The following is a 71,413-nucleotide window of genomic DNA, read 5'->3' on the forward strand; positions in this document are numbered from 1 at the left end:
AGGGTGGGGCACACCCCACCAGCAGGCACATGGGAGGTACTTTTAGGTGACAGAGGGCGGAGGCATCACATAGCTTTGAATCAGGGACTGAGAATGCAATTCCCTTTTCAATGATCTCATGATAGTTCTGATTACAAGGAGAAAGTCTCCTTCTGGACTAGTGTGTGTCTAACGCCTCTCTTATACCTGCTGATCTCCCTTTGCAATAGCTCCTAAACCTCAGGTTTACGGGCTCTTTCAAGCAACAGTATCTGGCTAGAATGGACTAACACTATTTTCTTTGGGTAGTGTTTAGATTAGTATGTTTGTCTTTTATTTCTGGTGATGGCACTGGTTTCCTGTTTACCATGATGATACAGAAGTTCCTTTTAAAATAAATATAGTTACCCTGGCTGGCATGGCTCAGTTGGTTGATCGTAGTCCTGTTTGTCCAAAGGTCACCAGTTTGACTCCTGGTCAGGGCACATGACCAGGTTGTGGGTTTAGTCTTGGGGTGCATACTGGAAGTGACCGATCAATGTTTCTCTCTCACATCAATGTTTCTCTCTCCCTTCCTCTCTCTCTAAAAGCAATTAATTTTTTTTAATAAAATATAGTTAAATAAACAGTTGATTTAAAGGAAAATGGTAAGTGAAGATTAGTTCAGGTGGCATAAGGAAATGGCAGAAATAATGGCTTGGCCATGGTTAGCATTTGGTAAGTAGCTATATAATAAGAAGAGGGTGGGGTTTGCTGCAGTGGATCCAAGTTTAAATCCACACTCCATCCCTCACATAGGGCCTTTGGGCAAGTTTCTTAGGTAGCTTCTCAGAGCCTCAGTTTTTTCATGGGCTGTTGTGTTATATTGAAAGTAATGTTTATAAAGTAACTGGTACAGAGTAAGTGTTCAGCAAATGGTAAGACTGCTCCAGCCCCACCTAGATTGTGCATTCTGGGAGAGCCTTCTGGGTTTTCTTTGTCCTCTCTGTGGCTGTGAGACAGGTAGGGACCACTGTCCCTGCTGGTGGGTGGGCCCCTCCTGACCCTCCTCTGCAGAAGCCATTCTCATTCCCTTTTATACTGGACCTGAGTTCAAATCAGCACCTTCCTGTCTCCTCTGCAGCCCCAAGAAGAATCTCTTGCTTGGCAGATGAGTCTTGAGGAGCCATAGAATTTCAGAATTAAAAGACATGTGACAGGTCAGACACTGGACCTACTGGGAAACCTCAGGACCTGGGGCAGGGGGGATCCCTTTGGAGGGGGCCTCAAATCTTCTAAGGACCTCTAATTTAGACCCAGGAGGCTGTCCCCTTGGAGAGCTCCCCAACAGGATTGAGAAAGGGAATGAGAAAATATAAACACGGCCTTCCAGCTGGTCTAACAATTGAGCAACAAATTAGCATTTCTTAAAAGTGCTTCTAATTCTCATGTTAGTGGCAAAAGTCTATTGCCTTGTATTTTGGGTGTGAGCAAGTAACATTAAACTGTTCAATTAAAAGCTTGAAAACATACTGTAATGTGTTGTGACCCTGTTTTGCAATTTCTTCAGTTTTTTAGTACAGAGAATCTTTCTCTTCTTCCCCGCCCCTTCTCACCCCCCCCCACAGATGGGGAAACTGAGGCTGGAAAGAACGGTAGTTCCTTCTTTTTTGTCATTTCCAGAGACAATAAATTTCAGGACTGTGGGTTCAAAGGTAGTGGTTTGTGTGAGGGTAGGTGAGTGGGGGGGGGAGGGGACAGTGAATGGGGGACTCTGGAGGATCCCTAGGACTAGGTTCCCTGTTGCTCTTCCACCTCCCACCAAGGTCAGGACTACGTCAGATAATAACACCAGAGCTAACATTTATTGAGCACTTTCTATGCGCCTGTGTTCTCACGTTCAGGTCTTACAACAACCCAAGGAAAGCGGTCCTAAGTGGAAGGGAGAGGAAACCGAGGTCCTAAGTGGAAGGGAGAGGAAACCGAGGCAGTTAAGATTACAGGCAAGATCAGAAAGTTAAGGGAAGTGCCAGAGAAGGGGTCCTAAAGCCGGGGGTCGAATTCCAGAGCCTGTCCTTCACCCTTACCCGAAGGGAAGAGAGGAGAGGAGAGGCGCGGCGCGGCGCGGCGCGGCGGCTGGGAACCCGCAGGGGCGAGCGCGGCGAAGGCGGGCTTCCAGCTCCGGGCGTCCCGGCCCGATCCTCCAGCTTCCCGCAGCTGCGCTAGCGACCCCGCCCTAAACTGCGCCGCGCCGCGCAGGAAGCGGGCTCTGGGGGTGCGGACGCCCTCCCGGGGCTCCGGCCTTTCTCTGCGGGGTCCCCCACCCGCCTCCTGCGGGCCCCTCCCATTCCGCGCTCCCGGCTCCTGACATCACGCCCCGGGAGGCGGGATCGGGGAAAGAGGGGGACGTGGGGAGGAGGCTCCGCGCCATCGAGAGGGAGGAGGGCGGAGGCAGGGCGCGCAGTCCCAGCTCAGAGCTTCAAAACAGCCCGGCTGCTCCGCCTCGCGCCCCAGCCCGTCGCTCGGTCCCGCAGCCAGCGCCCGGTGAGTTGGGTTTGCGCCCGGGGGGCGAGCGCAGGTCGTGGGGCCGTGCATGCAGTGGCCCCGGGGGGAGGGGTGTCCCTGCTGGTGGGGGGGTGGGGGGAGAGGCCCCTCCTTGCCGAAAATCCACCCTTCCTCCGCCAGATTACGAGGGTGCAGACTTCCCGCCGGTTCCTCTCACTCGCTAGCTCGCGGGGGACCGGAATTCCACCTCCCCGGCCCAGGACAGCTTCTTTCTTCGGGAGCGCCGGGCCGGCGGGAAAAGTTTGGGGAGGAGTCCAGGGCTGCCCCCTCCTTGCTTGAGGGTCCACAGCGCCTCGCAGCCCTGCCCCCGCCTCACCGGGCGCGTGGGACTGCTGCGCCCAGGCCCCGCCAGTGGGTCGTGTGGAGTAGCGCACCCTTCTTTGCCCCGGTGGCTGCTCCGTTGCGCCCCCCAACGGCGTGGAGCTACTTTTCTTAGGTCTGGGGTGGTGGAGGAGTCTCAAAGCTCTCCACCTTAGCCTTCATGGGGCCTTCAGGGCTTTGAGGGCCCCACCCATGGGTTCCAGAAAAAGAGGGAGCTAGAGTTAAGGTGTGGACTATACAGGGTGCTTAATACACTCCGGGGAGGTCCTCCTTTGGGGCCTACATAGGGACCTCATAAATGGAGGTTAGTCTGGGGCACTTGGACTGGAGGGAGACCCCACAGAGAGAGCCCTACCTCCAGGCCACAGAACCCACCCCTTACTTTGGAACAAAGCCATAGCCTAGTTTCAGGTTTGGAGAAAGGGGTACTGCTCCCTCCCAGGTTACAAAGATGTGTATGTGGGATTGGTGGTGGTGGTGGTAGAGGGGTGATCTTTTAACTTATCTGCGTCCAAAATGCAGAGATCAGCCTGAAAAGTGACAGGCAGAGGGAAGGTAATGGCCTTGGAGAGGGCGTTAAGAAACAAGCAGCCCCAATACTGGGTGAATCCACTTACAAGGGGTACCTAGTGTAGGCAAATTCCAAGGCACAGAAAGTAGAGTAGAGGTTACCGGGAGCTGGGGAAAGGGGAGTGGGGATTATGGCTTAGTGGGTGCAGAGATTTTGTTGGGGAGGGTGAAAACATTTTGGGCATAGATTGTGGTGATGGTTATCCAACGACATGGTGAATGAATTTAATGCCACTGAATTGTACACTTACAGATAGTTAAAATATACTATGTGTATTTCACCATAATTTTTAAAAAGTCTTCAGCCACCTCTGCACTGGATCAGTTAGAAATCCCAGAGGCCGCTCACTGTTGCTGGCCACTTCTCCTTGGAATTTGGCCTTGGGATGAGGAAGTGGAAGGATGAGGAAGGGACAGGAGCCTGGTTTCCCCAGGAGTCCTCAAGGGACAAAGATGGAAACCAAAGCCGGCGGAGCCTTTGCAGTGTGCGAGGGCGCCCACGCTCTGCAGTGCTCCCGGTTCTCCAGGAGCCTCTTGCTCTTAGGTGGGCAGAGCCCGGCCAGAGACGGCAAGTCAGTATCTCAGGTCGCTGGACTAGTGATGCCAAGAGCCAGGCTCTGAACCTCCACCTGCCTCCCCCCGCAAGACCCCCCTCTTCTCCACCTGGAGATGCCCATGTGGGTTGTGGGGAATGGGGGAGACCCTTCTGGAGAAATCAGGGCCCAGATGCCAAGCCCACAGCCTAGGGAGGGGTGTGGGGGTGGCAGGAAGGTGCAGAACCTGTTTTCCCACTGAAGGTTTTTGGATCTGGCATCTCTACCCTCGCCTGGAATTGGGGGGGGGGGGGCAGAGAGCAGGCCACACAGCCTGGAGCTGCGTCTGTCTGTCAGTGGGGAAATTCTGATTCGCCTGAAACCCAGGGACAGGTGTTTGTGTTGGAAGCCACAGAGGTGGCCAGCAGGGTGGGTGAGGGCAGAACCAGGCAGGGAGGTTGGGAGCTGACAATGCACTGCCCCACCCAGAGGGGAGGGACCGTGCCCTCTCTGGCAGGCAGGGCCCCAGATCAGGACACAGCTCTTGAGGGGCAAGCAGGACTCCATGGCATCTAGTTGTAAATATAGGGCACATCCAGTCAGTCCTCTCCACCCCCCACCCCCTTCACACTATACACTACACAAGTTAATTTATAAGGCCTTTTCTTCCCAGGATGTTTCACCTACATTTCCTTTCTCTGCCTTTCACATGATATCTTTTTTCACAGGAGCTAAAACCGCGTGCATGTGTGCACACTATCAATTTTCTAGCTACAGGTGATTGATTCACAAGGAGGCTCAACTGGCCAATATTTCATCCCAGGCACATGCCGCCGCCCCTGTCCTCTGCGGCCTTCCTGGTGGACGGGGTCAGAGTGAAGGCCTTTCTTTGTCACAGTCAACCCCGCCAGACATGACCAGGAAGGGAAGTCTGTCGAGACAAAAACATATGAATGCCTTTCCAGGCCAGATGGGATGGCAGTGGATTGCTAGCTGCTTGGCGGGATTTGTCTGGGAGGCTGGAGTCCAGCCACCTTCTGGGGGGCAGAAAATTGTGTGTGTTGCAACATGTGGCTACTGCCCAGCTCTGTGGACAAGTGGGGCCTCTGACACAGGCTCCAGGGGATAAATCAGGGTAAGGATGGGCTCCCCAGAGTGTGTGGGGGGTGGCAGCCATTGCCCAAAGGTGCAGTGGGGTCCCAGGCATTGGAACTGGGGAGCAGAATCCTTCCGGAAGAGGCAGTCGGTGACCTGACTCCTGTGTGGGAGGAGGGACTCAGGGACGTCTTGCTGGGTTTGGAAAAGTGGGCGATTGGCAGAAGCAGCTGGAATGGGGAAAAAGGACAGCTGGCACCATAGACAGGACTAGGGGCCTGACTCTTGGTTGTTGGCTTCAGCTTGTCCAGGGAAGGAATGGGACGGGGGGGTGGGGGGGTGGGGGGGGTGGGAAGAGGAGCCTCCCCTCCTGGCCCCAGGAGTGGTAGAGCCTGGCTTCCTGCAGGAGTTACTTAAAGACTGCAATTTCGACAACCAACTTTGGCGGGAATCATCTGATGCATCTGGCTCTTGTTAGGGACAGGCTGGTGGGGGTGGGGTGGGGGGTGTCTAAAAATATCAGAGGCAGAGCTGCCACCCAGCATGATCCCCCGGGTTGGTAACCTGATACCCACAGTGGGGCTGCTGGTGGTGACTGTGTGACGTTGTTCTGTACCAGTCACTTGGGCTCTCCCAGGCAGCAGAGCCTTAGGTGGATGCCTGGGAGGGGTAAGAGCTGTCTGCATTCAGGGCAGCCGTGGGGTGATATCGGAGAATTTCAGGGACATTGCATTGTGACAGCTAGGGCCACTCATAGAGGTGGAGTGACTTGCCTGAAGTCACCCAGCACTTGGCTGCAGGTTCATCTCTGTGTACCAATATAGAAAGATCTTTAAGACATGGTTGAATTAAAAAAAAAAAAAGTAGCAAAGCAATATGTGGGAAAACATGCTATTTATAAATAGTAGCTGTATTTCGTCTGTACTCCTGTAATTCATATGTATTACATGTATACAAAGAAAAATGTCTGGAAGGATATATCAAAATAGATTGATGTGGTTGCCTCTGGTGAGAGGGGAGAGGAGGAAACGGGTGTGGAAACAGTGGGCCCAGGGACTCCAGTCTTATCTGTAACAGAGAATATATTTACAAGTTACTTGTGTACCTGAAGTTTAGTAATAATAAGGGGCATTTTGCAGGTTTGGGGGTGAAGAGCTTTGCATGGTGGAGTGTCTGTGGACAGAGAATCTAGATAAGGCTGTGCAGCAATCCAGGGACAAGTAATGGGGCTTGAATGCGGAGGTGCCGTCAGTCCCCATGGAGCGTTCCCCTCGGAATATCACATTGTGGACGCCTCGTGGGTGTGATGGGTTCCCCGTCCAGGTGCTGTTAATAGACAAGTGTCGATTAGGGAAAGAGGGGGCAACAGTGAGTACACTTGGGGTGTGTTAGCGCCATCACGAGATCCCAGCAGGGTGACCAGCAGACCACTGGGAATGGGAGTCTGGGCTTTGAAGAGAATCCGGAGAGACAAGACCTGCGTGTGGTTGGTATTTGAGAGTAGAAAAGAATGACTTAGGCTTTGCTGGTGTCATCGGCGCAGTGAAAATGATGACCGTTGCTGTTATTACAGCATTTACTGGGCACGTGCCTTACATCCTTCATCTTATTTAAAATGAGTAACAACCTCCTGAGGTGAAGACCCCTATTATCCCTGTTCTATGGATGCAAAAACAGAGTCTTAAAAATGTTGCTTAAACACACACAGCAACTGTCAGGCCTTGAGTCCAAGTCTGTGGACCCCACAGACCCAGCTCCGTCTGATGTATTGCGGTCACATCCGTCTCTTTAAAGGCAGACGTCTGTGCTTTCCCCTGGAAGCAATCCTGGTCCTTTGGGCCAAGAAAACTCCTTTGCTACAGATGTTCTGGTGAGTGTCCTGGAGACGAGCGTTCTTTGTCCAGAGTCCCCCATCGCAGCCCCGAAGATCCCCTCAACTGTCTGGCCACAGGGAACAGGCCCACACGCCTACCCTACCCTGGCCAAAGCCACCTTGTTTCTCTTCTGTTTGGGGGGCGTGCGGAATGGAGAAAGGCGTGCTGGGGATCCTGCTTTGGATGGGAACCCCCTACCCAAATAGTGTTCAGTCCCATTGTTTCTGATGGTCTTGGCATAAGAGAGGCAAGAGCTGCTGGGTGCAGGGACCCATCTGTTGAGTTCACAGGGTATTTCCAGCACCCAGCACAGAGCTGAGCATGCAGTGAGTGCTCAGTAGATCTCTGCCACATGACTAACTGAGAGAAGGAGTCACCCTGGGGTCCTAGGCAGCTTCCTGCTTTTCAGCCCACCCCATGAGGAGCCAGCTGGAGGCTGCAGGGAGGGATCTAGGGAGGGGGTTTGGGAAGGGTTTCTGGACCGTGAGAGATAATTGGGATCGAGCAGCTCCTCCTTTTCCCTCCTGCCATTGGCTCTGCCTGGAGCCACGTCAGGCCCAAGTGGTATGGTCAGCGTCCATTTATATCAACATGACACAGGGTCACATTCTTCTAGGACCAGAGCCCAACAGAAGCTTAATCTCCAACACGCCCAGAGTATGGTCTGCACACCCAGGCATTTGGAGATGATTTCTCTAACATACAGGCAATGCTAAAAATGGTAATACACTCATATTTATTTTAAAATATATTACTAAAACATCAATCACTTGGCAAGTAATACCGATTTTCCATTTATTGCATAATACACATTTTAAAATTAACTTATTTAAGCTAATGTGTTTTAAAGACAATTCTGGGTAATGGATAGTACAGTTGGTACGTAGACAGGCAGAAATGATAATGGTGGTGGTGTTGACAGGATTGGCGTCCCACCCAGGTCCCCTTTCCTGGATGACGAGCCCACCCGCAGCTGCAGTGACTGTTGGCTGCAGAATTATGCTTCCCCTCCCCGAGAGTGAAAGGAGGACGCTGAGCCTTCTCAGGCCCGCTCACTGGAGATTCTTCCACTTTCACCGCTTGCCTGCCCTGGGCCTTCCTGGGGAGGCCTGGAGTGGGGAGGTTGCCACTGGGTGCCAGGCACTGTGCTGGGCATCAGGGACACAGTAGTGACCAAACAGACATAAATCCCTGCCCACAGGGAGCTTCCAGTCCAAAGGGACAAGACAAAAAAGTGAATAGAGGACAGTAAGAAAATAGCAGATGATGTCCAGTGACTTGAAGAAAATAAAACGGGAGTCACTTAGATTGGATGGTCTGGGAAAGCTTTTCTAAGGAGGGGACTTTGGAGTTGAGGCAGATACCCCAAGATCCACGAGCTTTCCAGAAAGGGGGAATGGCTCATGCAGACATCCTGCTGTCCTGAGTGGGAAGCAAGCTGGGTCCCTTGGGGAGGAGGAAGGGGCACTAACTGAGGTTTGGGGTGCTAACCCATCCCTGAGTTCTTTTGGGCACTCTGTGAGGGCCTGGACTGGGTGGTCCATGTCCTCGAGTAGCACCTACTGTATACTCTGTGTACTCAGAACAGATGGCTGGGGAATGGGGCCACCCACTCTCCCCTCTTCTGACATCCTGGAAAGTGAGGCGCTGGCTCAGTCCCAGGCCTTGGGCCTGGGTGGTTGGTTGAAAGTGTGGGATGAGGGTGTCTGGCCTCTGGGCCCTGTGGGGGCTGGGAAGGCTCCTTCCTCAGATCAGTTCAAGGCCAGGCCTCCTGACCTGCAGTTTCTACCCTCCCTTTCCCACCAGAGGCTGCGAAGGACTCTTAGGCGTCCTTGTGGTGTCAGATCCAAGGGGATGGAGGTGTGGAAATACCAGCCCCCAGGAAACTCAGAGATCCCCCATTTCATTCTTTGAAATCTCTTTTTAAATGAGTCTTTAAAGTGTACAATTCAGTGTATCTTAGTATAGCCACAGATAGGTGTGACCATCACCACAGTTGGTTTGGGAACATTTTCCTCACTTCACAAAGAAGCCCTGTGCCCTTTAGATATCATCTCCCTTTCCCCATCCCCCTCAGCCCTAGTCAGCCACTGATCTTTTTGCCTGTTCTGGACATTTTATATAAATAATGTAGAATCATACACTATGTGGCCTTTTGAGTCTAGCTTATTTCACTTCGAGTAATATCGTCACAGCTCATCTATGTTGTAACATATCAGTACTTTATTCCTTTTTATGACCTAATCTTACTCTGTTGTATGGATGTGACACATTTTGTTTATCCATTTATGAGTTGATGGACGTATGGGTTGTTTCTACCTTTTGACCATTGTAAATAATGCTGCTTATAAACATTCATGCAAATTTTTGTTAGACATGCGTTTTCATTTCTCTTGGGTAAATTCCTAGGAGTGGAATTGCTGGGTCATGTGGTAACTCTATGTTTAATTGTTTGAGGAACAGCCAGACTGCTCTCCACAGTGGCTGTGCCATTTCACCTTCCTACCAGCAGTGTCTGAGCGTTCCAGTGTCTTCATTTTGATTCAATGCCCAGTCCTGTCCTGGTTTCCTAAGAAGCTTCCACTGGTGGAATTCCTGTAGGTCTAGAGCAGCTACTGGGTTCAGGGCTCCTGGGTCTAAGTGAGGCCACACTAAAGGTCCTGGGACAGGCAGGGGGTGGAAGGCACTGTGGTTCCCTGGGTGGGGGCCACCAGAGACAGAATTGGAATCACTGGGTTGATTACTGCAGGGTGCGAGCCACAATGCTGGAGTGATTTTAGGTGATTACATGAAATCACCCAGGGAGAACGTCGTTCCCTTTTTCATTGTCTTTAAACTTTGATTCCATCAAAGGGAAACTCTTAGTTGCTGCTAAACTTTGATGCTTCTTTGCCTCTAGTTTGCTTTCTTTCACCAGACAGAGCAGGCCTTCAGCTCAACTCTTCCGCAGACGACAGCATTGAATCTGACCTTGTAAACTTTTGGAGGGGGTTAGGGGAGGGGCTGTTTTACAGTCAATCTCTATTTGTGGCAAGTGGTGCGGAGTTTCCATTTCCAGGGAGCCAGATTTCTTTTTAAAACACATGTATTTCTGTTAGAGAGTGGGTTTATTTAAAGACAACGATGACGTGAAATCCTATAGTGGTATCTCGAGAAGGCGGTAGGCAAATGACTGAAGTTTGGAAAACCTTGCTCTAAAGTTTAGGGCCCCCAAACCAGAGGCAGTGTCTGGAAGTGGCGAGGTCCCCAGTCTCAGGGCACATACAGATAGAGATTGGATGCTATAAAAAGGACCCAGGCAGAGGCTGTGGGCAGGGGTGGTTCTGCTTGATCACACAGTGCCTTTCAGCTGAAGCTGCCTGAGTTCACAGTTCTCATTGTATGGGTTCAGTTTGCCAATTCGACGGCTGGACAGTGTCATAGTTGCAGACACAATGTCATCAGAGTTGCCCCAGTTGGAAAGGGGAGGTGTTAGGACTGCCTTTCTTTCTAGTAGGGTGACCTCACCGGCCTCCGGGCATGCCAGTGGGGAAATGCTACAGTGTGATTTCAAGTTCATGGGGATGGTTCCCCAGTTGGCTCAGCATCTGTCCTGGTCTTGAGTGTTTCTCGGAAGGAATCCCTTCCTATCTATCAGTTTCTCCAAGCCCCCAGTTAAGGGGCATGACCTACCTGCTCTCAGGTTACTGAGTTTGTATGAGCTGGAGAGGTGCTATGGTAGGCAGGGTTCTCTAAGAAACAGAACCAATAGGATGTGTATTATAAAGAGAGATTTATTGTAAGGAATTGGCTCACACAATTATGGAGGCTGGCAAGTCCAAAATCTGCCAGGTAGGCTGGCAGGACCTAAGGAAGAGCTGATGCTGCAGTTCGAGTAGAAAGGTCAGCCTTTTTGTTCTTTTCAGGCCTTCAGCTGATTGAAGGAGGCCCACCATGCGATGGTGAGCAATCTGCTTTCCTCAAAGCCCACCGATTTAAATGTTAATCTCATCCAAGAAACACCTTCACAGAAACATGGTGGCCCAGCCAAGTTTACACATAAAATTAATGATCACAAATGCTTTAGGTGGACTGGACACACAGCATTAAATAAAATAGAATCCTTTAAATATTCCTTTTTAAATTCCCTTCTAACTCTCCAAGGAGAAAATCTCAGTTTTGTGCAAATATGTCTTTAAAACTCCTCAAACATGTGCGACATCCTTTTTCAGCAAAGAGAGAAAAAAGCTGGCTTGGACTCAGCTTTCAGCAGCAACAGTTTCTAGCTGGAATCTAATGACATTGTTTTGTTTTCATTGTATTTCTCTTCCCCAGCACCACCTACTTATGGCAGGCAACGCTGCCTTTCCATTTCAGCCATGATATAAGGTTTCCTTTTATGAAGATGTGAGTTTAAAAAGTCAGTTACTGGTAACACGGTGGTACACAGATAGTCCTGACATTCTGAAGGCGGTGCAGGAATGACTGATTTGGAAAACACTGACATAAGCATAGTGGGGACCATGCCTGAAATATCCCCTAATTGTCCGCATACCTTGAGCTTCATGTTTTCTGTTTGCACTTCTTTCCCCCCACCCTGGAGACAGCTCTAGTGGTTCATTTCCACTTGGTGGCGGCCACCCGAGAGTGGTGGTGGTGGACAGGAGGAGAGAACGCTGACCCTTGGGGAGGAGAAGGGACTGGGGTGGCAGTTCTAAGAAACCCCTTTGCTGTGATTCTGGTCGTGACTGGTGCACGTACACAGCACTTGTTATATACAGAAGCTGTTCTAAGCACAGTCACTCTGTTATCACCCAACAGTCCTAAGAGGTAGGTGTGCTGTTGTCATCCCCATTTTACAGATGAGGAAACCGAGGCAATGAGTGGTGAAGCTGCTAGACCACAGTCCAGCCTGGCTCCGTCTGGGCTCTCAGCGTGTTTTGTGCACATTACCTCCTGTCGGCCTTCCCCCCTCCGTTCCCTTCCTGTGTTCATCTACATGGCGGCGGAGGCCTGGCTTCCTGGTCTCGAGGCTCCTTAGGCCTGGCCGAGTTGTAGGCGGTGATCCCTGGTCTCTAACTTGCTGGCAAAATCCATCTAGAGAAAGGACAGCTCTTGTCACTTAGGTTGTAAAAGTGAGTGCCACTGATCTCCTGCCAATTACCTGCAAGTCACTAATCCAAGGTGCTCTGTGAAGGAAAGAATATTCCTCACCCAGTGGCTGTGAGGATGGGAACACCCCGAGTCTGACACCTGCCTCACCCCTAGCCGCCTAATCCGAATCCTCCTCACCCCGACACTGACATGTGCGCTCGCAGGTACAGTACCAACCCTCTGGGCCGGGGTGTGGGTTTGCCAGGTGGCATAATTACAGGGAGCTCCTTGGATGGCAGCAGCCAGCAGGGAGCTCTTTAATTGAGGGGTCAGGCAGCAGTCATTGGCAGAACGGTAGTTATTAGCTCCCTTAAGAGCTGCCTAAACTAGCAGACATTCAACAAGTATGTGCTGAGTAACCTTGGGCACCGGGGATATAGGGATGAGTAAGATGTGGCTTCTGACCTTGAGGAACCCTGAGTCTCATAAAGCACTGTTTCCCTCGTATCGGTTCGCACGCGCTGTGTAACAAACCATCCTGAAATGCAACGGCTTAAAACAGAAAACATTTATTTAGTTCATGATTCTGCAGGTGGGCAGTGTGGGTGTGGGTCGGCTGGGGGCTGGCTGGGGTAGGGTGGCCTTTGCTGGAAAAGCTCATCTCTCTGCTCATGGAGTCTCCTGCCCTTCAGGAGCAGCCAGGATCAGTGGGTGGGGAAATGCATTCCACCCCTTACTAGGAAGATCCGATTTGTTAAAACTGTATTAAGACCTTTTGTGCTTATGAACATAGGGGATGTTGGTCTGTATTTTTCTTACAGTGTCTTGCCTGCTTTTGAGGTGAGGGTATTGCAGGCCTCATAGAATGAGCTGGGAGGTGTTCCCGCCTCCTCAATTTTCTGGAAGAGTTTATGGGAGTTGGTATTACCCTTCCTTACATGTGTGGCAACTTCACCAGCAAAGCCGTCTGGGAAGGGACTCCAGGCGCCTGATAAATATTTCTTCCTTCTTTCACTGCCAGCCTTGAAAGAAAAATCTAACTCCACTTCTTGACTTCTTAACTCTGTAGCTCCTTGAAACCTGGCTCCTTCAGCCATTCATTCAACACATATGTATTGAGCACCATCTATAAACTAGGCTCTGTCCCATCCTCTCAAAACATGCCAGGCCCCTGACACCAGCAGGAGAGATAGTAATAGATACCCAAGTAAACAGCTGCAATGTAACCATCAGCTGCAAGGAGGGAAATAAAGAAGGGCTGTAGTTTACTGCACCAAAATTATTACTGAGTTTACTAGTGAGCTAATTTTCCATCATGATGTTTTTTCCCTAGTCTCTCCTCTCGCTTTCTGGGTCCCCCCACCCGCTCTTGGCTTTCTCCCCATGCTGTGCCCACATCTCCATCTCCTTTGTTGGCCTTTTCTCAAAACTCTTCTCCTCTCTTCCAGCACTTTCTCCTCAGGTAATATTTCTTGCCTACCAGTGGCTTTGTCTCCCATCCACACATTTATGATGCTGGATTTCTGTTCCCAGCGTCACGGGTGTGTGGGTAGGAGACAAGGTGACAGCCCCACCCATATTTCCACCTGCCTGACACTTTTCCTCCATTGTTAACCAGACATTTCTAAAACCAAACAAACTCTGTCCCTCGTCCTGTAAATGCTCCTCCTGCTCCAACCCAAGTGCATTAGTGGAACCGGCGTCCACTCTGGCCCAACCTGACGGCCCAGAGCCCGCTGCCCGGTCCCTCAGCCACGGCCAGGCCCTGCTGATTTTGCCAGCTGCAGAGCTCTCGGCTCTCCCTTCTGCCCACATCCCTGCTCCTGACTCCATCCAGACCCTCACCATTTCTCACCGGGGCTGCCCCAGCAGCTCCCCCAATTCGCCTCCTTCGAATCCGTCCGCCTGACTCAGAAATGTTTTTCTTGTAGAGGTGGATCTTGTTCCTTTCCTGCCTGAAAAACCTTCCCCATCTCCCGCTGCGTCCAGGATAACACTCAGACTTCCAAGGCCCGTTAAGCTCCGGCGCAGCGGAGATCTGGCTCAGCCCCGGGCCCTGCCCAGCACACACCCAACCCACACGGGTGCCTCGGAGCATTCTGCTCCATTTGCCTGCAACACCCTGTCCCCACAGCCCTGCCTGGCCTATTCTTGACACCCAGCTCAGATGTCACTTCCTCTGGGAAGGCCCTAATGCTGCACCCCCTCCCCCGCCCAACACAGGGCCAGTCACATCTCCCTCTGTGTTCTCACAGCACACATGTCATCACATCGTATTTATTTATTGGTACATGCTTGTTCTTCTTGCACCCGGGAGCTCCCAGGGGACATGGAGCCTGCCTCAGTCATCCGTGTGTCACCAGAGCCTGGTACATGGTCAGGCTCGATGAGTGTTCACTGTGAGAATAATTACTCCATTGAAAACAGTTAGTGATCATCAGAAGGCTGGGGTCTGAGCCCTGGTTCCTAGTTCCCCTCCTGCTAACTGAGTGATGTGGCCAAATCCCTTAATTTTAATTTGTCACCTGAAATGTGCATCATAGCCCTTGCCCATCCTTAGGACAGGGCTGCCGCTCCCTGACAGGTGTTTACCCTGCGCTCAGTGAAGGGAGGCACTTTCAGGACTCATGGGTGACTTTGTGTTCTCTGCTTCCCTTGTCCCCAGCCTGCTTCGCAAAGAGCGTCCTACTTTGTGAAGTAATGGCCCCAGCACTTTGGACCAATCTCCTCATTAGGCCTTAAAGTGACAGCACCCAAAAGGGAAGAGAAACTGATATGTAGGCTGGGCAAGATGGTGGTTTCTCTGGTGCCTGATTGCCTAGGTACAAATCCCAGCTCTAGCCTTTACTAGCTGTGCAGCCTTGGGGAAGTTGCTTAACCTCTCTGAACCTTATTTTTTTTACCTGTAAAATGAGGCTAATTATAACGGCTACATCATAATGTTTTTCTGAGGAATGAATAAGTTAATGCAGGTAGAGAGCTTAGAACAGTGCCTGATGTTGATGTTGTGGTTATTATTATTTCAGTGGACTGAAAGCCCCGGGCTGAGCAGGCAGAACCATTCTGTGGCTTCTGCCTGAAGCACTGCCAAATTCCAGTGTCCTACCTCTTGTCATTTCTGGACGGAGCCAAGTGTTGTCTTTGTGCCCAGTAGTCCCAGCCACAGTGAGCACAAAGCTGGCCAACCCAGGGCAAAGGGGCTTCCACCATTCCCAGGGCATCTTGGACATCTGGATATTTCTGGCTGGCTGCTGTCTAGATACCAGGGCAGGAGGCTGAGCTGACCTCTGCCTTGCTGAAAACAGAGGTCAGAGCCACTGTCCCTTCCGAGTGCTGTGGGCAGTGGGAGGGGCCTAGGTTCCAGCCAGCCTGGGGTTGAACTGCCAGCTCCAGAGTGGGCCTGGGAGGCTCTTTGGCAGTGTGGCTGGGCAGGGGCTTACCAGCCTGCTTTCCCCAGGATCCAGAAGCGGGGCCCAGAGCTTCCCTGGTCTTTTGAGCCACGGAGTTGTATGTGGAGCACTTCTGGGTTGAGGGAAATGACCCAGACCTCCAGATGCCTAACCTCTCAGGCCTGTTTTGAAAGGCTCCACACCTCAGGGTTGTCCTTTTGCCTACAATTCCAGGAAGGGGCTCCGACTCAGGCAGAGAATGGGCCATGGTGTAAATTGTAGGCAGAACTCCCGAGGGTGGGAATAGAATCAGGTGGGTCGAGTGGTCATCTTAACAGTGTATTCTCTCCCCTGGGGAAGGCAGCTGGCTAAAAGGAAGGTGCCAGAGCAGTAAGGGCAGGTCCATGGCCTTCTCCCCACCTATAAGATCCTGATGGTGACCTTTCACCATCAATGGTAAATCAGATGTTGCTTCTGTCGGATGGAGGCCCAGTGAGACCCTAGCAGGACTTTCTCCACACCCAGGGCTGGATGTGCAGCACACACACACACACACACACACACACACACACACACACATTTTAAGCAAACATTGCACCAAGACATAGCAGGACAGCACCTCTACTTAGGAGGCAGCAAGGAGATGACAATTCTTGGTATATCCTGTTTGCTACCTGAGGTCTAGATGGACATTTCTGGGGACTACCATCCCTCATCCTGTCAACCATCACTTTAGAACTTGAAATTCACTGAGCCACAAATACTCCATTCTGTGTGTGGAGTTTCTGTGGCCCCATATACACCTCCCAATGCCTCTCTCCCTCCTCCTCCTCTCTCCTTCCGCCCCTTACCCCCCGCCCCCCCTCCCGCTTTTCCAGTTCCCATGCCCAGAGGAAGTGGAAGCCCATTTGCTGCTCCTATTCTGGTTACTGATTCTTTCTCATTTTAAGAAACAATTTAAATCATGAGCTCTAACATCCTGTGTTCTGTACTATTTTCTGTGATTCTTTAATGGGTAGTGTATAAAATGGAGAGTTTTAGGCTTTCAGTCTGAAGATACTTTTCCATGGCTCCTACAATGCACCTAAACCGAGGCTGGGGAGTCCAGGTAGAGTGCTCCGCCAGATCCACCTGAGTCTCTGGGTGGAAAGGGGGTGTGTTGTAATAAATTTAGGAAACAGACCGTAGTCCATTCTACATGTCAGGATGAATCCTTTTAGTGATTAGGGATCCAAGATCCAAACCAATCTCAGAGTAGATTAACAAAGACAACACATGCTTCAGGTTCCCCAGTGAGCCCATAGGTTTAAAAAGGCAGGAAACTCCAAATGAAGACTAAGGCACCCTGCTTCATCAAGCCCTCTCTTAATTAGCCCTGCCATAGCTCAGCTTTAGCTAACAGGCCAATGCAGAGAGACTCTGCCTTCCCAGATCTCTCCTGCCCGGTGCTAAGCTTGAGGAAAATCCAGCCAAAGGAAGGGAAACAAAAATGGTGTGGCCTGTGCCCTCTCTCCTGATTTTAATTAGGCCACCATGTGACTTTCATCAGGCCTAAGCATGTGAGCAGGGAAGAGGGTTGTAGAAATGTGTCCTGTATTTGGAGTTGGAAAACCATGGATTGGTGTCCCAGCCCTGCGAACTTTGGCAAGACACCTGAAGCCTTTGTCAGCCTCAGCCTGCCATCTGTAAAATGGGGGTAGTGATACCTCTTTCTGCCAGCTTCAGAGAGTTGACTTGAAGATCCAACACAAGACAGGCTGTGTAAACTGGAGCTCGACCTTTCATCAGAAGGAGCCTTGTTTTGTGTGGGATGACGCCTCTGGGCATCCCGTCCCCAGGGATCTGCCTTATCTCCTTTATCTCTTGGGGTTATGCCAGCATCATGTGCCCCGGCCACCTTTATGAGCCAGTCTGCTAGCCTCCCCTGGAGAATGCTTGTCTTACTCATTCTGGGCCAGCAGCAGCTGCCGAGGTTGCACATGGCAGACAGCAGAGGGGGACAGAGCTAGAGAGGGACTGGCTGGGTCAAGTACGTTGCCAAAGATGAGTCTAACTGCAGGCTTGCAGGTGAAACCGTGCATTTGCTTTGCGTCTGGGGTTCTATGGAAAGAACTGAAGAAATGTGGGCAATAGATGGGGCCACGGAGAGACGGAGAACAGGGAACTAGCTAGAGAAGAGATTTTTAAGAAAAAGAATGCAATCATAGTACACTGTTTGGCTCTGCAGTCTACAGCTGGCATGGTCGTAATGCAGATGACACTTACTGATGTGAGTATGACAAGATGGCATTGGGATGACGGGTGAGGAAACTCTCCCCTCCGCAGGAAGTCAGTAATGTTTACAGTAGATGAGTCGGGAAATGGAAGTGCATGAATATTGTTTGGAAATACGGAACTGTGGAGGAAAAAAGACAGCTGGAAGGGTGACAAGTGTTTCCAGAATCAGGACTGGGGCAGGGCAGAGGGCTGTGGTTTTTTCATCATATGCCTTTTGGTTCCATTAGCCTTCCTTTCTTAATCATCCCACGTATTATGTAGATCAAAACATTTTTTTAAAAGAGAAGTTCTGCCAGTCGTAACACTTAGATTTCTGGACAGGAACTGGGAAAGCTCATCTAGTGCAGCCCGCCACCTTTGCACAGGTGAACGCCCAAACCCAGGTGGCCTGTTACAATAGCCTGCTGAGGAAATCGCCAAAAGGAAAACAGCCGCGGCTTGAACTGCCTGGGGAAAGTTGTACTTGAAAACAACAGAGACTTTTGGGAAATGGTCATTGACTGTTGAAAGATTGTCATGTGCCCTTGCGGGGTCTCCCATTGAGGTTGAAAGGGACACTGGAGTGAGGGCCAGGGGACTGTGCAGTCCTGGCCTTGTTACTGCTTCACGGTGGGACTGGAGTGAGTCGTGGCCTCCCAGTTCCCATCTTTGGACAATCCGAGCTTTGAGTTTTCCAAGGGCCTTTACAGTTCTATATTCCTGAACTGGAAAATGACTGCAGATAGCTTCAGTGCACTGGGCACAGTGGGGAACAGAGGGAGAGACAGATAATAGACCAGTGAACAAATAAGATTCTTTCAGACAGTGACAGTGTTCCAAAGAAACTAAACCAGGGGGATGGTATAGATGATGCTGGGATAGGGTAGATAATGATGGGATGGACATTGCTGGAAGGGGCTTGGGTACTGTTCTCTGAGGAGGGGATGTTTGAGACCTAGACAGTGTGAGAGAAAGCCAGCTGGCGGTGGCAGGGAGAGAGTGCTCCAGGGAACTCTGCTCCAGGGCACTGAGGCCAGGCCGGTCCTTTGCAAGGACAAAGGAGGGACAAGGGGTGAGCAATCAGTATGACTTTTTTTTTTTTTTTAAGGAAAAATAACTTTCTGTGCATGGCAAGGGTAAATTGGATGCCACCCTGGGTTCGATGGGCCCGCCTTCATCCAGTACCCAGCCCAGGGACTTGTCTCTTCTTTAGTATCTCCGGAGAGGGCCCACCACGTCCCTGCGCAGAAGTAAAACATGGGTGTGTATTGTGGGAAGGATTGAGCACTGCTGGGAAGAACCATGGGGATGGCAGAGGCTGGATTATAGTGGCCAGAATTATACTTCTGGGGAAATAAGGGATGTTAATAAGTCAAAGATATGACATCAAGGCTTGTCCGCCCATCCAGGCCACGCATAAGAGTTAGTCCAATACTTTCTACCCCCTGAAGATGCTCTGAATATCAAGGCTGACACAGCACTAACAGTTTCCAGTATGCTTTGTAGTAAATCAAATTTGAATTTAATAAAAGTTAAAATGTAATAAATTAAATGTTCATGTCCTTTGACCCAGCACCTCCACTTTTAGGATTCTGACCACACAAAGAAGTCAGTTCAGGGATGCTCACTGGCGGTATAGTTTGGAGTAGCAAAAGCCTGGAAATGACCGAAATGGGCATGGACAGGGAGCTAGTTGAGTACATTGTGGCTTAGCACCAGGGAACACCAGGCAGCCACTCCTAGAGTGAGGGGGATCCATATGGAAAAGAATGATCTCTGAGGAATATTATTCGATGAGAAAGGCTAGGCTGACTTAGCTTAGACTGTGGCCAAATGCTCTTCTTGTAGCTCTCAGCTTCACTAGCACTGGGGCCTCTCCAGCCAAGGGAAATTGGGACTCTGGAAGAGCAGACACACCTACTCCCTAGTCCAGAAGGAGGACCTGGGAAGGACAAGGCGCTGCACAGTTGCCCCATGGTGGCTGAGCTCCACTAATCCAAAAAGTGAGCACTGGATGTCTCCCTGTCAGGAGCGAAGGAGTGAGTGAAGGACGGGGCATGAAGCCCCAGGTGTTACTCTGGTGCAGCCCCCTCTCGAGGGGAACATGAGGGGTGGGGAGTAAGTGTCCCCACTTAACAAATCTCTCTGGAAGGGGTCATAGGAAACTGGGGAGAGTGGTTGCCTGTAGGAAAGGAACAGGGAGACTTACTTTGATTTAGAGATGCAGGAGTAAAGGGTCATTTCTAATCCTTCTTAAAGATTCAAGGGATTTCCTCTATTTATGAATAATTTCCTCCAAAGCTCTGATGTGGTCACTAGATCTGAATTCCAGATGTCATCATGGGAGAGTACTTCTCTTTTCCCCAATTTTCCTGGATGCCGAGCATTTCAAAGCAAACTCTAGTCCCCCTTATGTTCCCCAAGGCCTTCCTCTTACACTGGGCTCAAGACCTTACTTGACCCCTTGTAAAAACTTACCCTTTTCTGTGCAGGAGCTTACTCCTAGTGTCTGGTATTCCAGCTGAAATCACTCTCAGGTGTTAAAGCAATGTGTCTCAGACGTTAGGCATTTGAGAACCTCCCCCAGGGTTTTTGCTAACACTGAAGACCACCTGTCCTTTTATTTATATAATATTTTTCTTAAATGACTCAACTCTTTTAAAATTTCAATAAATTTGTTTTGAGGAGACTTTATATCTCTACTATAAATGATATTTCTATAAAAAGAGAGACCCTTAGCCCTGGCCTGGTAGCTCAGTTGGTTAAAGCATGGTCCCGATACACTAAGGTTGCCTGTTCAATCCCCTGTCAGGGCACATACAAGAATCAACCAGTGAATGCATAAATAAGAGGAACAGCAAATCGATGCCTGTCTCTCCCCTTCCTCTCTCTCTCAAATCGATCAATAAGTTGAAAAATTAAAAGGAGAGAACCTTAAAATAAACATTATAATATCAAAACAACATTGTTAAATTCTAGCTACACACTATGGCCAGCCCCAAAGTTCTGCTTACTACTGTTATTTTAAAAAATGGCACATGTTAGAGACGGACTAGCACCAAACTGGATCTTTTCTCCTTGGCGGGCTCAGAAAATTTAGAATTTATGACAACTTTCTCCCTACATGGTTCAGTGTTATTTGATGCCTATCGATGCCCCATCCAACATCATGCCTTGTAACATGAATTCCACACTTGGGGGAAGACTGAGTTAAAGCCTTTTTTTTCCTTTCCCAGAAAGTCTTAATTATGTGTCCCTAGGCATTTGTGTCCTCTGAGCTGGACAATATAAGGCCATTATTACCCTGAAGTTGATGGCCCTGCCTGATGTGGTTGGCATTTTGGCTTTCCAGCTGGTGTTCAAGTAACGTCAGTGTGGTGCATGCGCCTTTTTCTCTCTCCTTTTTTACGAGGGTCAGAAACGCATGTCTTTGGAGGCAGCATACGATGGCAGCTAAGAATGACGCAGGCCTAAACAAAGGGGGATTTGTTCTTTTTAAAAGAATTGGAAGAATCTCTGAGCTGGTTCACTGGGTTCTTCCAAATGGTGATGCACAGCATTGCAGCTGGGACCGCCCAGACTGAGCTCTGCAGCCACACAGCTCCTGGCTCGTCACTGTTCAGGAGTCCTGGGTCTCAGAGAGTGGCCTTGTCGGGGAATAAGGGAGGGAGGGTGAGCATGGTCGGAGGGGAGAGGCGACAGAGAAAGGGTGGAGGGTTTTGTACGGTGCAACTCTCTAGGTGGGAGAGTTGCTATCAGGAAAAGGCTTTTTTAATGATTCTATTTCAACATGTTGTGGCTCCACCATCCCAGCTACTTCATCGGGGGGGAGGGAAGCATGGAAAACTCACATCTGCTTCTCAAGGAGGAAATGCTTCAGACCAGAAACGACACCCGCCAGTGCTGCTTACAGCCCATGGGCCAGGATTCGTCACAAGGCCCAACCTAACTGCAAGGGGGGCTGGGAGATGCAGTCTTCCAGTGCCCAGAGGGAGGAAAGATGAATGGCAGCTGGGTGCCATATACTGTATTCGCATTTTGTGCTACGATGTTGTTCAGATGAGAATCGATATTAAGAGGAAGGTTGTTTGAGTGGGGATTAATTTTATAAATGGTCAGATCACTAGGAGATATTTATGTATCATGATCACTTTTGCTTTGTTACGCAGCAGGGACTGTGATAACGAATACACCACTCAGAGGGTGAGTTTCCTCTGGTGCCGAGACATGCCCACAGCATTGCCAGGTGGGAGGCAGATCCAGACAGCAGTTTAGCCCCCACACAGCTCCCCCTTCCTGCCTCAGCGCCCCTGGCAGGCCGGAGAGGTTCGATGCTTTTCTGAATTAGGGATTCTAATTGGCCCTTACCCCAAGTCCTCCACAAGGAATATTTGGTGTCTGGATGCAACAAAGAACAGCTTTGGAAAGAAAGCTAGACTTTGTCTGATAAAATCTGGAAGTGAGGAAAGGCGGGGAGTGCGGTTTTGGATTTTCTAAAACCCCATTAAAAGTTGCTTGATTTTCATTTTCATTTTGTCATTGACAAATTCTAATTTCGTACACCGTCTTTAGCACATCTCTTGCTCTCTCGGCTTTCAACGAAACCCGTCCTTGCCCTGCGGCGCGCTGTGAAAATGCTGGTGCTTCTGGCTTTCATCATCATCTTCCACATCACCTCCGCCGCCTTGCTCTTCATCGCCACCATCGACAATGTAAGTTCCCGTTCCTTCCGGCCTTCCCAGAGCCCCTGATCCCACAGTCAGTAGCAGGATTAAGAACTCCCCCAAGGTGATTACAGTTTGGGGTCGTCCTGCCTACCAAGGCATGCCCGCCTCCTCAGCCTGGGCCTGAGGGCTCTGGCCTAAGTGTTGGGGTTTGGGGTTTGGAGCATCCACATTTAGGTGGGCAGGAACCTTGGTCCTCTCATCCCTGATTCCCCCACAGAGCCTGGCGCGATGCCTTGGTTGTAGGAAGCTCTTTGAGGACTTGGCTTAAATTCAGCCCTCCAGAGGTCAATGACTCAGCCTTGACACTGGTGTCATTTGGGCTGGATCATTTTTTGTTGCGGGAGCCATTCTGTGCACTGTAGGAGGTTTAGCCACATCCCTGGTGTCTACCCACCAGATGCCAGCAGCACTCCCACCCCTATTTGTGACAACCAGAAAAGACTTCAGATATTGCCCAATGTCCCTTGGGGGGCAAAATCATCCTTGGTTGAGGACTACTGCCCTAGATACCCCAGGTGACCTATCCCAGGTGATCTCTGCCCCTCCTGCCTCTGACATCTCCTGACTGACAGGAGCCCTTGTTGCTGGCCTGCCTGGCCAGGCCTCCCCAGCAGAGCCTATGCTTGGGTTTTTCCTGACTCTGTCCGTGCTCCCATGAAAAACTTAACTCTTTTCCTTTAGTTTCCAACTCTCAGCCAGATGGCAGGAATGTATTTGGTAAATAACCTATTGGCATAGATTAATATCCCTCCCAGCAGGAAATGAAGCTTTTTACCAAAGATCCTCTAAGGCCCACCCCATGACCCAAAGGCCTGGCTTCAATCCTGATCATTTCAGACTGCAGAGACATTTAGAGTCAGAAACACTGCTCAAAGGGCTAAAAAATGCACCCGGCTGGCATGGCTCAGTGGTTGAGCATCAACCCATGGACTAGGCAGTCATGGTTCAATTCCCAGTCAGGGTACATGCCCCGGTTGCTGGCTTGCTCCTCAGTAAGGGACGTGCAGAAGGCAGCTGGTCAATGACTCTCATCATTGATGTTTCTATCTCTCTCTTCCTCTCCCTTCTTCTCTCTGAAATCAATAAAAACGTATTTTTAAAAAATGCACCTTACAAGTGGCCATCAGCTCTGCCTACATGTAGACTTCTGGTGATTAATCATAACGATAGTAACATAGACCATCACACCACCTGTCACTTGGCGAGCTGGAGAGTGCTTACTCTGGCCAGGTCTTGGGCTAGGCCCTTTTCTGTGCATCATCTCAGTTGATCTTCACCTGAAGTTTATAAGATAGGTCCTCTCCTAACACTGTTTTGTGATGAGGTAACTGGGCTTAGGGCAGTTAGGGAACCTGCTGGAGTTTACACTGCAGTAAGTGGCAGAGCCGGGATTTGAACCATTGCTGAAAGGACAGATAAGTGCAGTAATCAGGCTTGGATTCCTGCAGGCTCTCAAAGAACTGCCGTGAGTGGGTAGGGCAGGGATCACACTGAGGCCGTGGGTTAAAGTATTTGTACCTTGCCATTATCTGAAGGGCCCACGCTTGGTGTAATAAACGGTATTAAATGTTCTTTTAGAGTCTCCTTTTTCTGTTTCTTGCATCTGGTCCTTTGGGGTTCTGAAATGGTCACAGACGTAATGAACAGGATAGATATTAGGGGCAGAAAAGCCATCAGCCACAGCTCCACTTAATCCTATGGACCTTTTCTGCGTAGTCATATTACTATGGCACTCACTGGGGAGACACAGATGGGCATTCTTGCCAGTCAGTGACTCACGGGTGTTCATGAGTTAGGAACTGTGTTTGGCACTGTGGCAGGGCACGTAGTGGGAGCTCAGTGAACGTCTATGGACTGGATGAATGGGTGGGGGAGATTCCAGTCTGGGTGGGGGAGATTCCAGTCTGGGTGAGGGAGATTCCAGTCTTCGGGGGAACAAAAAGCAGAAGGACCGCCTTCTGGGAGTCGAGACAGCACAAGAACAGACAGAAATGAAAGCATTTGGAATAAAGGCAGGAAAGTCTCATCTGATCATCTCATCCAGAACAGGCTCCCCGCCACCACCGACCTCATCCCTTTAGCACCCCCTCTGCCGTCAGCCCTATAGCTCTTGTGGAATTTATCAGTCTATTTATTCCACCAACCGGCCCTCATCCCTTCCCGTCCACCCAGTGAAGGCCTGGACCATCCCGACTTCACTCAGACCGGCATTATGGCCATCACCTGGGTGCTTGTTAAAAACGCAACATCTCAGGCCCCACTGCAGGCCTCTCCAATCAGAATCTGCGTTTTAATCAGATCCCCACGTGGCTCGCAAGCGTGCGCACTGCAGACTGAGAAACGGTCCCCAATATTCATTTACCCTGTGCCTCACCTAATTAGGAGTCAGTGTTTTCATAATTAACAATCAGCCTTTCCCGGTGTTTCCATTTTGTGTTACAGGCCTGGTGGGTAGGAGAAGGATTTTTTGCAGGTGTCTGGAAAATCTGTGACACGATCAACAGCACGAATTGTACAGAAATCGACGACAGATTTAACTGTGAGTGTGAAGCTGATTGAGAAGTATTGATGAAAAAGAGACCACTCAGGAGAAAGGCTTCCCTGTCCTCTGACGCCTCCCCCTCTCCTTCACCCAGCATCCTAGAGGCTGGGGCTCAGCCGCTGCAGCAGGGACAATAGCAGCTGGAGACAGGAGGGGTGTGGAGGAGCCAGAGGCTGGAGGGGGCACCAACCCCACCTACGTTGGGCCCACCCTTCTCTGTTTTTTGGCCAAGCAGAGCTTCCCTTTCTCATACTTTCTCAGCTTCAGCCCCCATCTAGAATCTTCTTCTTCTTCTCATTTATCCAAGCCTCCCCTCTCCATAGACTCAGAGACTCTATTGGCATTTATGTCACTTCCCTGAATCTCAATAGCTGGCTCCTTTGTGAGCTGTGTGACCTTCCCTTGGGGAGGTCATTTGAGGGCTCAGAATATCAGTATCTTCAGCTGCACCTGCCCTGCCTGCCTCTGCATGTGAGCCAAAGTACCAAAGGGCTTTGCAAATGCAGAGCATCCCACTTAATGTGCCAATTACTCTCCTCCACTCCAGAAAGGGTGGCTCTGTTTTAAGTTGTGGAACTGATGCAAGAGGCACTGTGGGTCCTGGTGCCTGATAAAATACTGGATGCCCAGTTAAATTTGATATCTCAGATCAACCATAAATAACTTAGTTTAAGTATGTCCCAAATATTAACACGGGACATACTTGTACTAAAAAAATTATTTGTCATTTATCTGATATTCAAATTTAATGGGCATCTTGCTTTTGTGTGTTTGTCAGATCTGGCAGTCCTTTTAGGAACAAGGGACCCTGCTCACTGGCTCCTAAAGTCTCACCATTCTGTCAATAAAAATATCAACATTCATAACACAAGCAGAAAAGTACCAGTAGAAAGCATCCTTTGCTGAAGCTTTACTGCGCGAGGCATGGGGCTAAGTCCTTTACATAAGTGATCTCATAGCCCTATCTGGCAGGGACCATTGGCCTGTTTTAAGATGAGGAAACTGAGGCACAGAGCGGAAACCCAAGGTTACACATCTAGGACTAAATGATGAAGCCAAGATTCTAATCTAGATGTGATGGACTCTGAAGCCTGCGCTCTAAACCACATCAAGTGGTCCCTGCCACACACCCCTCAGTGTGTTTATCCACCATGCTAACCCCTGACCCTGGAAACAATCATTCTTCTCTGTGCTCTGTGAGCTGGGGCTGTCGCCACTGTGCGTGGACAGCTGGGAGAGCTGGCTGTGCCCCGTGGCGATGTTTCCAAGCCTCTACTATTTGCATTCCATATCTTCTATGTGGAATTATTTAATTCCCTGTTACTTTTCCTTAAAATAACAGGGGTTGGCAAACTACCAGCCAAATTAAGTCCAATGAGCTAAGAATGTGTTTTACATTTTTAAAGAGTTGTTAAAACAAAAAACCCCAAAATATAACAAGGGACCGTATGGTCACAAAGCCTATTACTCTATGGCCTTTACAGAAAATACATGCTGACCCCTACTTCAAAATAGTCCACTTTTCCCTTACATCCGTTTATTTTAAAAGGAACTTTACATCCCGACATAAATGATAATCTGGAATCATTTGCCATAAAAGGAAATTTATTAAAAATGCTACATTGAAAATCAAATGTTATTAAATCCTCGCCAGATGCATTTGCCTCTTGAAAGTCCTGACTGTTTCTGGTTCTTTCCTTGTTAAAAACAAAACAACCCGCAAACCCAGATATTAGCAGGTGTTATAAAATTGCTAAAGTACCAAGTGGAGAACTCCTGGAGGTCCTCAGACACATTTAAACAAGAGCCAAGCGAGCATCCCTCTCCCCAGGTGAGTTTCGTTGGTTGGTGCGCTGAGCTCGTCAGCTACCAGTGGTACATTCCGCATCCACCCTCCAACTTTGAGGAGCCCTGTTCTGAAAACGTGTCCTTTCTTCCTAAAGCCATTGTCATAATATGCCTGGGGAGTCTATAACCATAGACTGGGTGGCTTAAACGACAGCCATTTATTTCTATCTTACAAAGTGCGGGCAGACCTGGAGTCTGATGAGAACAGATGCGCTCCCTGGTTTGCAAACAGCCTGGTTCTCCTGTCCTCACGTGGCAAAGAGCAGAAAGAGGAAGCCAGTGATTGTGCCTCGTCTTACAAGGGCACTAATCTCATTCCTGAGGGCTCCACCCTCATTACCTACTCACCCCCCAAACGCCCCACCTTCTAACACCATCGCATTGGGGGTGACACATTCATTCCACAGCAGCCGTGTTTTCCATATTTGCCCTGTCACTTGGGGTACTTGCTGAACACACAGACTCCTGGTGCCCACCCCAGGACGACTGTTAGCAGAATCTCAGGGAGAGAGGCCCAGGAGTCTGTAGTTTTAACAAACCCCAGGTGGGTCCTGGAATTGGGCAAATTTAGGAAGCACTGCTCAAAGCCAGAGGGTCACAATCTTGGCCCTACATTGAACGTGAGACCCCCCTCCATGCCCGATCCCAAACACCACCAGAGGTTCCGATATTATTTCATCTCGGTGTAGCCTCCCGGATGTTTTTATAAAGGAGCTGTAATTTACAAGCAAGAAAAGGCAGACTTCTTAAGGTCTCAGTTCAAAGAGTTTTGACAATTATGTATACACCCATGTAACCACCATCCAAGGCAAGATAAAGAACATTCCAACACCCTAGGAAGTTCCCTCCGGCCCCGTTCAACTCAGCTCCTACCACCCGCTGCCCGGAGTGGAGCCACTTCTGACTTCTGTCACTATAGTTCCCTTTCGCCTGTTCTTGGTCTTCATAAGATGGGGTCACGTGGTGTGTTGGGGGCGCGGGTGTGTGTCTGGCTGCATTCCCCTCAGTAAGCAATGGGGGGCTCCATGCTCCCCAGCTGATCCTAATGTGCAGCCAGAACGCACTAAGAGCCACTGCTGTAAACATTTCATTAAGTACTTAACATTAGGCCTCCCTCTAGTCACTTTTTAGGCAAGATTGCAAACAAAAAATAGAAAAAAAGGAAGGCTTTCCTTAGATTTCCTTCTGCAACTCTGGGCACTGCCCCCCGCCCATCTTACCTATGTCCTGGTGATAACATTCAGCCCTCACACAGGGCTCCCTTTGAGGAGCACCCCCTAAAATCCTTCCATGGGTGAGTTCACCCCACTCTCCTAGCCTGCTGAGACGGGAGCTATTACTATCCCCATTTTGCAGGTGAGGAAACTGAGGCCCACGCAGGTGGCTCCAGTCTCTGCACGTGACCCCTCTGTACATCTTCAGTGCATGGCTCCATCCGTGTCCTTCCCCATGCAGCACCCTCCCCCAAGACTGTCTCCTTTCTCTGCTCAAACTCCTCTGCACCAAATCCTAACCACTCACGCCCCACACTCTAAGGCCAATCTGAAAAAACCCTTGCTTTTCTTTTCCTAAGGAGCCAGCACAAGGTTCACTCTCTCAAATGCACTGTCAGAAGGGCACTCAGTCCTGTGAGCCCCAAGTCCCCGAGAATCCCTCCTGAGGTCTCTCTAAAGCCCAGACACACAGTCCTCACCAACCCCTCCTTAGCTCTTAAACTGGAATCTGCCAGATTAGAACCCGAGGATTTGTGCTTTTAAAAAATCCCCCATCTGAGAGCCAAGCATGTGGGAGCAGTGACCCAGGCCAGGAAGAATGCCGAGCAGGTGGCTCTTGCCCTCTTTTCCAGATAAGGACACGGGACGGTTGGGCCAAGTGCACAAGTGGATACTAAGGGAGGGGGGTTGGGAGGACTCCGTGGCCGCTCTGTGCTCATGCTGTGCAGATGACACCCTGACACCCTGCAGTTTAATCTCGTCATCCCCACTCTGGAGCTGTCACTGTCACTGCACCCAGGGGCCCTGCGGTCCTCAGTCGTGTGCTCTTGTCCTTCCCCACAGATTACTCCACGATGCAGGCAGTCCAGGCCACCATGATCCTGTCCACCATCCTCTGCTGCATCGCCTTCCTGATCTTCCTGCTCCAGCTTTTCCGCCTCAAGCAGGGAGAGAGATTTGTGTTAACCTCCATCATCCAGCTCATGTCATGTAAGTAAAACCACAGGTACTCCCTTCCCAGCCACCGCGAGTGGAAGCCAGGAGGAGTGAGGCAGGTAAAGACTTGGAAGGAGAAGCTGGCTGCTGTGCCACGGTGCCGCTGTGGGACATTTTTCATTTTGGAGTTTGGATTTAGTTAGGGGTCAGGGAAGGCGTCCTTCCTGAGCTTGTGCAGAGAGGAAGGAACAGTGTGTCAGGCAGAGGGAACAGCGTGACCAAAGGCCTGTGATAGGAGAGACTTCGCTGGCCAGTGGGGCCGGAGTGTAGAGATGGGGGTGGCATGGTGCGAGCTGCGCCAGAAAGGCAGCTGGGGCCGGACTTCATGGGTGTTGTAAGCGCTCTAGGATATGGGGGTCTTTGTCCCACGCTGGTGGGAAGCCATCAACAGGTTTTTTTGGGGCTGGTTGGTGTTAGAGGTGCCCACTTTGGACCAGGTTTGGAGGCTGCTGGAGATACAGAGATGAGCAAGACCCAGCCTTAATCCAGGAGGGACTTACAGAGAAAAGGCATCTGGGAGCACTTTTCTCTCCTTAGGAATTTTAGTGGGACTGAACTCAGATGAAGAAGCCTTGTGCACAACATGATCAGTAGTTGTTTCTCAGTAGAGAGTTAAAGCTTTCTGAGGACAAAAACTGGAAGCCCCTTCCTTCCATTGTACTTTCCAAGCTGGAGTCAATGGGAAGCTTGAGGAGGGAAAATCTGTATTTCAGAGACCACTTGCTGCTTGGTTCTAATTACCACCTCCTTCCAGCCAGCTGTCTATCGCCCAGACTTCATTCCCTGCAGCCCAGAGTCAGGTCCAGACCTGCCAGGCCTTGGCATGGCCCCAAGGCATCTTACCAGACACTAGGGTGATCTGTGTGCCTGGGACTGTCTCAGTTTTACTATTTTTTAAAAAATTCTCACCCGAAGAGATGCTGGGGAGGGGGGAACAGCGACGTGAGAGAGACATATTGATCGGATGCCTTCCATTTTCTCCCCGACGGGATCAAACCCGCAACCCAGGCATGTGCCCTGACCTGGAATCGAATTGGCAAACTCCAGCCGGGCTGTCTTTTTTAAACCTGAGTCCTGCATCCCCAAAAGCCCCTCAGTCCTGGGCATAGCTGGATGGTCGGTCACATACAGCATCCTCTTGGGGCACGTTAACTGACCATCCAGGACACAGGCAGAAGATTAAAGCATTTCGACTATAAAAGACCCTGGAAGGTCACTTGATCCCCGAGCCCCAAGTCCATGAGGATCCCTCTGGGGACCTGTCTAAAGTGCAGACCCCAGAGCCCCGTCCTGACATCTTAAATCAGACTCTGCCAGCTTAGAACCTGGGGACTTGTGTTCTCCCCCATGAGCCCAGCACCTGGAGCGGTGACCAGACCCAGCGAGGCCGAGAGAAGTGAAATGACTTGCCCAAGGCCACCAGTGAGGGGCCTCTGCTCTGCCTCTTCCTTTTCTTTCTTTGTATCTCCCAGTAAGAGGTATGGACACCTCACTACTCACACCATTAAAGGCAATTGAATATCGTCACTTAACATCCAGAGGAGAGGAGTTGGGGAGTTTCCCCTTCAAGTTTACTTTCTATCATTGTCTCCGTTTGTCTGTTTATCTCTAAGCCGTTTAGTCAACACAGATTACTTTGATAATATACATAGGAAAATTCCCCTGATACAGAAGTCACACGCACACATCCCCTTTCCCATCCACAATAACTCCTTCGATCATTTTCTGGTCCGAGGACCTGCCCCCTCCCCTCCCCCCGGACCCAAGCCTGCAGTGTTTAGATGCCATACCAGTCAGTGATGTTCAGGTGCGAGCGACAGGTGCTCTAACGTAAGAGACAGGATGCTGGGGCAGCTCTCAAGAATGAGAGGAAAAGCTGGAAACTAGGTCTTGGATAGAGGATCCAGGCAGCAGGAACTGATGAGCAGTTGTTTTGGGGAGAAGCTGGCAGAATCTGTGTGACTCAGATCACAGTGTCACTCAGATCACAGTGTGACTTTGCTCTAGATCAAGTCTCCAGAAACAGTCTGATCAGCAGAGATTATCATACACTCACCCCCCAGGTAGACAAGGGCTGAGCACCCTGAGGGACAGTCCTACCTGGCCAGGAGAGGCAATAGGTCCCCCAAGGAAAACCAGGTTATTTAACCTCACCCTAGCATTAATGTCTGTGAGTCACTGAAGATGGTCTTGGCTGCAAGTAAGAGAAAATTCCAGTTAACAATGACTTAGGCCACAAAGACCTTTACTTTTTTTATGTAACAAGTAGCCTGGAGGTGGAAGGTGCCAGAGTTGGTTTGGCAGCTCAGCAGCAGTACCACAAGCTCCCACTCTTTTCGCCCTTCTATGCCATCATCTTCAGAGTGTCAGTGATAACCCTCTCGTGGCTCCCAAACGGCTTCCACAGCTCCAGACATTCCATCCTGACCTAGCAGTATCTAAAGTAATATGCAAGGGAAAGTATAGAGTTGAGTAGTTGGGGACAGCAATTGTATAGGGCCTGCAAAACCTAAACTACTGTCAGGCTGACTCCTGGCATAGATCAGTTGTGACTTATCCTCTGGGCTGGACACATGGCTGCCCAAATAAAATTGAGTTCAGCTAGCAAGAGTGGAAGCACCATTTGACCCAGTGATCCTATTTCTAGTAATATATCCTAAGGAACCCCAAACACCAATCACAAAGAACTTATGCGCCCCTAAGTTCATAGCAGCACAATTTGCAAGAGCTAAGATCTGGAAACAGCCCAAGTGCCCATCAGTAGATGAGTGGATAAAAAGCTGTGGGACATTTACACCATGAAATACTACGCAGCTGTAAAGGGGAAGGACCTTTTAGCCTTTGGCACAGCATGGAGGGAACTAGAAAGTATTATGCTAAGTGAAGTAAGCCAGTCAGAGAAAGACAAGTACCACATGAGCTCACTTATATGTGGAATATAATAAACAAAATAAACTGATGAACAAAGTGGATCCAGAGACTTAGAAGCATGGAACAGACTGAGGGATCTCAGAGGGAAGGCGGGGAGGGGGTGTGGGTGGGGAGAGAGTAATCAGGGAACTTGTATGTTTATGGGCACAGCCCATGGACACGGACATTGGTGTGGGGAGGGCCTGGGGTGGGATGGATGTGGGGTGGAGGGGATCAGTGGGGGTAAAAAGGGGACATCTGTAATGGTCTCAACAATAAAGATAAGAAACACTAAAAATAAAATCTGTACAAAATGGCGAAGTTTTTAAAAAATTTCTGTCAATTTAGAATCAGTCATAAGTATGAATCACAGTGCTTTTTCATGACTTTGGGGAGAAACCTTTTAAGTAATAAAAATAAAATCAGAGTAAAAATCTAAAAAAAAAAAGAATGGAAGCAAAATGACAGGGGAGGCAGTGATATTCTACCACAAAATACTAGTTATCATCTTCCAATAGACTAAAATAAATCCCTGTGGTAATAAAAGCTTAAGTTGGTCTCTAATAGCCCCCTCAGGTACCGGGGAAGCTCTGTGGCCCGTGATTTACCGCTGTCTTCACTTTCTTCCCCCAGGCCTGTGTGTCATGATCGCAGCTTCCATTTACACAGACCGGCTCCAGGATACTCACAGCCAGAACGAGGAGCACTTCATCCAGACCAGGGACGGCACGTACGGCTACTCCTTCATCCTGGCATGGGTGGCCTTCGCCTTCACCTTCATCAGCGGCCTCATGTACCTGATACTGAGGAAGCGCAAATAGGCGTCAGGAGCTCGGCAGCTTTCACCCAGTACAGAATCTACATTCAGATAACCGTTTTGTATATAATCAGGTTTTTTTGTTTTGTTTTGTTGTGGTTTTTCTAGCAAACATATTGTTTCCTTTAAAAGCCAAAAAAAAGAGACGAGTTTTTGCATTCTTGAGATCAGAGAATAGACTGTGAAGGCTGGAATTCAGAACTCCCGCCTGTCTGCAAGTCTCAACAGGACAAAGCCAAACGCCAGCAATGCTCAAATCCAAAAATGTTCAGCAGGGTGTTTCTTAACCATGGGTGTGTGATGTGATGACAAGAGACCGAGAGAGCCAGGTCTGGGGGGACATCTCCCCTTAGGCTTGGGCCACACCAAGCCCCCCTCACCTCAGCTTTCCCAAATCTCTCGGTGGTGGTGGTGGAAGGTGGGGCGAGGGGCGGCCAGGTGAGGGAGGAAACCTCAGGTGTTTAGCCAAGTTCCATGTGAGAAATAGGTATGGACCCCGGTGTTCTGCCTATATCCAGACCATAGCCCCTAACTGACTGTAAGGGGCTAGGTCCAGAAAGTGCCTCCCAAATTTGCAGACAATGTCACCTGCTTGCCTTAGGGAAGGGGGTCAGATGTGGGCTCACCCTGAAACAGAGACTTTCATCTTATGATCCCTAGTACACCTTGTAAAATGCAGACTGTTGGGTTCCCCACCCCCCACCTACATAGTCTTCAGGGATGGGGCCCAGGAGCCTGCATTTCTAACAAGCTCCTCTCTGATGCTTACAATGCTATGGGCCTTAAAGTTGAGGACCAGTCCCAGAGCCGGAGGAGCAGAACTGCCTCACAAATGTTAAACATCACATCATATCAAGCTGGGGAGATGGGTCTAGACCCCACTGCAGACCAAAGCCCTGGCCTCCAGCAGCTCTTTACTCTTCCCTGTCTTCCACAGCTGCTTTCACCTGGGCCACCCAAACTCCCATCCCAGGCCGTGCATCCCAATAGTCAGCCCCCCGGGGGGCGCAGCCTCCTTATAGCCCTAAGACCTCTCCCTTCTCTTCCTGACCTGCCTTCTAAGCTGGCTGGCCTCTACTAATCCCATTTCTAGAGCCTCAGAAGACCCATCCCCCATTCGTCCATCCATTCATTCATTCATCAGTTTAAGGCTTGCATGTGCCAGGCATGGGGACACCATGTCAAGATAATCCCTCCTTATGGGGCTCATCGTCTAATGGAGGAGATGGGTTAAAAACCAATTAGGAAAACTAATTAAAAACAGTGATGAAGGCTGCAAAGACCACAACCCAGGATTGAAAAGCAAGGCCGGTGGGGTGGGAGGGAACCTGCTGCATGCCTGCCTATCTTTAAATGCTCCTGGAGGCATGGAGATCAGTCTAAATATCGCTCACTCAGCTGTGCAGATGGTATTTATTGGGCAGCATCTATGTAGCTCTGTGGAGCGTCCCAGGGTCCTGATAGCCAGTGAGGCAGTGAGAGCAACCCAGATTGCTCTGGGTCTCAGACTCTAGTGGGCACAAGAGCCACTCGGGGGAGCCTGCCTTGCTAGGTCTGGGTGGGCGAGCGAGTGCTCCCGACAATTCCCAGACAGCTTTGGGGAGTTTGTCTTTAGGTGTGAAAGCACTGTGAGGTGTGTGGCAATGTGCTGAGCCTGGGAAGCGCCCCACTGAAGAAGCCCTTTGCGCCTCACTCTTTCCTCTGGTGTTTTGAGGTATGCCTGGGTCGGCATGCCGCCTGTTTGCCACATCAGCTCTGGTGCTACTTAAGTGCTTCTGCACCTGACCTGCTCAGAGGCACGGTGATTTGCCATCAGCCCAGTTCCAGTGGAGCTGGGGAGGCATCTGTTTTGAGTAGTGTTAGGGCCCTGTGGACTCCTTTTCAGTGCAGGATTGGGTTTTTCTGTTCATTCATTCATTCATTCGTTTTCAACAGAGTACTCCATGCTCACTGTGTTCCAGGCACTCTGTGAGGCTCTGAAAACACAGGGGTGAGCAAATCCAGACATCCTACCTGAGACAGGACACTTTCCCCCCAGAGAGGCCACCAGCACAGTACAGGGTAACATCGGGCCAGTGACAGGACAGATGGCCACCTCCTGGGAAACTCATTAGGCATATGGTGGGTCTGAGCGGGTCACACCCTTGGGGTTTGGAGGATGCTATAGAAGCCTCTGGAGGAAGGTGGGTCTAAAGGTGTCGTTTCCTGGTAGCCACAATGGAAACCTCCAACCCTCTGGTAAGCCTCATGCCCAGGCAATGCATGGATTTCCTTCTCCAGAACTTCAGGGTTGCGTGAGAATCTGAAATGACCCCATGGATTTCCCTGGCTGGTTGCCACTACTGTATAGCATCCAGTATCCACGTCCATCGCGGTGCCAAGGTTTTGTGAATCATGAGAGCTGCCTCCCCCACACTGGGAAGTTGGGAAAGAGGTGATGGCGTCAGGGAGAACATACCCAAATTTCTTACCTGTAGGCAGAATCAGCCCTCTCACTCGGTGCTTATTATCAGTTATTCAGTAACAACAAAGAACAGTAACCGAGGCATCCAAGAAGCAAATATTAGGACCAAATATATTACTGGTAACAACTGTATTTGAAGGAACTTGTTTGCGCATGTTAGGACATTTTTTATACAGTACTGTAATTCTTTCACTGAGGGGCTGTGGATGGAGACAGACTAACTCGTTTTGTTATTTGCATTAAAATTACTTTGGGTCTCTGTCAAGTGAGTTTGGAAAACAGATTTGTTGCTCTGAGTGAATGTATATATTTATTCCTGAACACAGGAAAATTGGAGACCTCCCCGCACTCCGCCATACTCTGCGACAGGTTATTTGCCTGTGCGCGTCCCTAACCAGCGGGCCGAGGTCTGGGGACTCTGCTCTAACGGGTGCCGAGGACACCTGGCCCCCCCGCCTGTGTGCAAACACACTAAACAGTAGCTTAGATAGAAGCGCAGCATCACTTAAAGTCTGCCTGGGTGGGGAATTACTAAACTCGCTACTAGTGGAAAGGCTACTTACGTTGCAGCACATGGGACAGCTTTGTATATTGGGGGAGTGGCGGTGATGAGGTGATGCAGGGAAGGGCCTAGAGGTGAATCTTGGTTTGTGGACAAATGTGATTTCAGGGTAGTTAGACACTTTCTACTTAATGCGCCTTTAAAATAGTGCATTTCCTATGTTTTGTATAATCTGAAACTGTACATGAAAAATAAACTTGAAAACCAAATCGCCCAGAGCGACAGACTCTAATGTGCCCGACTGTGCCAGTGTCAGGTTAAAATGCTGCCATTTTGCGTGGCAGGGGGGTCATCTGATCTCTCAGTAGGCTGATGTGGTTTTTATGGTGAGCAGTTGATGCCTGACAGTCCGTCACAGGACAGCCTCCCGCTCCCTTGGCCTTTTGACTGGAGCAGCTTCCTGGGTGAACGACCTGCAGCTGCACAGGGCCTGTGCTTCGAAAGGCCCCACACTTGGTTAATGATCTGCCAACACCTTGTTCAAGTTCTTAATGGCATTTCAGCAAACAGCCCCACATTCTCATTTTGCAATGGTCCCCACATATTATGTAGTCAGGCCTGTTCTTTATTTTTTCTTTTTCAGTTACAATTTACATTGAACATTACTTTGTAATAGTTTTGTTATTGTATGGGCTCTGGGCCCCAAAAGGGTCCGCCCTTGGGTCGGCTGGTAGTGTTTGGGTTCTTGACTTCGTGCAGGAAAGATTTCACAGAATGAGTCTGGGCCATTTTGAGAGTATGTTTATTAAAGCTGGGGACAGTGAAACGAAGGAAGGGCTTAAGGCAGGAAGAAGCAACAGGAGAGAGCCTAGGCTGGGCTGCTTTGGCTCACTGAGAACTAAAAGTCACAATAAAAGAAGTGAGCCAAGGTGGGGCTGCTGTTAGCTCACTGGATAGTCAGAGGAAAAGGGGGCCTTGGAGAGAGGTTCAGGAGGTTACCCTGGGATGAGGTGCTGTTACCTGCTGCTCCCCTGGTTGCAAGTCTCATGGGGACCCTTAGGAGAAAAAGAGCAGAGATACAAGGCATGGGCGTGCTCTATTGCGAGCACACCTTGGGTCCTTTATCTTGAGGCTTTTTATCTTTGGCCCGCAGGAATCCTAGGGAAGGTCTCAAGGGAGGGTCATAACAGAATATTCATTAGCTTTCCAGGTATGTCCAATATGTTGATTCATCAAAATGTGGGTATAGAGGGGTCAGGGTTATTTTCTCATTAGTTTCATTTTTAAAAAACATTGAAGAGGGACAGACCAAGGCCAGTCTGCCCCAGGACATTCTGGAATGTGTAAACTATTTCTCTTAAGTGTCCTTGATTCAGGAAGATAAGACCTTGTGATTCATCAGTTGGCTGTAAATTGCTCAATTTTTTTGGCCTTGTTTATTTTGTCTCACTTTCCCTTATTCCACTTGTCAAGGAATCTCTCTAGTTTTTTACTATCCTACCATAGTTTCAGGTGCGCAGAATAGTGGTTAGACAGTTATATACTGTACAAAGTGCTTCCCCTGTTCTTTAGTTTGTATTTAATAAAGACTTCTGCTTTAAAGGGTTGGGTGATGGTGAAAATAAGACTATCTGTATAGCAGACTTCACTGAAAAAAGAATCAAGAGATCTTTAATTTTTATCTAAGAATGTCAAAAGTAGTAAAAGCTATCTATCTAGGGAATCCACATTTCCTTGTTTCCATACAGGGGTTGCAAACTAAACTTCCAGGGGCCACTGTCCATATTCTTTGTTTCTGTGTTTTGGTTTTTGTCCATGTGACAGGTGGATGTGGTCACTCCAGAGCACTGTTTTATATTTCTTCCATTTGGGAAATTATTTTTTTCATTCACAAAATATTTGTGGCCTAGCATGATTTGTCCTGGAGTATGAAATTCTACCTCTGGTTTACAACTTGCCTTGCCCATCCCTGCAAATCTCCAAATTCTTGAATTCTCCATCAATTTAAATTGTAGGTGTCAGGCAAAAAGAATCTCAGTAAAGCCATCTTTTCTTCCATTTTGCCATTAGATGGACCATGTTTGCCCCAACATTGACTTTTTGTTATAGGAGTGTGCTGAAGCCTCTAAGAAGATGAACATGGCAATATCCCAATGTGTTTCTACAACTTCTTCTGATACTATAACATCCACAGGTATGTGGTTGGTGTAAAATAGGTGGCAATTTATTTTGTATTTTATTTCATTTTTTAAAGATTTTTTATTGGATTTTAGAGAGAGAGGAAGGGAGAGGGAAGGAGAGACACTCATGTGAGAGCAAAACATCAATTGGCTGCCTCCTGCTCACCCCCTACAGGGAATCCAGCCCACAATCTGGGCATGTGCCTTGACCCAGAACCGAACCGGCAACCTTTTGGTGCACAGGACGATGCCCAACCAACTGAGCCACACTGGCCAGGGAAAAATAAGTGGCAATTGTAACCAAGGTTAAACTATGACCTGTGGGCCATATCAGCCCACCACCTGTTTTTGTATAGTTTTATTGGCACACAGCCACACCCACTAATTTACATATTGTTCCTTGCCACTTTCCAAGACAGAGTTGAGTAGTTGCAAAAGAAACCATATGGACCATTAAGCCTAAAATGTTTACTATTTGGCTCTTTACAGAAGAAGTTTGCCAAACCTTGGTGTAAACCAAATGCTTTACAGTAGCAATGCAAGGGCCACTGCTTCCCAGCCTGGAATGCGGGTCCTCCCTGCTTTCTTCTCTGCCACCTCCCCTTGGCCAATTCTACATTAGAGTGTCTGTTGCTTGTAGCACCCAAATTTAGGATTAGGGTTCTTAGTTGTAAGCAACAGTGACTGGAGCTGATTTAGACAGGGAAGGAATTTATTAAAAGAAAACCAGGTAGCATACGGGCTTGGAAGTATGCAGCCAACCCTGCCCTGATTGCCTCAGATTCTTCCACAGAACAGTTTGGTAAGGAGACGACTGCCACTACAAGACGGTAGCACATGCACCAGGAACTCGATTTACACAGCCGGTACCTCCGACAGAAATCATCCCTGCTAGCCCTCCTTTTTTTGGATTCAGAGTCTGGCAAAGTCGCATGACCATGCCCCCAATGCAAGGGAGGCTGGAAGATGACTACTAGGCATTTTTAGTTTAGTTTTTAGTTTAGTTTATGTAGTTAAGTTCCAAAATCCACTAAGTCTCAGAAGGAAGGGAATTTTCCAACAAAAGAAGTTCAGGTGCTGGTCAGTCCAACAGAATGGTGAATGCCTGTGAATCCCATCCGAAACTAGTTCCCTATTTACCCACAGCTAAGCTAGTGCTTCCCAAACTCTATCCATATCCTACCTATATGCTCTTTGATTTAGGTGTGGAAAGCCTGCATTATTATTTACTGAACATTTTTCTTTAAATCAACTTTTTCATATAAGTTTATTTATTCAAAAAGAAACTATAAAGTGAGTTGAAAATCAGCACCAGGGTGGCATAGATAAATGCAGTACTCAAATCCTCCCACAACCACATCAAAATTACAACTAAACTATGGAACAACTGTCATTCAGAACTGCCTGAAATCTAGCTGAACAGAAGTCCTACAACTAAGGATATATAGAAGCAGCCACATTGAGACTGGTAGGAGGGGTAGAGATGCAGAATGAGCTGGCGACACACCCACGTGTGGCAGATAAAAATCTGGAGGAATATCTCAGAAGAGGTCCCACTTGAAGAGTGAGGAGTTTTGGGGTGCAGTACCAGAAAAATAAGTCCCCATGACTTTCAGCTGTTAAAACCAGTGGGGATTGTGGCTGAGTGAGATGGAGAGCCACTGGAGTCCCAGGCGCTCCTCTTAAAGGGCCAGCTCAGACTTGCTTGGGCTCGCTCTCTCTGAGTTCCAGCACTGGGGCACCAGGAACATATAAGGAAGAACTGAGTTGTCTGGCATCAAGGCAAGAGCTGGAGGGGCAACTTTCTCCCAGACAGAAGTGCTGACAGAGGCTGTTGTTCTTTTGCTGAACCTTCCCGTGACAGAGCCAGCAGGCAAGCACTATATCTGAGTCTCCATCAATCTGGCTAACACCATTCACCATGCCCTGGTGATTCCCTGAGATCCTGCACCACCCAACTTGTGGGCCCAACCCAAGCCATTTCCAGTGGCTTTTCCATACAAACAGCCTTTCTTGGCTCTTGCTTTGGACTTTCCTAAACTCTCTCAAACAAGCAGTATCTGGTCTCCGCATGCCATGTACATCTCACTAAGTGGCCTCAGGCCCAGCACTAGCAGCAGTTGGCTTTTGTTTGCAGCTTGGCCTCTGCTAGGCACCTTGAAACCCAGCACAAGTAGCAGTCATCTTCAGATCACTTTGTAGTTCATGCTGGGTGGCCCAGTGCAGGGCACAGGTGGCAACTGACCTCCTGGGAGGCGTCAGAGTGAGTTCAACCAGTGGACAGCTTCAGACCATGTTAAAGCACCACCTAACCACCTTCATAAGGGACACGTTCAAGGGACATACTCAGCAAGCACATGAGCCCTGCTGAAGTAAGTCCTGCTCCATGGGGTTGACCCCTGCACAGCTGATCTGCCATGGTGGTCACAGCCAGTCCTCACAGCCAATTGACTTGGGGGTAAATCCCTTCCATTGAGGTGCCAACAGCAATCAAGTCTCAACTACAACAGGAGGGTGTACAAAGCCCACATGGGGATATGGGCCCAGCTCAGGTCAGTGGGGATGCTGTGCCACTGGACCCTACAGGACACCTACTACATTAGGGAGACAGCCAAAATGAGGAGGCAAAGAAATGTGTCCCAAATAAAACAACAGAACAAAACTTCAGAGAAAGAACTAAACAAAATGGAGATAAGCAATCTACTAGATGCAAGTTCAGAACACTGGTTATAATGATGATGCTCCATGAACTTAGGGGAAGAGTAGATGAACTTAATGAGAACTTCAACAAGGAGATAGAAAACATAAAAAAGTGCTAGTCAGAAATGGAGACTACATTACCAGAAATGAAGAATACATTACAGGGAATCAGAGTAGATGAAGAAGAGGATCATATCAGAGATTCGGAAGATAAGAAAGCAGAAAACACCCAATTAGAATAGTAAAAAAGAAAAAGAAAAAAATCCAAAAAAGTGAGGATAGTATAAAGATCCACTGAGACAACTTGAAGTATACCAGCATTTGCATCATGGGGGATGCCAGCAGGAGAAAAGAGAGAGAGAGCAAGGAATTTAAAACCTATGTGAAAAAATGACAGAAAACTTCCCTAACCTGGTGAAGGAAATAGACATGTAAGTCCAAGAAGTGCAAAGAATCCTAAACAAGATGAACCCAAAGAGGCCCACACCAAGACACATCATAATTAAAATGCCAAAGGTTAAAGACAAATAGAGAATATTAAAAACAGCAAGAGAAAAGCAATTAGTTATCTATAAGGGAGCTCCCATAGGACTGCTAGCTGATTTCTCAACAGAAACTTTGCAGGTCAGAAGAGATTGGCAAGAAACAGTCAAAGTGATTAAAAGCAGTGATCTACAACCAAGATTACTCTACTCAGCAAAGCTATCATTTAGAAGCAAAGAACAGATAGAGTTTCCCAGACAGGAAAAAGCTAATGGAGTTCATCACCACCAAACCAATATTACAAGAAATGTTAAAGGGTCTTCTTTGAGAAGAAGAAAAAAAGGATAACAAATATGAATATTAAAATTGCAATAAATACATATCTATCAACAATGACTTTAAATGCAAATGGATTAAATGTTCCAATCAAAAGATATATGGAGGCTAAATGGATAACAAAACAACACTCTTACATACGTTGTCTACAAGAGACTCACTTCAGATTGAAAGATACACACAGACTGAAAGTAAAGGGATGGGAAAAGATATTTCATAAAAATGGAAACAGAGAAACAAACAAAAGCTGGGGTAGCAATACTTACACCAGACAACATAGATCTAAAAAACAAAAAAAATGAACAAGTAGAACAGAAACAGTTTCATAGATACAGAGTGAATGAGCAAGTAAAGCTACCACCTCCTAGTGGTGATGTGTGGTCACACAACAGAATAAAATACTGTAGCAAAGATTTACATCCTTTCACATCCAATTTAGCCAAATCCAACACAGCTGACAAAAGCTAATGTGAGTTTGGTACCTTCCTTGTTACTTTCCATTTAAATATATTATGACTAGGACATTGCTAGGTACCTGTTTTCATTGAGCTCAATTTATTAATTTTTAGCCATGTGATTTTTGTGATCTTGCTTTTAGTTACTATAATATTACTACATTGAGACAGATTTACAGTTTGCAACCGGATGTCAGTGTAGAATTTACCATTTCTCAATGTTAGCCCAATTGACATTTGGGGCCAATAGTTATGGGCTTTTCTGTGTGTGTCAGATTTTTAGCAGCATTTCTGGCTTTCACCCCCTAGATGCCAGTAGCACACACACACCCAGAACTGTGACAACCAAAAATGTCTCCAGACATTGCCAGATGTCCCCTGGAGAGGGGAGGCTAATTGTTCTCATTTGGGGACCACTGCTATAGGGTTTTATACACCAGGAAATACGATGATTGGCAACCATAAGGTGGCTAGGAGGGTGCTGCTGGAAATTGCTAGTGAAGCTGACTGGCCCAAACCATCTCACACCAACAGAAGCAGGGCAAAGCCAATGACGGCCTACCTCTTGTGGCCCCCAGCATATCTCTGAATACCCAGGAGAACGGCATGGATGGTCCTGGTTCCCAGACTTAAACTGCACATTTGATCAATGTTTGCTATCAACTAAAACAAATAGACCAGAGCAACCAAAAAGAAATTCTCCCCTTAGAGTAGTGTTGGCCGCAAAACGGCACCAGGTGTTAGACCGGACCTGGGTTCAGCAGCCTCGGTTCTTGAGTTCTGGCTAGGAAAGGATTCAGGGCCAAGACTCAAAGTATAAGAAAAAGATTTTTTTTAGAAAGTCACAGCAGAGGTAGAAAAAGTGAGTTATAGAAGAAATGGGCTCAGGAAACAAGTTTCAGAGGCAAAAGTATGGGCCCTTGGAGCTTAGGAGAGAGAAAGTAAAGGAAACGAGCCTGGAGGGAAGAAGAGGGAAAGGGAAGTGAAAGGCTCAGCTTTGCCCCTCGGGGAGGGAGAGCCACCAGGGCCTCTGTCCTAAGGGCTTTTAAGGGTGACGATTTTAAGGGAGGTTCCAAGGGAGGGTCTCAATAGAATGTCCATCAGCTTTCCAGGTCCTGGCCCCCACTGACTGGCCGGCACCAGGGCAGGGGGCCATCCGTCACTGCAGCTGGTCCTGAGGCAGCCACAGCATCGCCCGTCTGATTCTGCTGCTTCTCGGCGCCTGGGGCTGAAACACAGCTGAGGCCTGGTGATACCCTTAGGGGTTAATGCCCACGGGAGTGGTCGTGCAAGGCCCATGTGGGAGTGACAGCGAGGCCACTCTTAGGCCCCTTGTTCCTCCTTCAACGGGCTCTACCGTAGGACTAGCGACAGGCCAGGGGAGGGTCTGAACTGCACGGCCAACGATGTGCTGGGGGAGGAAAGGTCATCCTGGAGCAAGGTCCTTGTTTTCCAAGTTTTGCCCCTTGCTAGGCACCTGGGGCTTTCTGTCCTGGTGACCTTCTGTATCTGGCCCATTGTTTTTGCTCTGCTCATGTCTGCCTGACTACCACAGAAGAACAACAGTGCCATTTCACCAGTGGCATGCACACATTCGAGGAAAGGGACGTGTGATGTGACCTTAACACAGGGTTACCTTAAACACAGGGGCTTTTCTTTTTGCCAGGAGGGGAAGTTAAACTGCTCTGACATGCTGCCGCCTCACCCGGAAAGGAATGGTGGGTAAGGGTGCCGATGGAGAGATGAGATGCCAGCCAGAAGGGCATTTACATTCCCAGCCAGACCCTGAATTGGTGTTGGGGGACTGGGTATTACAAGGCCACCACTTCACCTCTGTCCTCTGAGTCGTTTGGGGTGTGTTCTCCTGGAGCTTGCCTTTCCTCTTTGTCACCCACAGCAGCCTTTGTCCTGAAAAAAGACCCTGAAATCCCCCCAGACCTTCTCAGAATAAATATGGTGTGACATTCGGATGGTGAGGAAACATTGACCCGGCTGAGCTGGCTGCCTACATTTAAATCTAATCCAGCAGTTCCCTGCTGTGTGATTTTGGGCAAACTGCTCAATGTCTCTGGGCCTCTGCTTCCTGGAAAATGGGAATAGCCCTGGCAGAAATGGCAGGGGGCATGCAGTCAGTGCTCAGTGGAGGCTATTAATTTCTTGTTACTGTCAAGTCATTGGGCCACGGCGACCTACCAAGTAGATTCAAGGCTTGAAATTAGGTTTTCTGACTCCAAATCCTGGGTTCTCGACCTCACATGCCGGAACCACTTGGGAAGCTTCTGAAGCCTGGATCCCAATGAGGTTGCCCTTTAATTGGTCTGGGGAACAGCCTGGGTGTGGAAGTTGTTAAGATTCTCCAGGTGATCCTAACGTGCACCTGGGCGGAGAACCTGTCTCTGATCCACATTATGACTCAAGTGGAATCAAATGATACTCAGAACTGTGCAGTATTTAGCCTCCTGTGTCTGGATTATTTTACTTAGCATCATGTCCTCCAGGTTTGCCCATGTTGTAGCATATGATGGATTTCCTGTTTTATGCCTGAATAATATCCCATTGTATATACATCCCACATTTTCTTCATCCATCCTTCTGTCAGTGGACATTAGATTGTTTCCATCTCTTGATTCCACTACCTGAGGTCCCTGGAATAGTCAACGGCACAGAAACAGAAGGTAGATGGTGAGTGTCAGGGGCAGGGAAGGGATAATGGGGACTTGCTGCTCAAAGAGTACAGAGTTTCAGTTTTGCAAGATGAGAAAGTTCTAGAGAGCTCCTGTAAAACATCTTGCCAATAGTTAACACTACACCCTGCACTTCACTTTCTTAGGAGCGGAGATTTCACCTTATGCGGTTTATTTTTTACCATCCTAATTTTAAAAAGTCAGGGTCATATGGGTGGTTCAGGGAAGTGCTTAAGGATCCAGAGGTGGCAGAGGTCATGAACAGTGGAACTAAATCAGAAGGGGCTTCCTGGAGGAGGTGGTGGCGGCTGAGCTCACCTGAGTAAGGATTTTCTGGGAGGAGAGACACTGGCAGAGCAGAAAAGGGTAGAGCCAGCTCGTGGAGCAGCTGCCTGGGCTTTCCCAGGGGACGGATGGGAGAGGCAGGTTGTGGGGAGTTCAAGCTGTGGTGCCCCTTTTAGCGTGAGCTGCAGACAGGGAACCTCCCAGAGTTCCCTCCGCTGGTTAGAAGGCCTGACCTGCCGACTCCAGCCTCCCTGCTTCTGGGTGAGTTGACACAGTAACCAGAGTACCTGTTAAAGGGAGGGTAACTCAGCCTCCAGTTCTGGTCTCGGTCTTGCCTGGCTTGTTGTCTGGCAAAAGAGGCGAGAGAGCCAGTGGGCAAAAATGGGGCAAAATGCATCAACTTGTCACATTTCACCTGCAGCTCAACTGGTTTCAAGTTTAGCCTAGATTTCTGTCTCATGTATGTGAAAAACTCTTTATAATGTGCTGGTGGGAGAAAAGTAGTTTCTTAAAGTGTGGTCCATGGATTCCCTGCCTTGGAATTTCCTGGGGAATATGCTGAGAATAAAATTTAAAAAAAAAATTTATTTTAATTGTTGAAAGTATTACAGATGTCCCATTCCCCCCTACGGGACCCTCCCCCACGCCCCTGCCCATTCCCCAGGCCTTCACTGAACTATTGTCCACCAGTTATGCATTTATGCATATGCAGTCTGGTTAACCTCTTCTCACCCCACCCACTTCCCTCTGAGATCCCTCAGTCTGTTCCATGCTTCAGTGTCTCTGGGTATATTTTGTTCGTCAGTTTATTTTGTTCATTAGATTCACATATGAGTGAGAGCATGTGATGCTTGTCTTTCGCTGCCTGGCTTATTTCACTTACTGTAATACTCTCCAGGTCCCTCCATGCCGTCTCAAAGGGTACGAGATCCTTCTCTTTACAGCTGCGTAGTATTCCATGGTATGAATGTCCCACAGCTTTTTTATCCACTCATCTACTGAGGGACACCTGGGCTGTTTCCAGATCTTAGCTCTTGTAAATTGTGCTGCTATGAACATAGGGGTGCATATGTTCTTTCTGATTAGTGTTTCAGGATTCTTAGGAGATATTCCTAGAAGTGGGATGACTGGGTCAAATGGCGGTTGCATTTTTAATTTTTTGAGGAAACTCCACACTGTGTTCCATAGTGACTACACCAGTCTGCATTCCCACCAGCAGTGCACTAGGGCTCCCTTTTCTTCGCATCCTGGCCGGCAAATGTCATGTGTTGAGTTTTTGATGGCAGACATTCTGACAGGTGTGAGGTGATACCTCAATGTCATTTTAATTTGCATCTCTCTGATGATTAGTGACCTCGAGCATTTTTTCATACGACTCTTGGTCATTTTTATGTCCAGAGAATACAGATTTCTGGACCATATCCCAGACTCATTAAATGAGACCTAAGGGGTGGGGACCAGGAATCTGCCGTTTTCACAAGCTCTCCAGGAATATGAGCTGAAGGACGTCAGTAGATCAAAATTGGGAAGATTTCACAGAATGCTCCCCCTGTAAACTAGGCCAGGCAGCCCAAATTAAGAGGCAGTGATGACCCAACCTGCCTGAACGTCCTTTCTTCTCTGCTGGTTCTCATTTTTGTCTCAGCGAGTATGATAGACACAGGGTGGACCTCAGAGGAGGTTTGGAAATGCAATGACCTGACTTCACTTAGTTCAACCAAAAATGATAAATTTTAAAAAGGGAATTCTCATCTCCTACTTATGGCCCGCAGACTTTCAAAATACCTGTTAATCACGTTGACGTGGGTGCTTATTGCTTTCTTTGGCCATCTAATATGCAGTGCCCTTCCTTTGGTAACAACACCTGAAATTCTTTTTGGAAAGTCACCTCTCTCTCCCTGGGGGCAAGCTGGTGGGCAGGTCAATCAAGGTGTCCCGCGGCCTGTGACCTAAGCCAGACCAGTCAGTGTTTCTCTCCTAGACTCTCTCCTTAGGCAGTGAGGATGGAGAACTCTTTAATGATTACAGTCACCATGGAACTCTGCCCTTCTTGCCCACTCTTGCAGCCCCTGGTCTCTGAAGGCCATCTGGCCTGCAGGTCTCTGTAGCATTTTCTGTATGCTCAGAAGCTAACCAGAGCCAACAAAGCCCAACAGAATGTCAAAGATAGGGTCTATTTCCCAATACCCTGTATCCTATTTGTGGTCTCTCTTTGAAACAGGCATACAAAGTTTTTGAAAATGACACAGAAAGCCAAGAACGTCTCCTGTGTTGTGGCTGAGCCCCTGGAGGGCACCCGGTGATCACAGGGCAGTGGAGGCATTAGGAGCGCATGCCCAGGTGGACATGTGACTGTCTAGTAGAGACTCCCCACTCTTCCGCCTCTTTAAGGAGTCCTTACACCCCATACACCCCACACAGTGTTGAGGTTCGATAACAGAATATCTTGAAAGATTTTTGCTTCTGCTTTCTTACATGGAGGCAAAGATGCAAGTGGAATTGCTACAGTGTTGGTGGTTAGGGTCCTTCCAGCTCTTTAGCCAGGAGTGGGTCATTTACCACACGTGTGATTTTTAAAAAAATATATCTTTATTGATTTCAGAGAGGGAGAGAGAGGGAGAGATATATAAACATCAATGCTGAGAATTATTAATCGGCTGCCTCCTGCACGTCCCCTACTAGGGATTGAGCCCACAACCCAAGCATGTGCCCTGACCAGGAGCCGAACCTTGATCTCCTGGGTCATAATTCGATGTACAACTGCTGAGCCTACAGGATTACTCTACCCAGGAAAGCTGTCATTTAGAACTGAAGGTCAGATAAAGAGCTTCCCAGACAAGAAAAAGCTAAAGGAGTTCATCACCACCAGACCAGCACTACAGGAAATGTTGAAGGGTCTTCTTTAAGGAGAAGAAAAAAGATCCAAAGTATGAACAATAAAATGGCAATAAATACATATCTATCAACAAATGAATCTAAAAATCAAAATAAGTGAACAAGGAATCTAATGAACAAAATAAACTGATGAATAAAATAGAACCCTAGGCATGGAAACATGGAACAGACAGGAATCTCAGAGAGAAGGGGGAGAGGGGCCGGGAAGAGATTAACCAAAGTACTTATATGCACACATGCATTACCCCTGGTCACAGACAGCAGGGTGCTGAAGGCCTGGGGCAGGGTGGGATCCGGGTGGAGGGGCACAGTGGGGGGGAAAAAGGAGGGGACATCTGTTCTACTCTCAACAATAAAGATTGAACTTAAAACAGAATGGATATACAGGGCAGTTAAGAGAATCCTCACAGTGGTTTCTAGATCTGTAGGTAAAAGCTATCACTGTAGGAAAAACAAACGATGCTTAGTGAAGACTTCTCAATCACTCTCTCTCCTCCACTAACAATTCAGTAAAAGAAAAACATATCGCGTCCCAGGGCAAATGAGAGAGATTAGAGCCATCATCCAAATGAAGGATACAGGGGTCACGGTTCCCGGCATACCCCCATTTAATTCATTAGTATCTCCAAAACCCAGATGGGTAATGGCAGATAACACTGCATTACCACAAACACAACCTAGTTTAAACAAAACTTGTCATTTTTGTGACAAATGTTGTATGATAACTAGAGCAGCTAACCATTCACATACATGCTAGGCAGCTGTTGATCTGAAAACAGTCTTTCCAAAACTCACCAGGAAGTGGTTCAGCAACAGTGTGCGTTTACAAGGCACCAAAACTACCCATTCATGGTCTCTCACTCTCCACCTGCGTAGCCCACAGGATTCTGGGCAATTTCAGGACATCACATTGGTCCATTACAGCGATTTTCAACCTTTCTCATCTCATAGCTCACATAAACTAATTACTAAAATTCTGAGGCACAACAAAAAATTTATTTGTTGCTGATCTGACAAAAAAATAGGTATAATTTTGATTCCTTCACACCACATGGCTATTGTGTTGGCTGTTGCATTTTTTTATTTGACAATCTAAAGGAAAATAAGTCAGTCGCCCTGACTAAATAGTTAGGTAGTGCATGCTTTAAAAATCCTTGCAGCCCACTGGTTGAAAATCGCTGGTCCATTATATTGATGACACACGATGAGCAGACTATCTGAACCAGAAATTGCAAGTATTCGGAATGCCTGAGGAAGACCCGGGGCCTTATCTTCCTTGATGGTCAATGACAACAGCCAAGGCAATCAGATCCACTGACAAGAATGATGCCACTGACAGAATCAGCTCCAGCGATCAGCAATTGAAGCAAAGTGTGAGAGATCCATGAGCTATAGGTATAATAGGCAGCTAGACAGACACGAGCAGAGCAAGGATGATGGGCCAGGTAGAGAAGCTCATCAGGGCACAAAGCCCTGGGTGCCTAGCAAGGGGCAAAACTGGGGAAAAGGACCTCACCCCCAGGGTCACCTTTCCTCCCCCAGCACATTGCTAGTCATGTGGTTTGGACTCCTGACCTTTTATATTGATGGTCCTGCGGTTTACACCCCCTGGCATTTCCTCCCTAAAGGTAACATCTAGTCCTAAGTTGTATTTTAGCTCCCAAAACCAGAAAAGCAGCAAAATTAGTCAAGTGACACCACGGCTGCCCCACGACCAGTTCTATTGCCTAATGACCCCCCTGCCCAAGTGCTGGCCAACCAGTGGGGACCAGGACCCTGAAAGAGCACATCTGGAAAGCTGATATTCTATTGAGATCCTACCCTGAGACACCCCCCCCCAAGATTTCCACTTGCAAGAGAGATAAATACCCTCAATGCAAAAGACCCAGGGTGCCCTCTCCCACCAGGGAGCATGCCCATGCCATTCCCTTTCCCTTCTCCTTCCCCCACAGGCACGTATCTCCTAAACTCCAACGGACCCCATGAGACTTGCAACAAGGGGAGCAATGGGCAATGGCAGCTTGTCCCTGGCTCACCCCCTGAACCTGTCTCCGAGGCCCCATTTTCTCTGACTTCCCAGTGAGCCAAAGCCGCCCCACCTGGGCTCTCCTGTTGCTCCTTCTAGGCCCTTCCTTGGTTCACTGCCCTGAGTTGTTTTTGCTGCAGCCAATAAATTCTTGCTTGCTTTGATGCACTTTGTCTCTTGAATAGAATCTTTCATTCAAGGAGAAAAGAACTGAGGTCCCTCCTCTTGCCGATAACACAGGGACATGCACATCTGTGACCATTCAGGGATCCACTACATCTATGAGGCTTTTAGGGCTCCATTAGTCTGGGACATGCTGGACATACCCTCCAGAATAAAGGACCCGTTGCCGCACTTGAACCTCTATCTAATCCATGTTAGAAGGATGAAAGGCCAGTTTTGAAGCCACTGGTGGGACCTAATAAGAGAATAACATGCAGATGCCCAGGGTTTGGAGCAAGGCCATGTTTCTACAGCAATAGAACAACATTCCTGACCTGCTTCTAGCTTCAGGAGACATGGAGGATGAACATGCCCGGTAGCAAGAACTGCTGATCATGGCCTGGGTTCTATCCTACCCACCAACCTAAGGACAGGTGGGAGAGCAGCATCCACAACAAGTGGAAGTGTTACAGCCTGGATTAGACAAGGACAGGTGGCCAAGACAATTGGCACCTACCGGTTCAGCACTGCGACCTGTCACACATCTCTCCCCTGCAGACTCACAGAAGTTCACTCTGACAAATCAACGAAGAAGGGAAAGGGGACACATGCTCCAAAATGATGCTTTGCCTCGATCCCTGACGCAGTCATAGTTTCCCCACCTGTCCAAACTCCTGTTCAGCCTTACACACTCACGTACAAATGCTTGGGATGTGGTTAGCTTGTTTATTGGAATAAAGGAGGACTTTGAAAAGAGGGCAACATTTTGCTTTTCTGTAGCCCACCCATCACCTTCCCCAGACTGCCATCCCGGTTCCTTTTCGAGTCTGAGTACCTCACACTCAAACTCCCTTCCTGACTCAAGTCCCCAAACACCCTCAGCTCATCTTCTGTGTTCATGGCCTCCTCAGTCCGCCAATCCCTCATCGCTCTCCAGACCCATAGAACACCCCCCCCACACACACACATTGGATGCCCCTGTCCCTCTCCCACTTGGCTTTTCTCTCATGGCCCCTGTTGGCCTGTACATCTGGGGCTCCCTCTTGTCCCCAACGTCAGGGCACTAATATGAGTTTTCTTCCTTTCTTTCTTTTTTAATATGTCTTTATTTATTTTAGAGAGAGGAAGGGAGAGGGGAAGAGAGAGAGAGCAACATCAATGATGAGTCATTGATCGGCTGCCTCCTGCATGCCCCCTACTGGGAATCGAGCCCGCAGCCCAGACATGTGCCCTGACCACTATTCAAACTGTGATCACCTGGATCATAGGTTGATTCTCAACTGCTGAGCCACGCTGGCCGGGTTCATGTGAGTTTTCAAGTCCTTGCCCATTCCTCCATTCTCCATATTGCACCCCTAAATCCACCCCAATCTAGAAGAGCAATACCTTGGACTTCAAGGAGGAAATTTCAATAGTTTCCCCCCCGCAAAATGGTAGGTCCACCTCCTATTCAGGGTTCTCATCTTCACCCTTAAGCCCCTTCTCCAAAAGGCCCTCCTCCCTGGCACTGGACCACTCACCTAATCCCAAATCTATCCAACATCCCAAACCCCACCCAGGCTTTACAATTGGCTTATCCCGACTACACAGGAGCCCATCCCTCCATGCCATTCCTTGCTGCCCATCTCTGGTCTCAACTCACCACCTCTGGGTCAGATCCTCTAGGATTCAACCCAATGCTCGCTGGCCATCAGGAGGGACAAGCAAGACAACTCACAGGGCAGAAGCTCTTTCTCAGCTTCTGAGTGGTTTTTGCACTGTTTCAGATAGGCACCGCGAATCTGTGAAACGAACGGAGACCAGTGATGCCAGAGCAGGAGGGTCTTGCAGGCCAGGGGTTCTCACCGATTTTCCTGTGCAGTTTTGACGCCTGCTTTTGGAGCAGGCACTCCCTCCGGGCCTCCACATCACAGAAAGAGTCAGTCAGGAACTTGAGCAACTTTCTCCCCTTCCTCTTATGGCCCTGCGGCCACTGCACTGCTCAGGCCATGGGTGCCCCTGGTACCCCTGTTCCAAGTGTGGCCGCCAGATGGTGGGACTGGGGAGGAAGGAGAGGCTGAGCCTGGAGAGCCTCCTTTGAGGCCGAGCTGGCTGGGCCGCTCTGTTCTGTCCTTGGTCTGTGATCACCCCTCCCTCCCTACCCCACCAATGCTTCTTGATTCACTAAATTCTCCTTTCAGAACTTCCAAATTCTGCATTTGGGATTCGCAGATTTCCCTCCTTGTTTTTCCCAAGTTCTTCCTCCTAATCAACCCTAAATTGTCTCTTTGGTTTAGCGAAACATTCTTGGTTTCCCCAAATTCTCCCCCTATTTCCCCCCACCAATGCTTATTTTCTTTCAAAATCTCTATTATCTGACCCCTTCATTTTCCACAAATGTCCCCAAATTCTCCCTGGAGTCTTCCTGAACAACTGATTTATTTCCCTAAAATATAACCTTAATTTGTTTAATTTGTTTTCACACCGCCCTTAAATTCTTTCTTCAATTTCTCATTTTCCCCCAGAACTTGGCCCAAACCCTTATTTTCCCTAAAAATTCTTCATAAGCTCCCAACCTCTTATTTTACCCATTTCTTTCTAAATTCCTCTCCACAATACTGCAAATTCTCCCCTTAATTCCTTGGAACTCCCATACTTCTTGGTTCCCCGACCCGACGACCATGCCTTTGGTTTTCCATCAGAATTCCTAACTCTCCCATGAGTCTCCCTCGCCTGCATTCCTTGGAGTCCTCTTTCCCTTGCAGGTCCCACTCCCACTCTCTTTCTTCGGGTTGTTTCGGGGGTTTTGGTTAATCCTTACCCGAGGATATTTTACCCCCGTTGCTTTTTTAGAGGAGAGATTGGTTGGCTGCCTCCAACAGGGGATGGAAGCAGCAACCCAGGTACGTGCCCCACCGGGAATCGAACCTGCGACCCGTTGGGGCGGGGACAGGGGGGCGATGCGTTAACCCCGGAGCCGCACTGGCCAGAACGCAGGGTCCGCTCCACGGCTCGTCGACTCCCTTATCCCTCCCTCTGATTGGCCGGGTGTGCCATTTCCGGAAGACATCTCCTGCTTCTGCATTGGTTTCTCTCTGCCAAACGCCCGCCCCCCCTCTTCCTCCCGGAAGCTCCTCAGCAGCCTGCAACCTGCGCTCTTCCTCCCGGGCTCCCAAGAGCCGCGTGTCTACACTGGCAGCGCGAGGCCTAGCCGGGAGGCCTCCTGCTGCCCCACGCTCCTTGCTTCCCGGGCGCCGACACTGGCCCTGAAGGCGGAGGCAGCTGAATGGACTTCCATTTCGGGGCTCTAGGAACTCCGATCACGTACCGCGCTGGGCGCCGCCATCTTGCTGGGATTAGGTCACTGGAAGGGGCCGGTCCCTTTTACCAGCCCGCCTGGCTCCCTGTTTGACCTCTTTTTGGGTCACGCTCTCCTCGTGAAGGCGCTTGCATTTTTTACTCTTTTTTGGGTTCAGGGATTTCTCTGAGTGCCCTCTCTGTAGGCTTTGTAGTGGGACTCTAGCCTTTCCCTAGGAGAGGGTGGGCAGTCCTTCCAGTGAGAGCACCTTCCCTTCCTCTGACTGAAGTCAGGGTTCCCCTGAGCCTCCCTGTTCTCCAGCTCTTGCTCACTCCCTCCTTGCAATAGGGAATTCAGTGCCCCCCAAATTGCCCAGCATTATTTTCCCCTGGGAAAAAGATCGAGCGGGTGTCGAGGTTAGACTTCAGGGTAAGGGATGGAGAGGAGATCTCAAGATTAGTGCTGTGAGCCTTTTCGCAACGGGTTTGCCGCCAGAACACAGGTGTCTTGAAAACCACCACTAACAAACCCAAAATGGGAAAGGAAAAGACTCATATCAACATTGTCGTCATTGGACACGTAGATTCCGGCAAGTCTACCACTACTGGCCGTCTGATCTACAAATGTGGTGGGATCGACAAAAGAACCATCGAAAAACTTGAGAAGGAGGCAGCTGAGATGGGGAAGGGCTCCTTCAAGTATGCCTGGGACTTGGATAAACTGAAAGCTGAACGTGAGCGTGGTATCACCGTTGCTATCTCCCTGTGGAAATTCGAGACCAGCAAGTATTATGTGACCATCATTGATGCCCCGGGACACAGAGCTGTCATCAAAAACATGATTACAGGCACATCTCAGGCTGACTGTGCTGTCCCGATTGTTGCTGCTGGTGTTGGTGAATTTGAAGCAGGTATCTCCAAGAATGGGCAGACCCGTGAACAAGCCCTTCTGGCTTACACACTGGGTGTGAAACAACTGATTGTTGGTGTTAACAAAATGGATTCCACTGAGCCACCCCACAGCCAGAAGAGATACGAGGAACTTGTTAAAGAAGTCAGCACCTATATTAAGAAAATTGGCTACAACCCTGACACAGTAGCATTTATGCCAATTTCTGGTTGGAATGGTGACAACGTGCTTGAGCCAAGTACTAATATGCCTTGGTTCAAGGGATGGAAAGTCACCCGTAAAGATGGCAATGCCAGTGGAACCGCACTGCTTGAAGCTCTGGATTGCATCTTACCACCAACTCGTCCAACTGACAAGCCCCTGCGTCTACCCCTCCAGGATGTCTACAAAATTGGTGGTATTGGTACTGTCCCTGTGGGCTGAGTGGAGACTGGTGTTCTAAAGCCCGGCATGGTGGTCACCTTTGCTCCAGTCAATGTTACAACTGAAGTAAAGTCTGTTGAAATGCACCATGAAGCTTTGAGTGAAGCTCTTCCTGGGGACAATGTGGGCTTCAATGTCAAGAATGTGTCTGTCAAAGATGTTCGTCGTGGCAATGTGGCTGGTGACAGCAAAAATGACCCACCAATGGAAGCAGCTGGCTTCACAGCTCAGGTGATTATCCTGAACCATCCAGGCCAAATCAGTGCTGGGTATGCACCTGTGCTGGACTATCACACAGCTCATATCGCTTGCAAATTTGCTGAGCTGAAGGAGAAGATTGATTGTCATTCTGGGAAAAAGCTGGAAGATGGCCCTAAGTTTTTGAAATCTGGTGATGCTGCCATCGGTGATATGGTGCCTGGCAAGCCCATGTGTGTTGAGAGCTTCTCTGAGTACCCTCCTCTGGGCCGTTTTGCTGTTCGTGACATGAGACAGTTGCTGTTGGTGTCATCAAAGCAGTGGACAAGAAGGCAGCTGGAGCTGGCAAAGTCACCAAGTCTGCCCAGAAAGCTCAGAAGGCTAAATGAATATTATCCCCAATACCTGCCACCCCAGTCTTAATCAGTGGTGGGAGAACAGTCTCAGAACTGTTTGTCTCAATTGGCCATTTAAGTTTAATAGTAAAGGACTGGTTAATAATTACAATGCATTGTAAAACCTTCAGAAGGAAAGGAGAATGTTTTGTGGACCATTTGTGTGTGTGTGTGTGGCAGTTTTTAAGTTATTAGTTTTTAAAATCAGTTATTAGTTTTAGTTAGTTACTAGTTTTTAGTTATTAGTTTTTAATGGAAACAACTTGACCAAAAATCTGTCACAGAATGTTGAGACCCATTAAAACAAAGTTTAATGAGAGGGAAAAAAAAAGATTAGTACTGTGATGTGTGTGTGACTTCAGTTTGGAGCTCAGAGTGAAGAGTCGATGTGAAGTCTTGAGGATGGAATCATTCATTCATTCACTCATTCATTCACTCCACAAATATTTACTGAGCAGGTACCATGGCGCAGGCACTGCTCTGGGTGCTGAGGTTACCATGGTGAACAGGACCGACCCAGCCCCATCTCCGGGAGTCAGCATTCCAGGCAGGGAGAGGATGGATAGGAAACACCAGAAGAAGCAAGGTAACTTCAGATAGTATTTGATAAGAGGCAAATACGAACAGGTAATATGATAGGGAGTGACAGCGGTACAGGGCCATTGGCAAAAGCCTCTCTGAAGACATGACATTTAAGTGGAGGATAAGAAGGAAACAGCCATTCAAACATCTGGGAGGAAAGTGTTCCAGGCAGAGTAGCAGCCAGTGCAAAGGCCCAGAGGTGAGAACCGTCTTGAAGACAGAGGTGGAAGACCAGGTCAGGCAGGTGGGCCGGGAGCTGACTGTGCAGGCCTGGTAGGATTTTATTCCCTTCTCAGGACAGTGTCATCTAATTTACATTTTGTAAAGATCAATTCTGCCAGGCGGGAAACAGATCTTAGAGGGCGGGGGGGGGGGGGGGCCGCAAAGAGGCTACTATACTCATCCAAACCAGAGATGAATGGAGACAGGAGCAGAGATGGGACAACGGAAATGGTGAGAAGTACTCAGATTATGAATCTCTTTTGGAGTTTGAGCCAGCACCTCGAGAAACTACAAGGACAGTGCTGCCACTCAGAGAGATGGGGAAACTGGGGAGTAGCAGGTGCTTGGAAGGACAGGTGTGGTAGGCTGAGATGACCCCCCCTCAAATATCCACGTTCTGATCCCTGGAACCCGTGAGTATGTCACTATCAGTGATATGCAAAAGATGTGGTTAAGTTAGAAATCTTGAGATGGGGAGATTATCCTGGGTAATTGAGGTGGGCCCAATGTAATCATGAGGATATTATAAAATGGAGGCAGGAAAGTCCTGATGATAGATGGAAGAGCTTGGAGTGATACAAGGAAAGGGCTATGAGCCCGGAAATGTGGGTGGCTCCTAGAAGCTGTTAAAGTTAGAAAATTGATTCTCCCCTAGAGTCTCCAGAAAGAACCCAGCCCTGTGCACCCACTTTAGACTTGTGACCTCTGGAACTGTAAGAGAATAACATTGTGCTGTTTTAAGCCACTAAGTTTGTGGTAATTTGTTAAAGCAGCACCGGGAAACTAATACGGTGGGGTAGGTCCCAATTGAGAGTTCTGTTTTGACCATATGCATCTTGAGACATCCAGGTGGAGATGCTGAGTAGGGGTCTGAAGCTCAGGAGGGAGGTCAGACTGGAGTCAGGGACTTTGAAGCCATTGACACATCAAAGGAATTTGAACGTCCTGGGCCTGACAGAGGGGCTCTAGCAGAGGGAGGCCTGCAGTGTGTTCCAACCTTTTCCCTGGCAGGGCCCAGTGCTGAAAGTGATACCATCTGTGGGCAAGTCTAGAGTCAGCAGAGTTGGCTGCTCAGTGAAATACCAGCAGCCCGGACATTGAGGCAGCCCAGCCGAGGGATCATTCTCTTGGAAGCCATTCCTGGCTCCTCAGGCACACTGATTGGGAAGCCCTGGATGGCTTGAGTGGAGAAAGGCAAGGACCAAGTTGGGGTTTGAGGATGAGTGTTGGGACCTGAGACCCAGGAGAGGGCTACACAGGATGAGGCCAGGCATCAATAGACATCAAAGACAGGGAGGGGTTATTCCTGGGAAGAGACATGGAGGGGTGGAGTTGGATGCTTGTAAGCGGAGTTGAGATTAGGCTTCAGAAAGAAAAAAATGCTAATTCTCACTGAAGAACAGGCTTTGGGATGCCATGTCAGACCCTTCCACTGCCCTTTATTTTCCCCACCCCCCAGGCCTCCAGGGGGCTGGGTCATTCTGGGCCTTGCTACTTCCTGTTCTGTACAGCCACTGCTCAGAGACTATGGAGCTGTGGAGGCAGCTGAGGCAGGCTGGACTGGTGCCTCCAGGGCTGGGTCCAACCCCCAGGGCCCTGAGAGGTGCCCCCCATCAGGGAGAGCTGACCAGACCCTCATGTCCCCAGGGGCAGACACTGAAGGTGCCAGGGAGAGTCTGCTGTGGATCTGGGAGGAGTTGGTGAGTGAGGAATTTGGAGGGGCAAGAGATAGAGTAGGGGTGGGGGAGAATGAATGAATGAATGAATGAATGAATGAATGAATGAATGAATGAATGAAAGGCAATGTGTGAAAATAGAAAGGGCCAGAGATTGAAAGACAGAAATTGAGAGACGGAAATCAAGAAATAAAGCCAGAGAGAGAGAGAGAGAGAGAGCTAGAGAGAGACCCAAAGAGAGGTAGACACATAGACCCAAAGAGTGAGAGGCTGGAATAGAGACAGACACAAAGAGAGACCCAGAAAGAGATGGAGATGGAGATGGAAAGCAGAGACAGAGACTCAGATTAAATCTAAGAGACAGAGAGATGGAGACAAAGGCAGAGAAATACAGGCAGACAGAAAGACGGGGTATGGAAAGACATAGAAACAGACAGACAGGTGGAGACAGGGAGATGGATACCAAGAGAGGGAAACGAGAGACCAAGAGATTAAGAGTCAGACACACACAGAGAGAGGTAGAGACAGGGAGAGACAAATGGAGAGAGAGCGACAGATCAAGAGACACCGTGAGAAGCAGGATGGCAGATAAGGTCCCGGGACACAGCAAGGACCTGCCCAAGAACATGGTATAGGTAGTAAGGTGATGGGAACAGGGACCACTGTGATGGGATTTTACAGTGGACGAGAAAGATTGGGCTCAACTCCAAGTACAGCATGGGCAAGTGGAAATTTACGGCGCAGGAGCCGCTGGGGGACAGTGGATAGAAAATTACATCAGCAGGAAGGGGGCATTTTGGGTCAAGTGACTCAGCAGGATTCCTGCTGAAGACCGGCCAGAGTGATCAGACATCAGCTGGGAGATGTGGGAGGTGAAGAACCAGACTAGACAAGCTATGGAGAGCGTTCAGGGATGGAGGATGGGGATTATTGCTAAGACTGCATTTTACGAGGCGGTGCACAGGTGGGCCTACGGGAAGTTTCAGGAGCCTGACTAAAGTTAGGTCAAGCAAAGACTCTGTCAGGTCCTGAGCTGGGACCTGCTTCCACCCAGGTTGGGGGGCATGCTCTCTGGGGTGGAATGCCCATGACTCTCCCTTCCCTCCAGCAGGAGAAACTTCGCAGAGCGATGTCCAGCTGCTGGGCCAGCTGTGTAGCCTGGGGCTGGAGACCCGGTGCTGCGGGAGGAGCTGGTTGCCTTCCTAGAAGAGGCCCAGGATGAAGAGCCTGAGGGGAAGCAAGAGGAAGGACACCTGGGGTCTCCTTTCTGGCCTCAGGCCCCGCCCCCCCCCGGACTTGGAGAGGACTATGTGGGGCCCTGCCAGAGTGTTTCCCATGGGCATATGGCATTTTACACTAAGAAGAGGGGTGCTTTGCAGGCCAGATCAACCTGCAGAGGTTCTGAAGCTGCCCGCAGTGAGATTCAGGGATCGGCCTGTGAGCTGTGGGCGTGTTTGAAGATGATGTGGGAAGTTTGCAGAAAACCTGTAGGCGGATTTGCAGAGGTGCTGCAGGAGTGTTGCAGGGAACATGTGGGTCTTTGCAAGTAGAATGGAGATGCTTGCAGATGAGGTTTTAGATGAAGGCTGTCCACTGGCTCCATGAGGCTATTGAGCACTTGAAATTGGCTAGCCCTCACTGGGGTGCCCTGTAAGTGTAGCATACACGCTGAATGCTAACTTTTCAAAGGCTTTAGTATGATAACAAGAATATAAAACATTTCAATCTTAAAAATTAGTTACATATTGAAATGAAAATATTTTGACTATATTGTGATACATAAAATATTACTAAAACAAATTTCACCTGTTTAAGGTTTTTTTATTGTGGTGAAATATACATTAAAATTCATGATTTTAACTTTTTTTTAACCGTTACCAGAGGATATTTTTTCCATTGCTTTTCAGAGAGAGTGGAAGGGAGAGAGAGAAACATCGATGTGAGAGAGACATATCGATGGGTTGCCTCCCGCACGTGCTCTCGGAGTATCAGTGATTGAGCCGTCAACCCAGGTACATGCCCTTGAGTGGAACTGAACCCGAGACCCTCTAGTCTGTGGGCTAATGCTCTAACCACTGAGCCAATCTGGCTAGGGCGCTCATGAATTTGGAAGGCTACAGTTTGGGAGAGATGCAAATGTCTAGGTCAAGAAAAGTTCCAGATGCCAAGCTCTGTTGCCTTCTCCTTGCGGAGTGAGGCTGCTGCCCACTTCTGGCACATCGATGTGTTCACCACCCAGGACCCTCACCCTGTCCTCAGTGTCTAGAGTTTTTCCTGGGGTTACCTCATGTAGACATGATTTTTTTCATTCTCAACCATGTGATAGAACCCAGTCTGCAGCTTCCCCTACCCTCTGTGGAGGTCAGGCTGACCCCAAGCCCCAACCTTCTTGTCACTTCATTAGTCTTTCTGGTGATCCACTCCCTTCAGGATCTTGTTGGTATGAACTCAGGTGTAATCTAAGTGGTTCACACATGACAAAGACACTACTATTATGAGAAAATGCCAAGAGTTTTAGAAGTTACCTCTCAGGGAGCCAGGGAGAAAGACCAGATAAATCATTGTACAGAGCCCAAGTCTGTACTTTTGGAATTCATTTGGCATTCATTTGCTCCAAGCTTCCAAGGGCTATCTCAGGGTGCCTACACCCTGGGGCCATTGCCATTGGGTTAAATCATGCGTGATAGGAGTTTGTCCCTTATTGACAAACTCTGTATTCAAGTTTATAGTTTCTCATCCTCAGAATCCTCCAAGTCCTGAGGATTCTGACCCTTCTCGTGCATGGTAGTCTGATTCTGTAATTCCTTTGTCGTATAGTCCTTCCCCTCCTATTAGCCAGTGCAACAGTTCCTTCTGGTTATGCTGAGATTTGGCCCTAGTTGGTTGGTGACCAGAAGGGCTGGTGGGTCCAGCTTGTGATGGGCCCTGCATTGTCTTATAAGGCAACCTTGTCTTGCCTCATTGGAGGCATCAGCATAGTCTTTCAGAAGGCAGGGTGTGTTAGTTTTCTATTGTTGATGTAACAAGTTACCACAAACGTAATGATTAAAATAACACAAACTTATGAGCTTGCAGTTTTGGAGGTCAGAAGTCAGAAATGAATCTTAGATGGTCATAATAAAGGTGCTGGCAGGTCTGATTTTTTTTTTTTTTTTGGAGGCTTTAAGGGCAGATTCTTCACTTGCATTCATTGGCTCATGGCCCCTTCTTCCATATTCAAAATACAAAAGCCAACCTCTGCCTCCACCACATCCCCTTCTGACACTGCCCCTCCTGCCTCCGTCTTGTATAGTCCCTTGTAATTATATGGGGCCTATATCCCAGTTTCTCTGGAGACGTAAATGCAGGTGGTCTAACTCCCAATACGTGGCTATACCACCGTGAGGGTCGAGAGACACTTTAGTTCAATGAGACCGAGCCAATAATTCAAGTTTCAAGAAGGGAGACAGGGACTAACATAAAGCAAATCACACAGGGTTTCTTTACCAGTTCCCGATGGTTCTCGGCACCAGCAGGCCACCCGGAGGATCCGCAGAAAGACACACACACACGGGGATACGGCCGCGATGGCGTCTGTCACTGCAGCCGTCTGGAAGCTCCCGCAGAGAGGTGCAGGGAGAGCAAGGCAGGGTCAGCTTTCCCGGAGCTGGGCACGAAGCCTGTGGAGGGCAGACAAGCGTCCAAGGATGTGGCCGAAAAGCCCCTGCTTTTAACAGGTCAGTTGAAGGTGTGGTGCGTCTTCGGTGTGTCTTGTCAGGGTCCTACAGAGCTCGGGGCCTGCTTGGAGGCCAGGGCTACAAAGTGTTACTCTTATCATGCCACGCAGGCCTCACAGCTACACTCAGTCACACAAAATGGAGTTACTTATGTCAAGTCTAATACACACATCAAACTTAGATTCCTGACTCTAATACACACACAAATCTATTTCTATAACAGTCCACCCGGGGATTCCCATGGATTTAGTCCAAGGGAATCAGACTAAAAAGGTTTCTCCTTCTGGGGAAGAAGAGTAAAAATCATCTTAAGAAAGAGATGAAGCAAAAAGAAACAAGCAAAACCAAGAGCAATTTCCTTAATCAGAGTCCAAGTATTTTGTAAAGAAGAAAATCCATGTTGAATGAGGGTCACGGGGTTCAGCGCGTTCCAGTTGGGAGTGCAAGGTACCATTCTCCAAAGTGAGAGGAGGGTATCTCCGAGATGGCAGGCGCTGTGTAGTTTCCTGACGTCCTCCTTGGTCGCGATGATCCCAGCATTTGGTACGTAAGCGATGTGATGTAGTTTGTCTATTGGCTTCTTGAGTTGTTGAAGCGTCTTCTTAGTGAGACCCTCAAGTTGTGCTAACTTAGTAGAAGATTTGTTAAGGGTAGGCGGGGCGGTATAATGCTTGGTAGTTAGAGTAGGGACAAGGGGCACAGAAGGGTGCCAAAAGATAGTTGAAGATTCTGTATAAGTAGTATAATGTGTGACATTATTTATAGAAATGTTCATACCATTAGTAAGGAGAGAGCAATTATTCATGCCTTGAATGTTGACATCCCAAAAGGTTTTATGGTCAAAGTAGGAAAAGTTAGAGAAACAAATTACCCAATTATGTCTTCCTAAAGAGTAGAAAGTGGGTCTAGGCTGATGTGGGATTAAAGCAACAGGAAAAGAGTCTGCATAAAGTGCATTATGAGCAATATAGACAGTGGGCGAGAATTCAGTAAGATCTGATTTTTTGAAGAAGTAGGGATCAACGAACAAAAGATCGCCTACAGGTAAGACATAATCTTCCCCTATTTTGGTAGGGATGTCAATAGTGGAGTAGGCTAGGAGATTTTCTCCGCCAATAGTTGTTAGAATAGATATTTTGCAGTCTGCCGTGTCACAACCAACAGGTTTAGAGAAGTCAACTCTTGCAGTAGCATCGCTCCATAAGGGATTAAATCCGGTACCTAACTGCATTAAGTTAAGCATGTCTCTGTGGGCCTGAGTCAAATGGTCTTGAATTTTTATGCATTGCCATTTGAATTGATACATTTGGAATCGAGTATTGAGGTCCTCTAGGTCCATGTGAAGCTTTTGGATAGCTTCATTCTGTTGTTTAGTTGCTTCAGATAATAATCTGATTTGTTGTTGAGTCTGTGCAGCTAGTGCGTAGGCCGAATCGAAAGAAGATGAGACTAACCTCATGATTTTTGCCTGTTCCATGGCCGTTTCTGACATGAAGACATTTAAGTCACGTGTCAGTTTGTTGATCTTAATAGAATTAGCTATAGATACAGTTAGAGAGAGAGATGCCATTGCAAATGCGGCTGCATCAAGTTGTAGGAGTTTCCTAACATTAGAATGAAAACGTTGGGGAAAGGGTGGTAATTGTAAGTTAAGTTGTTGTGAAGTGCATGCAGGTATAAGAGAGGTTACAAGAAAGTCGGAAGGTGAAAAGTACAGAGTGGTGCATTGAATTTGTGGTTTGTAAATAATTCGAATTGGATTATCAGAGTGGGTCATGACAGGAGGTGGTGTTAAAATGGTAGGTGCAGGCTTAATAATACCATATGAATAGATGGAAGGAAAATGTAAAGTCCTTAAACATATGGTGCTATTATAACATCCTCTATAGATAATGCAGGGGTCTAGAGGTGTCTTGGTGAAGCATTGATCTCTCGGGTTTGGTACATGGAAGAAATCAGAATTAGGTAATACTGTGTGGTTAGTAATAGGTGAGAGATGGTGTAGGAAAGCTTTTTTCCACCCTCCTTCGAGGTACATTATCATGTATGATTGATAACCTAGTGATAAACTTCCTGCGATTCTAAAGGTGTTGTGAGTGTTAATCTTTGCACCAAAAGTAGAAAACCAAGAGGTTGGTTTCATTCCATAAGAGACATTTTAAGTAAGATTAATCCTAGGGTCTAATACCTGAGAACAAAGATCCCAATGAGTTTTGTCTAAAGGGAATGGTGTTGGTCAGGTAACATTTTCAGGAAACTTGTACCATTTCTGCATAGTGTGAGGTGCTGCACACTAATCAAATTTTACTGATATATTCCTATACTTTGTGATAGGAAAAGGGCCATAAGAGTAAGGATGATATCTAAAGGGTGCAGCTTTAGTGTTAATGGAATGTACTGGAATAACACCATATGGTAGGTTAGGATGTAAAATCATGAATTTGTGAATGGAACAGTCATGGTATGTCTGACTTTCCCTTGTTAAATTGATACTAGAGGTGTTACTTCTGAATAAAAATATAGGAAATGTTGTTTGTTGAAATTGGATAGACAAAAATTGGAGTGTGATATTGCCAATAAGTGAGGCATTTAGATTATCGGGTTCTTCCCTTATTAAGATACGAGTAGAGTGAAGCCAATTGTGTAAGATTGTGTCTATTTTTGATGTAAATGTCATTGTACTTGTTGTGATGTTAGAGCAGTCCTGTGGTGAGTATTCAAGAGCTTTTATAGGTGTTTTTACGCCTGCAATCATAGTACTTAATAGTTGTTTGTATAATATTTCCTCTGCCTCAGCATAAGTGAGTACTATTAAGCATGCCCCTCTGTTTTGGTAAGTTCTATGTGTTTTGGGTAAATCCTAGAGCCGATGGCGTTCTGAGCTTAGATGCTAATGTGATTGTTTTTTGATAGGTATGTTTCTGTAAGAGTTCCTTCACCGGTTTTGGTAGGAAAGAAGGGTCTCTACAATAAATTGCCTTTTCTATGAATGTAAAGCTTTGATCGAAAGGGTCGGTATTATTGAGAGGAAAAGAATTATTCACTATGCCTGCCACAAAACAGATTTGATAGATGGGACCAAATCGAGGTGCTTCCCATAATTTGGGTTCTATGGTGAAATCATCATAAGTGACAGGGGAAATTAGATCAGTCAGCACCTGAGGTATATGTCTAAAAGGCCCAAAATTATTGTCCTTCTCTAGGTATTCTTCAGGTGTGATTGTATCATCTAATGGTGTCCTCATATGAGAGGCAAGTGCAGCGCCTTCAGAGGCACCCATAGTGCACTCTATTCCAATGCAAAAATTGCCAAAGGTTGGAAATTTTGGAAACTCTGTAAGATAATATTGATAATATGTTATGTCACCTTCCTTTACGGTATGATTAATAGGATGTCCTTCAGGGAAGCCTTCTGGTAATGTGGGATTCAAAATTGGTGGTGATAAAAAGGGTTTGGGATTCATGAAAGTTGGAGTGGTTGGTGAGGTTTCAGGAGCAGTGGTCTCTATGGTTGAGGATGTTTCTGTTGTTTGTTGAGGCGGCTAGATTCGAACTAGTATTGTCCTCACCATCATACTCATAGTCCTCTATATCTGTGTCATCTAGTTCTCCTGTGTTCTAAAAACTCATTAAGTGTTCCACGAAGGGTACTACATTAAAAGTTGCTCTTTGTATACAAGTATTGTTTTCTTCAGTGCTATAAGGGTTTATTGACTGTATCGGCATTATGATGGATCCTCTCCATTGTAAAAGGGTATCATTAGAGACATGATAAGTTATTCCCTGTGGTTCCCGAGATTGAGTGTCAACAATTGATACAGATCTAGTATGTAATGCATCCTGAAACCATTGAAGTTTCACACAGTCTTTAAGTTGTGTGTGATGGTATGCTCTTAGAGTAGTCTGATCTTCATTTAAAGCTTGTAGCTGACAATACTTCTGTGTATAATAACTGGGACATAGTTTATGTGTAGCAGTGTAATATAGAGAAGTGTTGAAATCAAAGTGTCCTATAGTTAGAGAAAAAAGAGTATTGTTAGTGAAGATATAAGGAGGGTGAAAAATGTAATGTTGTGGAAGTTGTTCTAAAGTCATGTTATGAAGAGGTGGTTCCATAGTCATAGCTGCTGCTATAGTATTTGGTTTTATAGTAGTAGAAGTAGAAGTTTCAGAAGAAGTTTCAAAAGAAGTAGCTATAGTAGGAGAAATAGTTGTGCCACTGCAGATTTTGAAGAGTATTACAGAAGCTAGAGTTATATAAATGACTCCTCTTCCTCTATCATTTGCATAAGTTCCTCCGATTCTTTTTCTCGTTGGGTAATAGCTGGGCGGAAATGCCATTCTGAGGTTGATTCAGGAGCTCCTAGGCTTCCTAAACAAAGTTGAGTAAGAAATTCTGTTGGTGTGGACAATGAGAGTATCTGAGGTGAATTTCTATCTTCTGCATAAATTGCTTGTTCGGCTATTGTTATATAATCTTTCAGCATAGAACTCAATCAATTGCAGCCTGACCTGGTAAATATTCAGAAAGGCTTTGAATATCATTAAGGGTTCCTTGAACTATTTCTATAATTCCACCGAGAGAGCAGAGCAAATAGGTTGTGGGTTAAGCAATCGCATCTAGTAAAGCAATCCTAGTGTACCATGAGGGGTTGATAAGATCAGGATAGAGTCTGTGGTAATGTCTCTGTTGTGGCGGTGGGTTCAGGTGTGAAAGTGGGTAAAGAGGAGTAGAAGGTTGTAAAGGTTGGGTTGCAGTAGGTGCTGAAGGGGTATGAGTAGGAGGTTGTGGTAAAGCCACAATATCAGCAATATCTGGCGATGGAGGAGGAGTAGGATTAGAAAGTTGAATAGTATCAGGTGATGGGGTAACTATATTTCCTTTGACATTCCGAAGGAATTAGGTTATGTTGAGCTCCCATCGCTCCAGGATAGACCTGTCAGGATACAGACAGTGTGATTATAGAACCAAGATGTGGGGGTAGTGAGGTTGGAAATGATACCATGAATTATTCCTTGAAGATGTTCGGTATCATTAGGTGTGATGGGTGGAGTGTATGTTCTCCATTGGCACCACATAAGAGTCAGGGTGCCCATCGCTATGGCGAGGAGTAGAGTAAGAGTAAGAAGGAAAGTAACGATTTTCACAACGGTCCCTAAACGCATCCTGTGAGATAAAGACTATAAGGATTTGTAAGAGAAAGAAAGAAGGTATGGCTGATAGAAGTGCGTAAAGCAATATGATAAGTGTAGGCCTCAAGTAAAGGGTTGAGAATGGCATATCTTGGTCTGTTGTAAATGTCCCTTGTTATTTACAGTCCAATATAGCGAGGCTCCACTGTGTGCAATTATTTCCTGTGGGGATAAGGAGCCATCTTTAGGATTTTTGGTTAAGATTTTATAAGGTAAATTTCTATGAATTTTAGGTGTAGGTGGAACAAATTCATAATCTGGGATTTTTTCAAGATGAGGAGCATAAAGTTCTTCAAATGGTGATAACCTCTGTGGTCTAGGTCTGCTATTTAGTAAAAGGGTAGCTCTATCTAACAGCTCTTGTAGAGACGTGAAGTGTCTGTCCATCATCAAAGTTTGAATCTTATGTTTAAGAAGACCATTATGTCTTTCAATTGTACCTGCTGCTGTAGGGTTATAAGGTAAATGAAAATTCCAATCAATATCACATTCCTGTGCTAATTTCTGAACTTTTGCGGCTGTAAAGTGTGAACCTTGATCTGATTCAATGCATTGTGGAGGACCAAAATGGGTCATCCAACTTTGGATTGTTTTAAGAGTAGTATTGGCATCTGGGTGATTAGAACCAATTGCAGTTAGAATTCCAGTGCATACATCTACTAAGGTACAAGCATATTTTTGGGTAAAATGTACTGATAATGGACCAATAAAGTCAATTTGTAGAAGTTGATTAGGAAATAAGGGTTTACTAATTCTAGGTGGTTGTAAAGCCCTAAACATCTGAGTTCCTTTACAAGTTTCACAAGAATTTACAGCTGATTTAATATCTTTAATGGGGGTCTTAATATTTCTTTTATAGAACCAATTTATGAGTGAAGAGTGTCCAATGTGTCCTAAATTAGCATGAATCTGTTTAATGAATTGGATTGGTAGAATAAGTTCTTCCTTAGGTTTGTCAGCCATGTATTTGCCATCTCCCTTTTTTAACTTGATAGTTGGAATTGGAGGTATAAAATAGTTACCATCCTTGTCTTTCTTAATGGATAATTTGATGGGTAATGATTTAGTTCTATCAAGGATTGTGACTTCTTGATCGGGTGTGAGCCCTTTAGCTAATTGATCTGCTACTTGATTGTGTAATGTAGTAGGTGAGTTGTCTGTAGCGTGTGCACTAACATGTGTGACATATATCTTAATCTTTTCTGAAAATTCATCTAACTTAACCCAGTAAGGTTTGGACCAAATTTCCTTTCCATTAATACTCCGATCAGTTTCTTTCCATTTCCTAGACCATAATATAACACCATTATATATGGCCCAAGAGTCGGTGTAAATATACACCTTAGCTCTATGTTGTTCTACAGAGTCTCACTGCTAGGTATGCTGCAATGAGTTCTGCATGCTGAGCAGATTTGGACTCACCCTTTGCTGTCAGGGCTTGACATGTCGCGGGATTGAAAGCCGCAGCTCTCCAAGTATGTCGGTCGCCGGACACGGAGGCTGATCCATCTGTAAACCAGGCATTTTTCAAGGTGGGTGAGTATTTCGGTCCGTGCCCTCCAATGGGTTTTGCCATTGGGGCAAGCTTGTTGGCACGGGTAGGTGGCTCTACCTCAAGCTTGCAAACCTCCTCGGTGAGGAGGGCTGGTTCTCCAGCTCCGCTGGTACTACGCGAATTGATATACCACTTCCATGCGAGTACCTTCTCCTCAGTTTGGCTACCTGCCAATTCTTCCGCTGACATATCTAACCATGCCTTGAGTGGCAAGGTACTCCTGACCTTAATGGGTTGAAGTCCCGTCAAAGGCTCAGGATGCAATAATGCAGCATACAAAGTCCAAGTTAACTTTTCATAAGGGGAGTATTTAAAATGAGAATATGGAAATTTTTTTGGACCAAAATCCCACTGGAATTAATCTAGGCTCATCTGGTGACTTTTTGTAAAGCCCCCAGTGACCATGATCCTGTAGGAAAGCTATGTCTAATACTATCTTATCTCCCGGTCTTATAGACTGGAGGGTAGAAAAGAGGTGTATGTACTCCTTAAGTTGTTGAAAAGCCTCCTCCTGTTCCTCATTCCAAACAAAATCGATTGCTTTCCTGGTGACTTTGTAAATTGGTTTAGCTATGTCTGCTAAATATGGTATGTGTTGCCTCCAGAACATAAATAATCCCATAAGTTGTTGTGCTTTCTTCTTGTTAGTAGGTGATTTTAGAGAATCTAATTTATTAATAACCTTCTCTGGAACAGATCTGCCTTGAGAGCTCCAGTTAATGCCTAAGACGGTAACTTGTGTGCCAGGCTTTTGTATTTTGTCTGGGTTAATTGTCCACCCATTTTGCTGCAAATAAGATACTAAGGAGTCTAAGTCTTTTCTCAAGACTTCTAAATTGTTGTTGTATAGCATGATATCATCTATGTACTGTATGATTTTTGAGGTGTATTTTGTGGGAATCAATGTGAGAAGCTGGAAGATTGTGAGCTATGGTGGGTGAATTTTTGTAACCTTGTGGTAATCTTTTAAATTGATATTGCTTTCCTTGCCATGTAAAAGTAGTAAACTGTCTAGAGTCCTCATGAAGTGGGATGGAAAAAACATGTCTGACAAATCCACTGCTGCCATATATTTGGGCAGGTCAGATTGGATAATATTAATAACTTCAGTTGCATTAGGTAATGTTCCTGGAAGAGTGGGTGAGACCTTATTCAAATTTCTGTAATCAATGGTAATTCTGTATGTTCCATTAGGTTTTTTAACTGGCCAAATTGGACTATTATAAGTGTGAGATCTACCTATTTCAATAATATCTTCTTTCAGTAATTTCTCCAATGCTGCTGTGACATCAGCATGGCCACCCTTGAGTGGATATTGGGGAGTAAAGGAAGCTTGTGTCGGAGTAGGTGAAGTAACTGGCTCTATATTGATGGCTGCTAGATTGGTATGAAACTTCGTAATTGCCAAACTCTTGATTGAGGAACAGAATATATTAGAAATGACATCCATGTCAATTAGGTTAGCTACGTTAGGTGCTGTATATAAGGTGCAGGGAATTTTCCTATCTCTACAGAGAATAGTGCATTTAAGTGAGTTAGCAATAATGGTATTTCCTGTAACTCCTTCAATAACAATAGATTTTTCCATTTGAATTAGAGAAGTTAGAATTGTATAAAGAAATCTGTGATCCAGTATCTACAAGAAAGGTGGTAGGGATAGTGTTGGAATTTATGACTATATTAAGTGTAATATAAGGTCTATTATCGGTATGTATATAGTGTATACCTGAGAAATCAAATTGCTTACACTCATTTAGATCATAATTCCTTTGATAATCTATCGGCCCCCTTCCCTCAAATACTGTGGTCGGGGGCCCTTCCAGTTTCCCTGTTGACTGAAAGTGTTTCCCTGTTGCTGCCTACGGGTTTCGATTTGGGGAAGAAATTTGATTCTGATTCTGATAATTTTGTCTATTAATGTTGTTGTTATTGTTGGACCTAAAAGGGTTGTGATTTCTAAAAAGATTGTTAAGAGTTGTTTGTTCGTGGGTAAGAAGGTTTTTTGAAAAAAGGATTGTTAGATTTCCAGTATCCTCCTTGTTTCTGTAGATATTGAGGCCTATTATTGTTGCCTGAAAATTGTTTTCTGGGCTTAAATGACATGTTCTGTTGACCTCTAATGTTAGTTAGGAAAGCAAAGGTAGATTCTATGGGTGGTTCCTTGCCTTTTTCCCTTGTTGAAAAGGTGAATTTCTTATCCTGAATTAAGTTCTCATGAAGAGTAATCTTAGTTTTAACTTCATTAGCAGTGGTGGCACCAGAAATTAAATTCTGGAGTTGAATTTTGTATCCTTCTGGTGCATTTCTAATTAATGCTCTTATAATGCCTTGTATATTCTGGCATTCCCAAGGGCTGTCGTTTTCTGGATGGGAGACACCATTCAGAATGACTAATTTTCTGAGCTGTTTCTGTAATTCTCCTAATGATCTCCACTCTCGAGAGAATTGTGAGGAAGTAAAATCTACAGTTGGAAATGCTCTCCTCCAAGCTTCAGAAATCCACTGCCATAAAGATTGAACTAAATCTCTGTTACTTTCCATAGCTCTCTTTACCTCATCCTTTACTTTAGAAAGTTCGATTGCATCCACTACCTGTGCCAATTCGTCTGCACTAAGCGTGGTGGTATGTCCTCCCTTTTCAAAGATAGAAACTAACCAATCTACATCTGTCTTGTCTCCTTTAATAATAATTTGTCTAAGTTCTGATAATTCCTTTCTGTCAAAAGATGTAAATTCTACAACCTCTTCAGGTTGATTCTCTCCTTGTTCTCTCTTAATAATCTTCTTTCTGACTATGCGGGTTTGGCTGAGTATTTGTTAACTACCTTTTTTGCCAATTCTTTCCCTCTGTCATTATCTTCCTGCAAATTGTGGATAGTATGTAGCAATATAGGTACTATCTCCTGAGGTGGTGCTCTCTCTATCACTGGTATGAATGTAGCTGGATTATGGGTTACGTCAGCATTAAGCCTGGGTGTATGAGCTACAGTATGTTTCTTTCTCAGCGCGTCCTCTAGGGTGCGCCACTTACTCTCTCCTGGGATGTTTGCCAAGGGAGGTTGTTTACGCGTTAGTCTCCTCCAACAGGCCCTGAGTTTCTCCATCTTATTTTCTAACTGTGAATCTAATTACTGGCCCATTCCTACCAAAGGGATAGATGGAATTAGGTGTGGGAGCCCTTTGGACTACAGAAGTACAAATATCAGTGAGAAAAAGAAAAGAATGTAGTTTGGAAAGTAATTGAAGGATCCTTCTTGAAATTTTAGTCATTAGCTCTGCCATAAAATATTTTCATAACTCGTCCACCTGGACGGTTTAGAAATTCCACTTTCTTTTTCTCAAAATTTAGTTTGAAAACATATACACCTTATTTCAAAGACCAAGATCGTTTATGCCACGACTGAGTC

At 47.4% G+C, this 71,413-nt stretch overlaps 1 protein-coding gene and 1 pseudogene across 1 annotated transcript; both read left to right on the forward strand.

Moving 5' to 3' along the window:
• The first annotated feature begins 2,411 nt into the window (after positions 1–2,411).
• Positions 2,412–35,923, forward strand: EMP2 (epithelial membrane protein 2). Its single transcript, XM_016197588.2, has 5 exons — positions 2,412–2,502; positions 22,207–22,346; positions 24,804–24,900; positions 28,809–28,955; positions 32,505–35,923. Exons 2-5 carry the CDS (start codon positions 22,269–22,271, stop codon positions 32,690–32,692), a joined length of 510 nt encoding a protein of 169 aa, XP_016053074.1. The 5' UTR covers positions 2,412–2,502; positions 22,207–22,268; the 3' UTR covers positions 32,693–35,923.
• A 17,685-nt stretch (positions 35,924–53,608) lies between these two features.
• LOC148093548 (elongation factor 1-alpha 1 pseudogene) lies at positions 53,609–55,128 on the forward strand (annotated as a pseudogene).
• Positions 55,129–71,413: the final 16,285 nt, after the last annotated feature.

The sequence above is a fragment of the Miniopterus natalensis genome, chromosome 3 (assembly GCF_054644295.1).
Source record: "Miniopterus natalensis isolate mMinNat1 chromosome 3, mMinNat1.hap1, whole genome shotgun sequence".
In the NCBI taxonomy this organism is placed as follows: Eukaryota; Metazoa; Chordata; class Mammalia; order Chiroptera; family Miniopteridae; genus Miniopterus; species Miniopterus natalensis.

Coding starts and splice junctions, on each gene's coding strand:
- EMP2 (XM_016197588.2), top strand. CDS start 22,269: ATGCTGGTGCTTCTGGCTTTCATCATCATCTTCCACATCACCTCCGCC. Junction 22,347..24,803: donor TCATCGCCACCATCGACAAT/GTAAGTTCCCGT, acceptor TTTGTGTTACAG/GCCTGGTGGGTAGGAGAAGG. Junction 28,956..32,504: donor CATCATCCAGCTCATGTCAT/GTAAGTAAAACC, acceptor TTCTTCCCCCAG/GCCTGTGTGTCATGATCGCA.